General features: G+C 36.1%; 2 protein-coding genes across 2 annotated transcripts; one reads left to right on the forward strand and one right to left on the reverse strand.

The window, feature by feature from the left end:
• Positions 1-20907: 20907 nt before the first annotated feature.
• Positions 20908-31244, forward strand: LOC145567407 (uncharacterized). Its single transcript, XM_081626676.1, has 15 exons — positions 20908-21279; positions 21362-21476; positions 22669-22780; positions 23027-23071; positions 23181-23248; positions 23334-23388; positions 23497-23576; positions 25620-25703; positions 26691-26804; positions 27165-27283; positions 27421-27535; positions 29140-29270; positions 29388-29541; positions 29661-29740; positions 31038-31244. The coding sequence occupies exons 1-15, from the start codon at positions 21068-21070 to the stop codon at positions 31132-31134; spliced, it is 1581 nt and encodes a 526-aa protein (XP_081482802.1). The 5' UTR covers positions 20908-21067; the 3' UTR covers positions 31135-31244.
• Positions 31245-31379: 135 nt separating this feature from the next.
• LOC145567406 (chloride channel protein CLC-b-like) lies at positions 31380-36036 on the reverse strand. The gene is made up of 6 exons (XM_081626675.1): positions 35690-36036; positions 35398-35598; positions 35111-35288; positions 33865-34397; positions 31869-33021; positions 31380-31698 (listed from the first exon to the last, which is right to left on the reverse strand). Exons 1-6 carry the CDS (start codon positions 35920-35922, stop codon positions 31591-31593), a joined length of 2406 nt encoding a protein of 801 aa, XP_081482801.1. The 5' UTR covers positions 35923-36036; the 3' UTR covers positions 31380-31590.
• Positions 36037-72089: the final 36053 nt, after the last annotated feature.

Here is a 72089-nt window from a genome sequence, read left to right on the forward strand (position 1 = left end):
GCTCCGCCGTGTGATTGAGTTTTCCGGGCATATTTTTGAGTTTTCCGGTCAACTTTCAACACTTCTCAAGAACTCTTCGAGTTTTCTACACGGACAGAGGTAGGCCGCCTGTTTTCTTTCCTTTCACCTTTACTTGTATTATTATTTTTTCTTTTGTTATTTATTTTTTTCAAATCTGGCTCAACACTCGGCTTCGTCCGTTTCTCCTCATGAGGCCGATCGTTCGCCTGGGACTAAGGAGTCTAGAGTGGACGGAGACGAGTTGTCTCCTTCATGGAGTGGGTCCATTTCTAGTGCGTACCTACTCATCTCCACCTATTCTTCTCTGTCCCTGCATCCGGACATGGCAAGGACAAGGCAAACGCATGATCTTCATGCGGCCAGAAATCCAGACGGTAGTCTGGTCAATCCTAGGAATCCTTATGACCCAAATAACACGGACGTAGAAACCGGGTCTACTACCCATACGACCGCTTCCACGGGTACTCATTGCTCGGCCGTGGAAGTAACTTCTTCTTTTAAAGAGCGCCAACGTGCACAGGGCGTCTATTCTTCTGCGGGAGTGTCCGGGCCAACCCCGAAACTCAGGTCCCCACAACATGCCAACTCGGCTATGCAAGCGGCCGAGTTGCTATCTTGTGAGAGGCCTCCTTCCCTTTCTCGGGCGGCCACTGCTAGTCCGTCCGTCTCAGTTCCTGCACCATCCCATCTCCAACATAGCAGGCCGGACAGGCCTAGGACTGGGGTTATCATTAATGAGCCGTCTGACCTGCCACCTCGCAGCAACCCTTCTTCGACAAATCAGGCGGCCGCTGCAAGGGACAAGGGCAAGGGTCCCTTAGTTCCTGAAGAGGCAGCTATCTCTAGGGGCGGCCACGGCTCCAGAAGTAGGAGCTCGGCCGAGGCTGCTGATTTGGACAGAGTTCTATCTACTGAGTTTGGATCTGCTCCTCACCCTAGAGAAGAGGATGCAGTGGATACGGCCGAAGGCGGGAATGCGGCCGAGGGTAAGGCAATGACCGAGGAGGTCGTTGTCAATGTAGGCACCTTTAAGGACCCGTACGCCTGTACGGTGGGTAGCACGGCCTTAGGCTACTCGAATGAGGGCTTTGACGAGTACAAGGCGTTTCTCTAGCCGGGAGAAGGATTTGAACTTAAGGCCCCGAAAAGGTCTCTTTCGGTGGCCGCCTGGGAAGATGAGCAGCCGTGCCGCAGATCATTCAGCGTCTACCGAGCTGCCTTAGACGTTGGACTTCGTTTCCCCCTTCACCCCTTCATTCGTACAGTACTGTACGAGTACGATATTGCCCTCTTTCAGCTGGTGCCAAACAATTGGGTGAACATATTTGGGTACTTGGTGACGTGCATCCGTAAGGGCTTCAAGCCGGATTTCCCGGTTTTCTACGAGATACACGCAATGATCCGCCTCGAGAAGCACACGGACGGATGGTTCATACTTAGCACCACAAAGGATTATATGGTGGTGATGGACCGTGTGTCGAATTGGCGTGATTGGAAGAACCGGTTTTACCGCATCAAAATAAAGGATACAGAGTTCAATATGTGGATGAATCAGTTTAATGCCAAGCCGATCCAACTCGGCCGAGGGGATCATAGATCATACAAACCACTCGTCCACCCAGAAAAGGCTCACCAACTTGAATATTTTAAAGTCAGGAAGGTTAGACGGGATGGAAAGTTGGTGGCCGTGCCCCTGAACTGGATCCCCTTGGCCGGCTGGCTCCGAGACCTTTTATGTCCGCATGTGGCCTGTACACGAACATTCCCCAAGGTGGGACTTTAATTCTTTCTGGCGTCCGAACTCATTTCGTGTTGGAAATTATTCTAACTGTTGGTTAAATTTTGTTTTTGCAGAGGAAGCGTACGCCATGTTAGACGAGGAGCATAAGGGGGAGGCTGACATGTCCGAGATTGATCTTGCTCGGTACAAGGCTCGGCAGCGAGCGTACGGGCAGACCAAGGAGGTACGAGCTACCCTCTTTTATGTCCTTTGCCGTGCTGGTACATCGGGGAGAAGCTTCCTCCCTTTTTGGTGCGGACAATTTCTTTGTCCGTGCTGCTACTATGGGGGGAGTCACCTTTTTTGCACAAACTTTTCTTTATGTCCGTGCTGCTATGTTTGGAGGGGTCTCCTTCCCTTTTTAGCACGGACGCTTACTTGCCTTTATTATTCTTGCGCTAACTTCTTCCTTCCTTTGCAGCTGGCTACCCCTACCCCAACGGCAAAATGAAAGGCACCGACCACCTTCAGCTTCTGCGGCCAAGACAACGCCGCGGGTTGCTTCAAAGCAATCCAAAGGAGACCAACCCCAGCTGGCAACGAGTGGGGACTCCAAGTCCATGAACCTGCCAACAAGGTCGGTCCATGACCTGTCCTTGGGAGAGGACGGGTGCCCTGTTCAAAGGGTTGAGAAGTCGGACTGGCAAGCGGCTGCCGGTCACTCGACTGAAGATTTAACCGGTCGCAGAGGTGAAGAGGAGGACGAACCTCAACCTCCTCCTCCCTTCACCTTCAACTTCCCATCTCCTCCCAGCTTCTCAACTAGTTAGACAGGAATTCCATACTCGTGTTTCCCCCCCCCCTTTTTTGTTTTTTTTTTTTTTGTAATCTTTTTCCCGACTTAACAGATTTTGCGATCGTATACAGATATTGGGGAGGAGATGAATATGAGGCTGCCCGGCCAGTCATTGACTGGTGCGGATAGAAAAGCGTTGAGGGAGGCCATGGCTAGGGCCGTCCCTCAGGAGCAGAGGGACAAGCTCCAGGGAATTAACAAGGGCTTCCTCGGCCCCATGATAAATTACAACGCTGAGGTAACTGTCTGCGTCCACTTGCTATTTTAGCTTCTATACCTGAATAATTTTTCTTACTTACCAATCTCCGTCCGCGCGCAGCTCTTTCTCAGGCTCACTGCCTTCCTATAGTGGAAGGAGAAGGAGAATGAGCGGCTAAAAGAGGCCTGGGTCGCTGTCAGAAAGTCCCAGGATAAAGTGACGGGGACGGCCGCCATCCAAAGGGTTCACTTAGAGACCTAGATTAACTCGCTGTCCGACAAGGCAGCGCGGCAAGCTGAGGATCTAGTGAAGATGGGGAAGGCTCTTGAAAAGGAGACCTTAGCCAGGGACACCTTTCCGTAGGAGAGGGACGAGGCTATCCGTAACGGCTAACAATGGAAAAAAGGCTTTGAGGCGTCCAAAAAGCTGAAGGGGGACCTGGCCCTTGCCCAACGGAACCTGGAGACGGCCCTCCAAGAGGCGGAGGCCCTCAAGGCGGAGGTGGAGACGCTGAAGAAGAATGTCTCAGACTTGACTGAGCAGCTTAAGGCACCTCGGCCGCCCAACCCCATCGAGATCGTCCGTATTGAACACAATGCCGATGAGAGGTTGAAAATCCACTTTTTCGAGGCGTTCAAGCTGACGGTGGAGGAAGGGGAGGCCGCCTATTATCAGGAGCGCTTCGCTAAGCGTCTCAACTTCGTCTGCCTCAGAGAGGAGGCCATGAAGGCCGGACAGCCTTCTCTCGAACTGGTCGTTACACTGGCCACTTCGGATGAGGAGGAAGATGAGGAGGGTGAGGCGGACGAGGCGGAAGGCGAAGAAGGAGAAGAGACACAGCCTGCTGATAATGCATCCACTCTTGCCTCTGAGGAGCCTGCCCAAGACAAAACTTGGCTAAATAGATCCCAGGTCCTCTTCTGGCCGTCCCTTAATTTAAGCCTTTCAGTCTTTAACTTCTGTTTTTGTTGAACAAAATTTTTTTTATTTGGTGCTGCCTGTTTTGAGCGGCTTTGTAAGATATTTTTCCGCCTTCTGAGCGATTTTTATTAATGAAAATTTTGCCGCCTTATGAGCGGTTTTCATTTTATCTGTTCTATACTTAGCAAATTTTTGCGCATTTTTATGCTTTTTTATGCTTTCGTACGAATCTGGGGGGGTATGCCCCTTTATTCGGCGTTCGCCTAGTCCATATTCTGAGTGGTTTGATTGACCTGGTAGTTTTTATACCTTAAAGGGTATAACAACTAGCGAGTTAATCACATCATAGTAATGATTGCCCTTGGATTAGGTGAAACGTCGAATCAACAGCTTATGCGGCCGCTTGATGTGCCTCATGTGAGCCGTTCGTTGAATCTATCGCTCGAACGTACTCAGGAAATTTCAAGTAATATCTCAACTCAGAAATTTCTAAATTTGGCTGGGCTATTATGCCTAGGTATGCCCTTGACAGATTTAGGGTACCTGATGCCTTTATCGTCCGCCCTGATGGGGGTTTACTTGTGACTTTCCAGTCATTATTCATATATATACTTATATATATATATATATATATATTTTGTGATCCCTTGTGACCGTCTTGCTATATCGTAAACAATTTTGTTCAGCTTTTATAGGGCCGTGTTGCTATGTTGCAAGCAACATAGTTATGATTTTCACTCGGCCTTTCAAAAAGCATATGAAAAAGAAATCAGATAACTCAATAAGATAACAATGCCTGACTTTTTCATTAATGTGTCAAGATTACATTGTTGGGGCCATACGACTCTAATTACATTGCTCGGTCATTAAGACCTAGCTGTATGTACAGCTTTTTGGCTAAGTACAAAAGACTTTAAACATAATATTTTTTGACATTGTCCATGTTCCATGTTCGTGAAATTGGACGGCCATCTAGGGCTTCAAGACGGAAAGTACCATCTCGAACTTCTACGCTGATTCGATACGGCCCTTCCCAGTTTGGGGTTAACTTAACATCCTCATTTGCTCGGCCTACAACTTCCATTTTTCTCAGCACCAGGTCTCCCATCTTTAGCGGACGCTTAGACACTCGGCAATTATATGCCCTTGTCATCCTCAAGCGATAGATTTCGTGCCTGAGCGCCGCATTGCCCCTGGCTTCTGGAAGAAAGTCCAGGGCGGTCTTCATGGCCTCCCAATTGGATGATTCATCATATAACATCACCTGGAGGGTAGGCTCGTACATCTCTATTGGGAGAACTGCCTCAGCACCATAGACCAAAAAGAATGGAGTCTCCCCTGTGGAAATTTTTGTTGTTGTTCGTATGGACCATAACACATTAACCAACTCATCGGCCCATAGGCCGCCTGCTTTTTCAAGCTTTTGCTTGATACCATTGGAGATCAACTTGTTGTAAGCCTCTACTTGGCCGTTGGCTTGTGGTCGGCTGGCTGAGGCAAAGCAATGAGCTATGCCCTGGTCTCCCAACCATCCCTTGTGCTGGCGTGTTTCCAACCGAGGCCCATTATCGAACACCATTGACTGAGGTACTCCATAGCGGGTAATTATGTTCTTCCATATGAAAGCTGACACATCCGTCCACTTAATGCCCCGGACGGCCTCGGCCTCGACCTACTTCGTGAAGTAGTCTACTGCTACCAACATATATCGCCTTTGACCAGACGCTGGTGTATACGGACCCAAGATGTCCATGCCCCATTTTGTAAAGGGGAGCGGACTATTTATGGCCGACAAACTGTTGGTTGGGCAATGAATTAGGGTTGCGAACCTCTGGCACTTGTCACATTTCTTTACCATTTTCATGGCGTCTGATTTCAGGCTCGGCCAGTAGTATCCTAAGTGGGTGGCCTTTTTAGCCAAAGCTCGTCCTCCAATGTGGGAACCGCAATGCCCCTGGTGGAGGTCGTCCAGCACATCATGCCCCCTCTCAGGGATAATACACTTCAGATAAGGCTTCACAAAAGCTTTCTTAAATAACTCCCCCTTCTTCATCTCGAACCAGGCCGCTCTCTTTTTCATCAGCCAGCTCTCTTTCAGATCGGCCGGGAGCAATCCATCCCTAAGGTAGGATATGATTCCATCCATCCAAGTTGAGCTTCTATCAATGATCTGTACTGAATCGGCATCAATAATCCTCTTTTCCTTTACTTCCCAAAACACTGATCTAGGAGTATCACATGATGTCGAGGATGCTAATTTGGAGAGGGCGTCCGCTTGATGATTGGACGAACGGGGGACTTGCTGCAGGGTAAAGTGCTCTAGACCCTTGGCTTCTTATTTTACCATTTGCAAGTATTTCATCATGGCCGGCTCCTTGGCTTCAAAGTTACCATTAACTTGGTTGACTATAAGGTGGGAATCAGAGCTCACAACAACTTTAGTTGCCCCTGCCGCCTTACACATTCTAAGGCGGCCAGCAACGCTTCATACTCGGCCTCATTATTGGAGGCTTGGAACTGAAATCTCATTGCATATTCAAACTTATCTCCCTCTGGAGATTGACAGATAATCCCGGCGCCGCACCCGGCCGCCGTTGCACTACCATCTACATATACTTTCCAGATCTGGTCTCCAGCCGGTTGTAAGTCTGGCCGTGTCATCTCAGCCAAAAAGTCAGCAAAGGCCTGCCCCTTTATAGCTTTCTTGGGCTCGAACGTGATGTCAAAGCCTCTCAGCTCTAAAGCCTATTTAAGCATGCGGCCACTAGCTTCTAAAGTTGCAAACGGCTTCTTGAGTGGTTGATCTGTGTAGACCACAATTGAATGTGCCAAGAAATACGGCCGCAGCTTCTTTGATGCCATGTATAATGCTAGACCAAACTTTTCAACAGGGGGATACCTAAGCTCGGCGTTGTGTAGCACATGACTGATAAAATAGACTGGGATCTGGTGGCCGTCCCTTTCAGCAAGCAGAACGACACTTAAAGAGTGTTCTGAGATGGCGAGATAAATGTACAACTTCTCATTCTTGAGTGAACTGATGAGCCGAGGCAATGTATGCAGATGACTTTTTAACTGCACGAATGCTTCCTTAGCTTCTTCCTCCACTCAAACATGGCTTTCTTTTTGATAGTTTGAAAAAAGTATCGGCATTTGTCCCCTGATCTTGACAGAAATCGACCGAGTGCTGCTAAACAACCGGTTAATCTTTGCACCTCTTTAAATGTTCTTGGAGACTTCATGTCCAAGACGGCTTGAATTTTTTCAGGGTTAGCCTCGATTCCACGTTGATCAATCAAAAATCCGAGAAATTTACCGGACACAACGCCAAAGACATATTTCTTCGGGTTTAACATCATCTTATGCCGCCTGAGTTCGGTAAATGTTTCTTGAAGATCATTTAGATGGTCAGTCGGTTCCTTCAACTTGACAATCATGTCATCAATGCACGCCTCCATATTCCGGCCGAGTTGATCTCTAAAGACTGTATTGACCAGCCGCTGAAATGTAGCAGGGGCATTCTTGAGGCCGAATGGCATAACTCTATAACAGTACAACCCCTGCTCGGTCACAAATGAAGTCTTCTCTTGATCTTCTTCCCATAGGGGAATTTGATGGAATCTGGAGTATACGTCCATGAAGCTCATCAGGGCATGCCCGGCAGTGGAATCAACTAGGCGGTCGATTTTAGGCAAGGGAAAGCTATCCTTAGGGCATGCCTTGTTCAAATCTGTATAGTCCACGCACATCCTCTAAGTCCCATTCGGCTTTTTCACAAGAACTACATTAGCTACCCAATCTGGGTAGTAACATTGCCGAATGAAACCAGCGTCCAGCAGCTTTTTCACTTCAGCTGCGGTCGCTTGATTCCTCTTTTCTCCATGATTTCTTTTCTTCTGGCGGACAATTTTAATGACTGGGTTCACAACCAACTTGTGCACGGCCAGGTTAGGGCTTATGCCTGGCATTTCACTAACTTCGAACGCAAACACATCTTTAAACTCTCTCAACAGCTGAACTACCTCATCTCCAAGCAGACCCATAGCAGTAGTGCCTACGCTGACCGTCCGACCTGGTTGATCGGGGTCGAGCACTACATCTTGGTGATCACCGGCCGGTTAGGGTCTCAGCTCTTCAGGCCGACCAACGGTCATTAACTGCTATGCCTGGTCGGCCATGGCCTGCTTTCGCTTTTGGCCGACCTGGTATGCTTGGAGTGGGGGTTCTTCCCCTTTTGACTCGGACGGTGTTCCATGTCCACGAATCGTTGGCTTATCAGCTAACTGATTACATTCTTTTGCCATTTTCTAACTTCCTTGAATCGAACCAATTTTTCCGTCCGATCGCTCAAACTTCAATAGCATCAAATGGGGGACGATCACAGCCTTTGCAGCATTTAGGGTGGGACGGCCGAGTATGACATTATAGCCAGTCAATTCTTTCACCACTAAGAATCAGACGACCATATCCCTTCCTTCCCCTTTCTGCCCAAATCGGACTGACAAATCTATCTGTCTGACTGGGTGAATGATGCTTCCTCCAAACCCCACTAAGGGATGAGTGATGTCTTTCAGAGCATCTTCTGGGAACTTTAAATTCTTCATGGCGGCCAGGCTGATAATATCGGACGAGCTGCCCATATCTATTAGTATTCGGCCCACTTTCAAGTTGGCTATCTTCATGATGAACACCATAGGATCGCTAAGCAGGGCTTTGACCTCCCCCCGATCGGCCTCACTAACGGTTACTTCGGGGAAGGGTTCGACCTTCACCGCGTTTGCCTACATCACCTTTCCCAAGTTCCAAGCGTTCTGCTTGATTCCCTTCATGGTGGGGCCGCCTGAGGCGAATCCCCTCGATGTTACAGCCACAAAGCCTGAATTGGTACTATTCCCATCATCTTCCTTGTCATTTTTCTTTTTCTTTTCGGACGTATTGTCTGTCTGTGTATAAGTTAATTTGGACTTCATCACATAAGAGTTCAGCATGCCCTTTTCAGCTAGCTTGTCCAACAGTCTCTTCAGATTGATACAATCGTTTGTGTCATGCCCCACATCTTTGTGGTAGTGGCAATACTTGTTTTTGTTCTTGTACTGGGCCGAGCCTCTTAACAGCTGGGGCTTTTCAAACTCGAACTTATCCTTGATTTCCATAAAGATAGAGTAACAATCCTTGTTGAACTCGTACTTGGGCTCGTACGTCTTGACTTTCTTTGATTTTGGTTGTTGGCCGTCGGCCACCTAAACTTCTTTCCTTTTGCTTCATTCCTTCTTTTTACCGGCTGAGTCTTACTGAGTAGATTGTTTCTTCTCAACCCCCTTGGCCGGCGCCTCTGCTTTTGTAAGCGAACAAAAGTCGGCTGCTTCAATGTAGGCATCGGCTTCCCGCAGAACGCCTGCGTATGTCCGAACCTTTTTTCTTACCAAATCAAACTTAAAACCATTATGCCTTAATCCCCGGAGAAATTAAGAGTAAGCCATTTCATCCGGCAGATTATGAATCTGAGCTTTTTCTTGGTTAAATCTTTGGACGTACGAACGTAGGCCCTCATTTTTTCCTTGCACAATTGTTGCCAAATTGAGACTTGTCTTTCGAGGTGGTATCTTGTAAGAGAAACTCCCCACGAACAACAAACTGAGTGTGTTAAAGCAATTGATACACCCGGCCGGAAGGCTATTGAACCAATCCTGCGCCACACCCTTCAAAGTGGTCGGGAAGCATTTGCACCAGGTAGCGTCATCTACGCTTTGTAAGTACATTAGGTTTCTGTACGAAAGTGATGTGTTCCTCGGGGTTACCCGTACCATCATAGGCGCCCACAAGTACACTATTCACCTTCGGCGGCTAAGGAACGCTTAAAATTTCTTGCGAAAATGGAGGCGGCTTATCTCCAAGAGTCAGCAAACGCATCTGCCAATCAATTGGCTGGGGTTACACGGACTGTCCGGCCAAATAGGGAGTCTGGCCGAACGTCTGGCCAAATGGCCCATATTGTCCGAAGACCTGGGGACTCGGCTGCAGAATGTCGTTGAAACCCTAGGAGGACTGATGCTGAAGCGGTTGTACTGGAATGGGGGTTAGAGTACGAACAGCCTGACTCCTGCTGGAGATGGCCGAGTTGCTATGTTGGGAAATAGAGTGGTTAGAAAATTCATCCGGCATTGTGCGAGTGGAGACCGTGTCTGAGTAAGCGGCACGTTCCCGTTGTTTATGCTGAAGGTTGTCTCTCGCGTCCTTCCAGCGTCGAGACGGCTTTGTCTCCTCTCTTCGAGGCTGTCTGCCCCTCCCCCCAGCCGACTGGGTTTTCGCCAACAGACTAGACAAATTCGTCCGTGGCACCCTAGGAGACCTTCCATTTGGCCGACAAAATGGGGTGTTCCCAACATCTGTTGCATTGGTTGCTCTGTTTTGAGTTTTCTTTAGAGCTCTTTCTCCCTCTTTTCTGGGCGGCTGCCTAGAGGTAGAAGCTCGGTTGCTCTCAAACTCCTTCCAAAGTTTGTTGAGTGCGGTCTACAAGGAAGCAGCAGTAACTGGAGGATCATCGGCCTCTTGAAATGAGGCGGTCAAAGGATTACTGGAATGAATTGTAGGGACTATATCCTCTACATGACTGTCCTCGCCTAGACGAGGGCCGGTATTAGATGTCTGACCATCTATTGCCGTAACGGACGAGTATCCCCACAGACGACGCCAAATGTTTCGGGTGTTTTTTGGATTTCCTCGGATACTGGTCGCGCTCTTCAGGCAATGAGACTCGGACACCTGCAAAATGAACGAATATTCCTTTACCGGAATATTCGCCTCCGACGATCAAGTTAGAGATCTGAAACGGAAAGGCTAGAGTGAGAAAATAGAGAGAAGTTGGAGCTATTTTATGCTCTTTTTTTATAATGTCGTAATCCACCCCTCCCATCATAAATGATTGGGGTATTTATAGGGGTGGGGGTTTGTGCCCCTTTAGGGTTTGTAACTTAAAATTCCGTGACATGATTGGCTGCACAATCAGGAGGTGCCACGCGTAATACGGGGGCGCCGTTTTGCGGCTTTCAAGAATATTTCTCGGGATTTAGGCTATGATGCAATAAGGCCTTTTTATGCTGATTTCAGGTGCTCTTTTGAGCCTTGGACACGCGTCATCTTCCCATAGGGACACGTGTTGCCCTTTGACTGGGCCACGTGTTGCTACGGGATTGGACCACGTATATGGGGTATTTTTACCCTAAACAAATAGACTCAGTCTTATTTTTCATTAAGTGCACCCAAGTAAATCTGGAATAGTCATCTACAATTGTCAGAAATTGATTACAACCACTAGATGTTTTGACAGAGTGTGGGCCCCAAACATCAATATGAACTAGCTCAAATGGTGCAGTAGTTTTAATAAAGCTAATAGGAAAGGGTAACCTAGTCTGCTTAACTCTAGGACACACCTGACAGATTGTGTTGTCCAAATAAGCTTTTACATCACAATTAGGCTTGACTAACTTGAGCTGGTTAAAAGAAAGATGACCTAATCTCAAGTGTCAGAGCTTAGCATCTTCAACTGCAGCCATACAAACTTTACTGTCATCATGCACAGAACTTTCAACTTCAGTGTCCTGATCTTCTTGGAACTTGTATAATCCAGCACTCAAACTACCAAGAGGATTCGAGTGACCTCTCTGTGTGTGCACAAAACACTTATCATGAGTGAAATGTAACTCACACAACCAATCCTTGCATAATTTGTGCACAAATATAAGATTGAACTTAAAATCTGGCACATGTAAGACATTATGCAAAAAGATATCATCATTCAGCTTAACAACACCTATGTGTTTGACCAATACTCTACTACCATCAGGTATTGTAATGTATTTAGTCATGTCAGAAGTAGGCTTAAATTCAGTGAAAGATTTAATGTCACAACATATATGGTCAGTTGCACCACTATCCAGAAACCATTTAGAATCAGAACAAGACAAGAGACAAATGTTACCTGCCATCATAGCCATGCTTTTAGAGCTATCAGCCTTAGAATTAGCTCCATTTTGAGTTGCAAATGTTGTCATCATTTGATTGCATTGAGCCACAGTGATAGGTTTAGTAAGCTGCTCATCCATATCCTCAGCTTCATTACAGCTCACAGCAGTAACTCTTCTATCCTTGAAGCCTTTGAAACCTGGAGGAAATCCTTTGAGTTCAAAGCACTTGTCAATGCTATGACCAGGTATCTTACAATGAGTCCAGTAATACTTTGATCTAGGCTTATCAAATTTCTGATTTCCAGCAGAATTCTTGAACTGAGAATAACTGTTCTGCTTTTGAAAGGATCCTGAACCATAGCTCTTGAAAAAATTATTCATGCCAGTATTATTGACCTTCCTCTTTTCAGCCAGAAAAGCCATTGATTCAGGATTACTACTTATCTGAGCAATCTCCCTATGTTTCTCTTCCTGAGAAAACATTCTATATGCTTCTGTGATCTTAGGCAAAGTAGGCATCATAAGCATGTTGCCTCTAATAGTACGAAATGTATCAGACAATTTCATCATGAATTGGATCACCATTTTTGCTTGATGCCTTTCAAAAATCTTCTTAGTTAGGTTACAAGTGCATTGATTACAAGTGCAGTAAGGAAGTGGATTAACTTCATCAATAGCATCCCAAATAGATCTGATAGAAGTGAAAAATTCTGAAACAGACTGATCTCAATGACTAATATCAGCCAATTTTTGTTCCAAGGCATAAATCTGAGCCAAAGAAGTGTAACCATACCTCTCTTCAATATCAAGCCATATACCTCTTGCTGACCTCAAGAACATCACACTAGCAGCAATGCTTTCATTAAGATTGAACAGTAGCCAGGAACACACTAGATCATTGCACCTCTCCCAAACCAGGAACTCTAGACTAGCTTCATCAGCTGGTTTAGTGTGACTGCCATTGACGAAACCTGCCTTATTCTTTGCTGAAAGAGTCAACAACATAGCTCTCTTCCAAATTGTGAAGCCATCACCATTGAACTTGAAGGAAACAAGCTGAGCCGAATTGGCATCAAAAGGATGAATGTAGTATATACTAGCAGGATTTTGATTCAGAGGAAGATTATTGGTGAATGAAGAATTCGGATCCATTGTTGATGATTAGTTGTTGAGCAAGCAATCAAAAAAATAAAATCAAAAGAGAAATCGAAGATCAGAACGAAAAACTCAATGAAACAGTGATAGATCAAACTATCAAACAAAATATGCAAGTAAAAATCAAGAGAAAATTTGCAGAAATTTGCAGAGAAAGCGAAGGAAATCACAAGATCTTCTGCTCTGATACCATGTAAGTTTCAGAGAAAAAGCAGAGAAAAGTACTCAATGATGTAATTAGAATCAGAGAAACTTTTATTATTTCTGAATAATGAAATATTACAGCGTAAGATAGCATATATATGATCTCATTACAAGGGAAACTTCCAGAATAAGTTTATAACAAACTTAGAAAAGTTGTTGTAATAAACTTGCTGAGCTGGCAGAGCTGTAACAAACTCTTGATGACCTGGCAGGCTTCTTCTAACCGTCTTATATAGAGTCTTCTAGAACCTCCATACTCTCAATAATTGTAGATTGGGAAGATTGGTGAGTTTGGGAGAAGGTGGATGTAATATATAGTTCGAAAACTCTCGAAAATGAATTTAATCAAATCAAAAACTAGAATAGGGGAAATTAAAGGGAGTGATAAATTAGGGATTAAAAATAGAGAGAGAGAGAGGGGTATGAACATTGATTGAAGGCGGATGAATTTTAGGGTTTGAGGGAAAGAGGATGAGGGAGATCTAAGGTTGGATATTTTACACTTGGTAAATCCGTGAACTAGATCAGATTAAATATATTTTTTATTTAACTAATTAAAAGAAAGAGAGACCATATCTCCTAAATAAATGGTCTCTTTTTTTTATTTAATTAATTAAAAAGAAGGAGAGACCACTTCTTTTAAATAGATGGTCTCCCTCGTTATTTATTTATTTAATTAAAAAAGGAGAGACCGCTTCTCCTAAATAAATGGTTTCTGTCTTTTATTTATTTTATTAATTAATAAAAGGAAAGATCACTTATCTTATATAAAGGGTCTCTCTCTTTATTTATTTATTTGATTAAAATAAAAGAGACCATTTAACTGAAATATTGAGTCTCTTGAAACCAAGAGACCACATATTTAATTAAATGGTCTCTTGTTTGAGGTCTCTTTGGCCAATTTTGTAGTAGTGAATAAAGGAGATGAATAAAAAAAACTGAAATAAAAAATGAGTTCTAAAAACTTATGCATTACATAAGCTCACTGACTCATTGTGGTCATGCCACTTATTACTTTACTAAAACTGAAAGGAATGATAAACGAAAATGAAACTAAGAATGCTTAATGAAAAGAAACCATAAAGATCTAATCCTTTCGAGCAGTGTCCCTCTTATCAGCGGACTGTTTGTAGCTTCCAAGATCGAACTCAGGATCATCTGTCTCCTCCATGGGTTCAAGTGACTCCGGTCCAGGCTCCACTTGAACGAACTCTCTCTCTTCCTTCTCATCAGATGAAATATCAATTATAATTGGGGTAGGAGGTGGATTTGGATCAGAAATCTCCATAAGGGAACTGTCAAAATTGTTGTTACTCTTTTCCATTGCTTCTCCCTCCTCTTGCTCTTCATTTGCCCCTGCTTGGTTTCCCGAGGAAGAAGAGCTACCTGACTGATGGCTAGAAGAAGGGGGATTATTCCCCACTGGATTGTCATAGTAGTAGTCTGGATAAGGAATGTGCAAACGTTGACAATGGACTTTCTCGACCCTAATGAGATAAGTAATAAAGAATCGGTAATCTAGATACCACTGACCAAAGAAATCCTTATGCTTAGAGTAGTTTGGGATGTTCCCCGGAAGGTAGAAATCAGAGAACTTTGGCTTAACAACAAGATATGGAGGCTCATCCGGAAGGCAATGAACGATCATAGCAGAGATATGATCAGGGAGGTCATAAAGTTTGTTTCCAAGGACGTTACTCATATAGGAACAATAGTAACGAATTTTCTCCACATAATCGTAGGGATGTTCATGGTTTTTCTTGACTAGAGTACCAATTTGGGTGTTTTTGGAAGGGATGTTCGACATCCTGTAAAGGAAAAGACTTAGAAAAGAATTCCCTTTCCCAAAGAAAACAAAATAATATAGTTCTTGCATGAATTAGGTTCAATATTCAATCAAACAATTTTCTTATTTCTAATCACATAATTACATGCTCACAAGTAAATTATTCAAATGATTAAACATCACAACCTATATATTAATGCACACAAGAACATGATTATTTCTAACTTATATGCCAAAATTCTTTCCTACCCAATCTCACCAACATGCTTTTAAAAGCTTTTAACACATAATACTTACCTCAATCCTTGCTTTCTTGCGAAATAAACAAACTACAAATATTTTTGACTCCTCCTTTAAAATACAATTTTCAAAACAAGCTTCGAAAAAGACCGAAAAATTATCGGCCCTCATAAAAAAAATTTCGGACACCCTTAAATAAAAAAATAAAAAAAAATTCGGATATTCCCTTAATAAAAGAAAAAAAAATTCGGACCTCTCTCATAAAATAATTTTTTCGGATTTTTAATTTAATCAAATAAAATATTTGATCTTCTCAAAACAAAATTAAATAAAATAACTCTCTTTAGAAATCCACAATTAAATTTATACTTGGCCAAGTTTCAAAACAAAACACTTTAAAACACGTTTTTGGGTTTAGTGGTAATAAAAATCTCAACCAAAGCTCTCAGATACAACTTTGTAACACCCTAGAAATTCTTTTCCTTTAAAATACCTGTTTTGCCCTTTTTAAAACTAAAAATAGGAAAAATCTAAGATATTACCTCCATCGTGAAAACGGTTAAGGCAACTATCAAAGACACATAGCGGACGACTACTTTTAAAAACATTCAAAACGACTCAACTTAAAAAGTCAACCAACGAAAGTAAAGTCAAACCAAAGTAAAACAAAGTCAACCTACAACTTGGAACCATTGTAGGCCCTTATCAATCCAAACCAACTTTAAAAACCTTTGCGTTAGTCACACAAACATAATAAAATAAAATAATGAAAGTAATAAACACATCGTAAACTTATGAAAACTAGCATGATTCGCTCTTCACTCATGCCCATCATGAATATGCTTCATCACCTGAAAAGCTTCTCTCTACTTGTTTCCACTACTCTCCATTAAAAATGGGTCAACATAGGGCCAAGATAAAGACAAGACCAACAAACACACAATCAGCAAAGCTGAGTACATAAGCGTATTTAAACACACTAACATGCTTTCACCTATCAACACACAACTTACCTTGTTGCACCTGTTTACAAGCACACAACATACAACAAAACTTCTCAACTAAGTAACTAAATAATTTATTTAGTATTGATTACGCATCGAACGGGTTTCCCCCTAACCAGCCCTAATAAAGGGGTACTAACACGGGAGCTAACCGTACCAGTATAAAAGAACCACTCGTAAGTGGCGGAATTCCTGAGCATAATAATAAAAGGAAAATACAGCGTCCAGTACTCCCAGTAGAAGTTATGGTCAAATATAAAGTCGCATAACTCCCCCCATATGTTCATACTCAAGGTATATACGTTCCAAGAGTTTTGAATTGGTGCGTAATCTATTTCACTTTACGTTATTTACATAATATTAAACTTGGTTATGACTCTCAAACCATAATCATTCAATCATAATAATTATTCAAACAATCAAACATACCAATTTAATTCTTGAATAATTAGTGACCACATAATATTTAATGTTGAACCCTTTTTCAATCTAGCTCAGTGTCAAAGATACCTTAAACACATAATGCGCCACAAATCCTATCCCTCGGTGTTGAAAACACCTTAAGTGCACTAAGGCACCAACATATAATTTATTCCTCGTGTACATAGACACTTACATAGCTCATTTCTCATGCTTATAGAATTAATAAAAATTGTATGAACCATAATAAAATTCCTTTTTAATATTCCAAACCAAATTAAACATGTAGTTTAATTAAACATGCTTTCTATCATGCCATAAATAAAAGTGTGGTTCATATTCAACATGCCAAAATAATTATTTCCAATCATTAATCCATCACAAATAAATCATGCGGCTACATAATTCAATCACCAATATCAACCAAATCACAATTTTCAATCACAATCTAGCATGATACTACTTGGGATTAAATAATCAAGCCTTGTATACGATTTTAAAATTGCCACGACTAATAAAAATCACTCACTTCAAAGTTTCCTACAATCCAAAATCATTTTATGGCATTAAAATCTACTCCACACAAATTTCCTGCAATAATATACTCTTATTAAACCACTCATAATTTAATTAAAACAAGCTAAAAATTAATTTAAAACCTCATACTTTAATCCCAATTAATGGGTAGTCAAAATTCCTTCAAGAAACTTAATTTTTACAAAAATTCCAGCAATATTAATTCATGAAAACTTGCTGTAATTATACTTTAAAACCCTCCAATTAAAGGTTTAAACCACTCTTAATCATATTCCTTCAATAATCAATTATTTATAAATCTAGGGTTTCAAAATTGGGGCTTTTTAATTAAAATTAAAATCTGAAAATTAATTTGCACCATACTTAAAATCAATCATTATGAAATCATCACAAAACTCATAATTTATAATTAGATCTAAGATTAATAAAAAGAAAAAATAAAATAAAAAGAACAATTTTTTTTTCCAAAAGAGGTGGCTGGACAGCAGCCATGGCACCACAGTCGGCTGCTGCCGTCGCTGCTGCCGGCGATTGTGAGTGCCGAAAAGGAGAAGGGGAAAAGAAAGAAAAAGAAAAAGAAATAAAGGAAAAGGGAGAGAAAGTTTACCTTGGGTATTCTCCACTCTAGGCAAAGTTTAATTTGCTCAAGTGTTGAATATTTATACCCCTTCTCTAGAAACCCTTCTTACCAAAACCTTCCTTTTTTTTGTCTTTCCTAATCCTTTTCCTAATAAAACTTTACTAAAATAAAACTTTCCTAAATTAAATCCCAATTTAATAAAATAATTAATTAAATAAAACTTTCCTTTTATAAAATATTTCCAAACTTATTTAGAATAAATAATTAAAATGTCATAAATAATTCATTTCAAATTATTTAAATACCTCACAAAATACTTATTTAAAATAAAATACGTATAAAAATACGGGGTATTACTGGCAAGGCATACAATTCCGCCATGTGTCGCCGTTGCTTATGCGGCATCATGTCATACTACAATCAATCACCATTGTTTCCTCATAATAATTGACCTCACATTCACTAAAGTTAAACTTTAACCACCACTCTAATTAGTGGTATTCGCAGTGCAATTTGCATTTTTTCAAACTAAACCGCACTTATAAGCAAACCGCACCGCAAAATGCGGTTTGGTGTGATGCGATTTGCAATTTAGCCACATTTTTTTAAAAAAAATATTTTATTTTGTAATTATTAACTTATAATTCAAATATTAAACTCTTCTTTAACTTTTACTTAGCTAATAGTCAAGGATTACATCATATTTTAAAGTTATTTTATATATTATTAATAAAAATAGTTTAAAAGTAGTTTAATGGTTTGCGATTTGACGGTCTAAACGGCGCACTTTGGTCTAAAATTTTTTTAGAAACCGCACAAAACCGTAAAACGCAATTTTCAAAGCACATTAAATCGCAAAGTTGCGGTCTAGACCACACTTTGAACAACCCTAACTCCAAAGACAAAATTTATGACAATAAAATCATATCAAAATGAGTTATTTGTGTTCATAAATTCTAAAATTTTAATTGTCAACTTAAATTATATGTATTTTAACAACAATATGATTACAAAATTAATCTCATTTTTTTTCATTTACTCATTCAGAATTCATATACAAGTATATAGGTTATAGGTATTAAAATATTGTTACCTAAAAATGCATAGCAATTTTAAAAGTTTATAAAATGTTTTTTTTATCAAGGATTTTTTATGACAATTGAAGAATAAAGTCCTTTTAACAAATAAATTAAACTTATGTAAAATTTAGGTTATTGCATATTGAACATGAATTTTAATGCTCAATAATATTTGTAAAAATAAACAAATGATATATTTTTTTTAATAATACAACACTCGGGGCATCATTCGGGCCATAAACTATTATATTCTCCAAAGGTTAAAAATAAATCAAGTTGTATTTGATTTGGGTCAATAATATCAGGTCAATTTAATAGCAAGTTGGGGTTGATTTAGTAACGAGTCATATACTTTCATGAGTAGGGTGCAAGTTCATTTCATGTTAGTAATTAATTTGCAGGTCATGTTAGGGTCAAAACTTGTTTTTTCTAGGTGCAATTTAGGTTCAATAAATTCTTGAACTCTTGGATTAGCTCGAATCGAATGTCAATTTATTTTTGATATTGGTGGAGATGGTTGGGATTTTCGAGTCGCCAATTTCTCAAGTTAGGTCAGGTCAATATCAAAATCTATCACTAACTTAGGTCGGGTCAATTAACTGTGACTTTCGTAATTAGTTTTAAGTCTTTCTCCCATTGAGTCACTAACACATTGTTTGGATTGACATAATTGGAAGGAAAGGAAGAGAAGAGAAAAGAAAGAATTCGTCCTCCTTTCTTTGTATATTTTTTTATAGGAGAGGAAGGAAAGGGAAATGTAAGAATTCATTTTTTCTCCCTCTAGATCTTTAATAATAGACCAAGAGCGTGTTTGGATTGAAGGAAATTAAGGGAAAAGAAGGGAGGGGAAATGGAAAAAGGGAGTATGTTCCATTTGGATAGCAAATTAGGGATGAAAGGAATTGGAGGGAAGAGATGTTGAGGGATTAAATTCTAAGAAAATAATCTCTTCAACAATAAAGAGATTTGGAAGGAAAATTCTTCATTCTTCATTCTTCCTTCCCCTTCCTTCACCTCTCTCCCTTTTGTTTTCCTTTCGTTAACTTTACCTAAACAAGCTGTAAATGTTGGAATGATTTGGAGGAAAAATGTAACCTTACCTTCTCCCTCCCCTTCCCTCTCTCTCTCTTCCACTTTACTATCCAAACAAACACTTTTCATACTTAGAGGTGTTAAAAACCGACCTGACCTAAAACCTATCAAAAAAAAAAAAAAAAATCAAATTTAGATTTCGACATGGTTTGATACAATAATTTAGCATGACTTAAATTTAAAATAGACTAAACCCGACCAGAGTTCACCGAATTCGACCTGAACACTCGACTTGACACCTCTAAATCATGCTCCCTCTATTCCCTTTTGTTTTTTTTTACGTTTTTATTTAAGGTGTTTCTTTTTATTCTTTACATTTAATATCTTTCCTTTCTTAGTCATAATTTTTGGACAAGAAGTATCCTTGCTTTACAATTAAATACTCTTTTGTCCTTACTCATTACTACTCTTTTTTTTTTCTCTATCTCTTTTGCTACTTTTTTCATCCTACATGTACAATATTTTAATGCGCGCACCATATCTAGCCATATTCGAAAGTTATTTTGGTTTGACCTTAAATCATAAATTTAGTTGTTGATATGTAACAACTATGTTTGGGGGAATATAATTGTCCAAGACAACTATTTTTTTTAAGACACCAAGGTTACTGACATTTATGATAGAAAATAAGTGAGTAAATATTTTTGAGGATATAATTGTCTAAACACTTTCATTAATAAAAACTTGTACATATTAATGAGGGTATATATGTAATTTTACTTTTTGAAGGGTAAATTTGGCATCACACTATTCATAAAAGTAATTTTATACTTTTTATGAGGTAGGGAAAAGGAAAATGATAAACATAGCCTTAAGAGCTATGTATAAGAAGCTTAAAATGGAAAGATTGAGGAAAGATTAACATTAATTATATCGATCTTCGCGTGATTTTATCATGAATTCCCAACTTAATTCCATTTTGAGAAGTATATTTAATGCTTATATATATCTCTAAGGGCTACATATATCATTAATACCCTAAATAAAATTGTATTTTCAATCATTAAATTATTATAATATACATTAACTTTACACAATTTCTTAAAAACCACGCATAATTTTAAATGCAATAAATAAAAATAAAGTGAACTAAATAATGCATAAGCCAAGCCATCCTGAAATTAGGCCTTCTAAATATCTACTAACTCAAAAATTCAAAACAATAAATAAAAACATACTCCGTATTATCCAATTCCGCCATGGGAGTAGCAGAGTAACAGCAGCAACAGCAAATCCATCCTCCATTCCTCCACCATTCTACTCTCTACCAATCTCTGCAACTACATAAAATGTTACTCTCCTTTCTCTCTCCTCTCCACCTCTCTTCCACCACTCTCACCACTCCCCGCCGCTTCACCTCCGCCGCCGTCCGCACCCAACCACCACCACCACCACCACCGTCGGCTCCGCCTACTTCTCTCTCCTTAAACCCTAACAACCTCAATTCTTCACCTCCTCCTTCTTCTCTCTCTTGCGCTCTTCAGTGCCCCCATTTTCACTCGTATGTTCTTCAATTTCTTCTTTGTCTTCAATTTCTGATTCATTTTTGTTCAAATTTGTTGATTTTATTTGATTTTGGTTAGTTGTTCGGGTTGTACGCACGAGTATGACCTTCACCATCCGAGTATTGTTGATGAGGCTGCCGAGTTCTTCAAGCGATATGGTGTTCCCGATTTTACTTTTGACAGTTGTAGACTGGTATGACAATTTCATTAATTAGTTTATTTGTTTTTGTTGTGGATAATTTGTTGTAGGGTTAAAAGGAACTACTATTTGATGAATTATGCAATTTTTATTTGAATTTGTTCATTCGTGACTAAGACAGTGTTCATTTCACCTTAGAAAAATAATACTTCTTCCGTTTCTATTTAGTTGACACGTTCAATTTAGACACATATTAAGGAGAGGAGAGAGTGAGAGAGAATGATAAAGCAAGTGGGGTACACTTAAAAAGCAAGGTATAAAACTTACCCAAAAAGGAAGCGTGTCAACTAAAAAAGACTTCCTAAAAAGGAATACGTGTCCACTAATAAAAAACGGAGATAAGTATTAAGTAAAAATAATTTCATTTCGGTAAAAATAATTTCAGTTCAGTAAAAATAAGTCCAGTTTAGTAAAATTCAGTTATTTTAAAGAAGAATTATAAAAGAAAATCAGTAAAAATAATTTCAGTTTAGCAAAATTAATTTCAGTTGGTAAAATTAATTTAAATTCAGTAAAAATAATTTAAGTTCGTAAAAATAATTTAAGTTCAGCAAATATAATTTTGTTTCAATAAAAATAATTTCAGTTCAGCAAATATAAGGTGAAGTGAACGGGGCCTAATAATATGTTTGCTATTGTTCAAATATTCAAACTATTCCCTCCGTCCAACTTTGATAGGCCACATTCAATCGACTTTCATAAGTTATGTTTGGTGTGATTTTTAAGGGATTATAATTATACTATTATATACAACTGTTGAATTTAAGTATTTTATTATGATACAGAAATTAATACTACCTCATTTCATATTATTTGCAACGATTAGACATTTTCAACCTTATCTCAAATCATTGCAAATAATATGAAACAGAGGTAGTAGTTTAACTTAGAATATGTGAATAGTGATCTGTTATTTGGGACATCTAAACTCAGGATTGTAGTCCATAGCTTATAGAAGCAGGGGAGGGTGGTTCATGGAAATGCATACAAGGCATAATATGATTTTTATGTTATGTTCCCAAAATGAGAAGATAATTATTGTACAAAACCTGAGGTGTTGTTTCTATTTAAATCTTTCTTGTTATAGAATCTCTTGGTATGGATTAATGTAGTATATTGTGAGTTCTGTGCAGTATTATGGAATCAATTTCATTTTAATGTTAATTATGTCAAAATTGGAATGCAGTATGGTTGGAGATGTCGAGCAAAGCTTGCTGTACGCGGTTCATCAGCTAACCCTATGATTGGCCTGTATGAGGAGGGTACACATAATGTTGTGGACATTCCTGAATGCAGAGGTTTGACTTTTGAGTTCTATCCCACAGTTTTACATGTTTAAAATAACAATTTTAACTGTGTTACTTTCATGTTCGACATATTACTTTGACAAAAGAAGTTGGTTGTAGCAAATCAAACTAATTTCAGATTAGCAAAAATTGGTTGATTTGAGCAAAATTAAGTTGAACAGAACATGGGCTTCTAGCCTTCTTGTTCATTCATCTGTTGATTACATTATCTAATCGTGTCTGTTAATTGGGTTGCAGCTCATCATCCCAACATTAACGCAGCTGTTGAGCTGCTTCGAAAAGGTTTGCTTTTTTAAGCTTGATGTAGAGCATAGTTTCACTTACAGTATGAATATATTTGAAGTAGTGTTATATACTTATTTATTTCAATTATAATTGTATGGTTTCTTAGGTATTGCTAAATTGGAAGTAGAACCGTATGATGAAGACTTGGGGACCGGTGAATTGCGATATGTGCAAGTTAGTGTTGATATGCTATTTTAGATTTGGTTAGCTATTTCATATTCATAACCTAATCCATATTATTGAATTTGAGTGTGTGCAGATGGTCGTGACAACGCATAGCACATCCCTTCCGTTTACTGAAAGATATAGAAATGGTTATCATCTGTACACATGCTAGCTTAAATTTCAAGTGTTTAATTTGAGATGTTTTGTTTATGTTTTATTACGATGAATCTTTTGGAGCCTGACATACCTTTATTTAGGTAAAGTGCAGGTGACATTAGTTTGGAACTCAAGAAGTGAGACAACACAAAGCTCTGAGAGGCTTAATTCATTGGCTAATGTAAGTTATTTAACTAGATAAGGAAATCCAAAACAAATTTTATGCTGCTTATGCATCACTTTTGAGATTGTGTTTTTGGGAAGATCATATCATGGAAAATTAAAGGAATATTAAATCAAACTAGGATTAGTGACCATATTTTAGCAAAATACTTATTAGGTTATTAGCTTTTTGGGATTCAACATGTGATAGCGTGAAGAATCTATATATGAAATTAAGACAATGCTTCAATCAATGCTTACTTTTGATGTTTATAGCCTAAGTAGCCCTAAAATCTCATATATAATGATTATATTGAACCCTACTCCTCCAAAGGTAAAATGGTTTCATAGTTTATTTATTTTGTGTGATCAACTTTAATAGGCAAAATAGGGAGAGAGATTGAGAGAATAATTTAACCGAATTTTGAAGAAGACTATTGGCAGCAGGAGAAGATATTTTCTGCAATTTCTATGCAATGAGGAAATGCGTTTAGGGTATAGCTTTGCAGAGGGTTTATGAAAAGGGTATGGTCTGTACTTAACGTTTATAAGAAAGAGTTCTAAACCTTTGACAAATGCTGTTGACAAGCTCGTCCCATAAGTCAGGGAATAATTATGAGGCCCATGCACATAAGGCTATTAATTTTACATGTCTTTCTGTAGTCTAGAGATGGAGATCCATAGATTCTGCAAAAGAGAGAAAGAAAGATCCTATATCTTACTTTCGTACTCTCTTTATTACAAAAAGTACCATCAGATAGTCATATATTGGAGGGTGGTATTCTTATATGAGAAAACCTCAAGACCCTCAAATATTTGTATTTGTGTGGCTTGTCAATCAACTAAGCACCATAATTTTCTATTGGTAAAGTATAAGCATGCAACAACTGTATACCTTTGTATTTTTCATCATTTTTCAGCCCAAAAGCCCCAAATAAGTGTAGGTTCACATAGACATACTACTTGGCACTCATTTTTATTTGGTAAGGACCAAGGTTTCTGAAACCTGGAACTTATTCTCCACTCGTTGAGAAAATTGATATGCAAGCAACACCAAAAAAAAAAAAAAAGTGTGATCACATTAATGACTTATAACGAATTGGTTGAGTACTGAGTATTAGCTGCACATACTAGGAGGGAAATGAGATGAAAGAATAATTTTTCTAGCTGCTTATTTTTATGTTAGTGTTTACACTCACTTAAATAGGGGTGCTTAGATATTTGATGCGGATTTTTTGACACAGATATTATATAGAAATAATCATACAACTTTTATATTGGTTGTCGATGGAAGCCCTAACATCGCCTGTATGATGAACGGGTGGATTGTATTGAAAATTATTATATACACCTAGGAGTAAGGTGCACCTAATGTTATTTTCTGTTCATTCAATATTTTTTGAGCTAAAAAATATCAAATGAGTAAAAAAACCACTCTTAGGTGCTAAGATAATGTAAAAATATAGTTTAAGCTGATTAGGAGGATATTTTTTTTTTCTTTGTCAATAGTTGTTTTCTTATTGCTGTCTTCACAATAGATAATGGTTGGTATGGTCAAAAGTGTGCACTGAATATTGCTCATCCCCTCTTAGAGAAACGTTATTGTAAGGAGGGACTAGGGAGTAAATGGGAACAACCTCTGTTGCCCAAAAACCCTTTACTTTGGTACAAGGATCAATATATACATATAAGAAAAATCCAATGGGAAATTTTTAAAATGAGAATGGTAGATGTGCAACTTTTTTAACCAAATGTGCAAACTTTTGAAGTCGAATGTGTATATTATTTACTACCTCCGTTAATTTTTAGTTGCAACAAAGAAGTTTTTTTTTTTTTTTTTTTTAAATCTCACAAATAATACCCTCTTTGTTGCAACTAAAAAATTAACGGAGGTAGTATTTTTTTGTTGAAAGGGAAAAAAAAATCGCATTCTATTTAGAAAATTGCACTTAAAATTCAAGCCAAAAATCCTTCTCATTTTTTTGTTAATTTTTTTTTTTTTTTATGAATAATTTTCCTGTTCGTTTTATTAGTTATAATTTTTTAAGAATTTTGCTTTCAGTTTTTACGGACAAATGGTGGCCAAAGGAGCAATGTTAACATTATTCATTCCGTGTGGGCTAATTTTCAGACTTCAAACGGCAATGTAAGTAAATACTTTGCGAGTCAAGAATATGGTGAAAATATGGTGACATAAGCTGTTTTGCTTTCACAAATGACTAGTTTAAAGCACTCTTTGGGATATCCAACTCTTCCTTTATTTATTTAAATATTCTTTCCAGGAGATCCATTAATTTTAGTTCTCTGGGTTTATAGTTTAGAGCCTTGCAAAATGATATAGTGTAAATGGAAGGGGAAACGCAATGAAGTAAGAAAAATGGGGAGGGAAGAGCATACGCAAATTTAAACTTATGAGAGATATTAGATAGAAAACAAAGGACAGAGTCCAAATTGCCATATAGCAAAAGTTTTCGTTAAAGAATGTTTGATGGGGAAATGAACTGGGGGTAAAGGTATATATGAGTGGGAGTAAATGTAGGATTTTAGGACAATAAAAAGGTCAATATATTAACTCCTTTTGTGCAATAGTCCAATGCAGGTTTCTATCTGAATGAGATATACGATTCTTCTTTCCTTGAATGTAGATTTTAAAATTACACCTTGAGTTAGAATAGTGTCCCTACTAGTTTGATACCTTCTTCAATTGTAATATATTTTTTGTTTTAATTTCTTTGTTTACAGAAAAGTTCCAAATGAAGCAGAAACTAATGTACTGTTTAACAAATGTATAGTAAATTTTTTTATGCTCAAGAAACTTCTGAATCTTTGTGTATACTCGTTATTAGAAACTTACTGTCTGAAAAGTATCTCAAAAGTCAGTCTGAGAACCTTCGCGCATTGGCACTCTGTTACTTTTCCTGTTTTCCATGTATAAGTTTGTTCTTAGATAATTGTGAAAGGAAAATAGCAAAGTTAATACCTAATTGTTTGTAAGATACTGCTCCATACACCGTCTTTAGTAAATCTAGGCAACAGAGTTCTGCCAGCCTCTTCTTAAAATTAGTGTAATTAACTATACTACTTAGCACGGGCTTAAAGTTCTTTGACCAAGATATACTTGTTGATAATGCAGATAATTTTTGGCAATAGATGGAGACATCTTGTTGGTGAAAGAGACTTTTGGGAGCATGTTGGAGGAATTGATATCTACCTAACTCCTTCTAGCTTTGGACAAGCAAATACACGGGTATGATACTGTAATCTTGAAAAGTCTCTCTCATTCTTAATGAGATGGAGTGATTTATGTATAATTCAGTTTTCATTAACATCTACTAAGCATTGTATTTCCTGCCATTTTGGTCTAATCTACATGGTCCATTTTAAGTCATTTAATTCATATTTATAATTTGATCGGTTTGGTATTATGATCATATATTTTCAAAGTCTTTGGTTCCATTATGGAAGGACATAGATGCATCTTGCACACTTTTGAAAGTATACACGGCTTATTTGTTTCGGTCTTTCTGCAGACTTAATTTTTTTTCTTAATTAATAGGACTATGATTCATTGTCTTTCTGCAGACTTACTTTTTTTCTTCATTAATAGGCCTTTGATTCATTGCTCCGCAAGTTACATAAGTATGTTCCTTATGGTTCAGCAGTAACTGATTTATATGGAGGAGCTGGTGTTATTGGATTATCATTAGCCGTTGCAAAAAAATGCAGGTAAGAACTTGTCTTTTATATTTAAGGGGCTTATACAGTTATACTCCTCTTAACTTATAACAGTAAAAGATTCCGAATCTCATCTTTTAATTAAATTCTATTGTCTTTTCTGCACCTCTTTTTCATGAGGTTCGCAGAAGTGTCAGGTGTGTTGAGATTAACAAGGAGTCAAAGCACTGCTTTGAGAAGACAGTCAGCCGTTTACCAAATGTTGATAGCAACATGAGCTGGCATAACGTAGATGCTGCTCTGGTAAGCTTTGGTCACTCTAATCACTCGATATGTACCTTTCCACTTATTGGAATTCCAAAATTGTACATTTACTGGCTCAATCCCATAGACTTTTGGGTTAGGAGGTTCTATAAGACAGTCCATGATGTCAATCACAACCTCAAAAGTTTGCCTCTATATTTACATGTGATAATGATTGCAATCACTTTGACATATAAGCTATGTTCTAGTTAGCCACTAACATGGTATATCAATTGTCTGAAGGCAAGAGCCTTAGTTCTCTTATTTTTAGTTACTGACTTGGAAAATGTTTGGGTGGCTAGCGGTTGTGTATTGTGTATTTGTGTGTAGTGAGTTTGAGATGTTTGCTGTTGCTTATAAAACTGCTCTGAGATCTATGGGCAAAGAAGATATTAATATAGAAGGGGTCACGCCTTGTGAAGCTGTCTAATGTTTGAAACGCCAGTATTACAGGAGTGTTATTTGCAGTGAAAATCGTTCATCACGATTGCGTTATGTCCCTTAAAACTCTTTTAGCTATTTAAATGATGTTTTGTTTATATGATAGTATGATACTAGTGTAAGTTAAACATTTTATTGGTGCTGAACCAGTAAGTACCTTAATTTCACTGTAAAAGATTATGATTTTCCTAGCAAGTTGATTCATGCATGATGTGACCAATTTTTAGGGTGCATTTTAGTCACCTGTATTAGAATGTATCCGAACTTTACTTATTTCAGTCATAAATTGAGCTAAAGTAACCCTTAACCATCGGAATTTATCAACCTTTATCAAAACTTTAATTTTTCGGGAAATAAGTGGAAATAAGTGGAGCAAATCAGGGCCTTAGAGACTATATTGAGGTATATGTGTGCTAGGAATTAGCATGTTTGCAGCACTAAAAATGGCAGAAAATAAGAACAATGGTGATTATATTGATAAGATGGATTTACACTAATTCGAATGATAATTCCACTTTCGAGAAGTGGATGCTCTCTAAGCATGTGCTTGCAAGAGGCTCACTCTCTCCCAAAAACAAACCTCACAATATTCAACATGTCCTTATTCTTCCTAATGAGGCCTATTTATAGAAAATCCCCCCTAACAAACCTCTAACTTAATCCCCAAGTTACTACTAATAGACTATGACTAACATGCCCTCCCCTAAATATTGATTCCTTGCAATGTGGTAATTCTCACTGATTTTTTATGCACAGCAAGTGCATTGATGCTTGCATTCTATATGCCTTGTTAATGCAACTTTATGGGACTTTGGTTTTAACAAAGAAGATCCCTGGCAGTTTTATCTTCTGTTCTTGCTAATAAATTCTTTGGCTTGATGGGGAATGTAGATTAGATTAGAGATGGACTTGATACTACTTTGTTAGCGATTGAAGTAGAGCTTTCCCTGATGTAGAGATCTTGCTTATTGGCACTGTGGTTGCTCATATTCTCACTGGGATAGAAAAAGATGTGCTAGATGATATTACTTTACTCTAATTCACCACCATCCTACCTTTCTTTTTCAATCTATCTTTCTTTTCCAATTCTCCTTTTGTTTGGACAGGGGTGTAATTCCGTGTGAATAGAGCTTGTGATTTATTGACGTTTGTTACCTGGCCAGGAACCTCTTTCATGGTTGGTGGGATCTGATGTAATTGTGGTTGATCCTCCCCGAAAAGGGCTGGATGACTCACTGCTTAGTGCATTACAGACTATATCATCAGTAAAGCGCAAGGCAGTTGCTTCTTCCAGGTAGTTACTTTCTTTCAATATGGCCGTGATTTTAGGAACAAGAATTTAACATTTCTGTACTCGCTCATGAACTAATGCGTGAAACTTATTTCAATTTGCTATTTCCTTAATCTGTAGCTCTCCCTCAAATTTGAAAGAAGAAAAAAGACCATGGATCTTGCGAGAAAGAGAAGCTTCTGTCAATGTACAAGGCTCAAATAGGCCAGATGAAAGTGATGTGCTTCCTCAAACACTTGTTTATATAAGCTGTGGATGGGATAGCTTCAAAAAGGTGCTAAAAATAAATGATTCGTCATCATAATTATTATTGCATTGGGCATGGACTTAAACTATGCTTTAGTTTTAAACAAAATATACAAGTCAGTTTCTAATTTCATAGTTAATCTGCAGGACTGCAAACAGCTGTTATCAAACAAGGCTTGGCTTTTGGAAAAAGCTCATGGCTTTAACTTTTTTCCTGGCACACAAAGGTTAGCCTGATTTGCATCTACATGCTAACCTTCTTGAGTATTTTAAATTATATGTGTTGGTTTATCCATGCCTGTATACTTCAGAGAATCATTCATTTGATTATTAGCAAGTTAATTTTCATATTTTTCTACATTATTTCATGTTTGGACTACACCAATTCTGTTCTGACTTTTTTTTTTTTTTTTTGGGTGAAGAATTGTGTACTTCTCTGGTCATGGTTATGTACAGGGCTTTGTTTGTACTGAATGACCATGGTTGCATGAACTTGTCCACTGGAATTTCCATACCTGAGAACCTGAAAATAACCTAACCCTTCTCCAGGCCCCAACATCCTGCTTCTCTGTCTATCTACAATATTTGTGCATGCTTGTGTGGGTATGCAGTGTTAGGATTATCTTTGAGAGCAAGCAGCGAGTTAGTTGGAGGGGATGGAACGGGAACTGCTATCTAGAGTATATAGAAGAGAGATAGGGAGGGAGGCCTGGGGTTTTAAAATATTTTAGTGATGATTTAATTGCATTGCTAATATGTAGTTCAACCATATATCAAACTTCCCTAAATCCTCTTCCTCTTCATATCAATTTTTTTTTTTCCTAATTTTGTATTTATTGCGGATTGCTTCATTAAAAGTTTTTATCCATGATGGCGATGATGCATATTTCAGTCTCTCATTCCTAGAAGTTTTAGCTACCCTATACAGAAACAACATTGAAAATCTAAGAAGTTCATGTACTTCATATTAATATTTGTTCATGTCTCTTTATATTTTCTGCCTATCACTGGGTTTAGAGTTCACACTCTGGATTAGTTGGTAGGATGCAATTCCATTATTAAGGTAATAGTTTGGTCTCATTTAACATATGTGTTGGAAATGTGGAATAGGATCCTATTTTTACTAATGTTTCCCTTTAGTTACTTATATCTGGGTTAGACAAAACTCATGCAATGAAGAAGACTATATTAGTTTGATGCCTTGGTCTTTGTTTAAATGCTCTACAAGTACTTGTCTTGTTTAGTGTAGCAATGCCATGCTAGAACATATATACACAGATTTTGTTCCAACTTAGTTTGAGCAGAGTCTATGGCATCTGGAATGTTCATGCATAGCCTCTGAATTGTATTTATCTTTCATATTATCATTGCACATTCATCAGAAGATTAAGTGTTTCTAGTTTATTCTGCTCCCCTCAAGTAAACTGATAAGTAATAGTCTTTCTTCTAATAGGGATCAGGTTGATATTGCGTGATGATGCTTTTTCTTAATTTACTAATAACTATATTCTATTTTTATTGCAGTATTGAGGTTTTGGCCATATTTAAACGAGGCTCTGGGTCGAATGATAAAAAAAAGGCGTCCAAAAAAAAGAAGCCTAAGAAATCATCACAAGGATAATCATAATACTGTATATTGGCTTTAGTTGTTGCGTCAAGGTCTTGGACTTATCCAAGAGTACCGATGTTGGACCTTGATAATGAAGGCATGGGAGAAACCGATGAATCAATGAGACTAAGCATTGACTAATGCCTCTATGTTTGAATTCGGGCGTGTATGTTTAGCAACATAGAAGCTGAGTAAAGCCAGAAAGGGGAGGAAACTGTACAAGAAATGTTGAATATGAGCTCCTATTGCAGTGCTGCTTTTGTAGTGAATGTGTTCCTTTATAGATTGATAATATGTAATGTGTGGGGAGCCTACACAAACTTTACTTATGACTATTCTTTAAAATTTACAACCTTGTACATATTATATAGGAACAAAGAATGCAAAATTGAGAGCTGTGGAAAAAATGCAATGCAAATCTATTGATTTGAGAAGACAAATTCTGCACATCTGAGCTTTTGGATGAATTCATTTCTGCTTTTCCCTGCCTTTGGCTCTTGCTATGTGAGGGAACACACTCTGAATGTTGTGGGCTCTCAAATCTTGCCTTGTTAAGATTCCGATCACAGGATATATCTGCAAAAAGAAATAAAACCATATGATTAGGTGCTGGAAAAAGTGACCGCTCAGAAGCTGTTCATTTTCAACTCCTTGGGATATGTCACCCACAAGGCCAAAAGGTTGTATTCACTAAGATTTTTGCAGGTAGTAAGATGTTTTACGAGATATAACAGATTGTAACTTACCCCATCACCTTGGTACTTTGGTACGATGAGCATATGGCGAAGTGCAACCTGCCTGAACAGTACCATTGCCTTTGCAGCTGACATGTCCTCTATCACGGTATAAGGAGTTTTGTTTGTGAAAGGGTGCAGATCAACATACATCCCCATTTCATGCTTTTCTATGGCTACTTGCTCGAAGTTCAGGTCTCTTTCTGCTAATTCAGCCCAGGTAAATTTCTCTCTTACTTCCCATTCTTCTGTTCTTCTTGGCTGCTCCAAAAACCACTTTTTCTTCAACACAGCTACAAGATGAGCTCTTAAAATTAGCCCGTGCAACTCCCTTGCCTTTATATTGCCTCTTGATGGGATTGTTGTATGATCATCTATGACAGGGAAACCATTGTGTGTAGTATTTTTCAGGATATCTACAATTCGTGATACCTTCTCAACTCCTCGAAGGCTAACTACTGGAGGCTTCACATCAGCAAGCTCTCCAACAGTGATATTTCTCATCCATGGTTCAGGATTTGCATCTAAGAAAGGTAGGCCTTTTAGTTCTAGTATGATCTCATAGATACTCAAGTTAAAGCAATCTCCCACTGATTTTGCAATGAGAAGCACGAGCATTGTTATGGGGAGTAACAAGAGGTTGTTGGTGAGTTCGAGGAAAATCACACAAAGTGACACAGTCATCCTCATCGAGCCAGCCATGAGAGATGCTGCACCTAGGACTGCATAAAGCCCTCGATCAATCTTTGTGTAACTTCCCATGGCAATGCCAAGCAAACGGCCATATGCTGAACCTATGAGAATGATAGGTAGGAAGAGTCCAGAAGGTACAGCAATGCCAAAGGTAAAGAGTCCCAGGATACAATACAACACAAAGTATATCACGAGAGTGATTGGGCGAAACTCTCCTGGTGTATTTGTGGAGAAGATATTTCGAACAGCATCATCATTGGTAGAAAACAGTAAGCTGGCAAGGTCATTGTAATAGCCTTTTGGGCAGTTGAATCTCTTGTAGTTCCCTGTTCTTCCTGTCGTGGAGCAGTCAAAATTTGATAGGGATGGATCACATTCTGTGCAACTCACAAGGAATGGCAAGCCATACATGCACACAGAGGTAAAAACTGAGACCGTAAGACTTAGAAGGATCTTTGCTAATTTTCCCCTCCTGCAGCAGGATAGAATATCTTCAGGAACATGGATCAAAACTCAGTATATAAGGTTTTAGATGATGATGATGGCAATGCAATTGTTTTTTGTTACAAATAGAATGATTTATGTTGATGTCCAAGAAATGCACCATCACTTGTTTCCTTGTCATTTGATCATTTCAACATTATGAATGTTCATTCAAGTGAAGAAACAGATTTGTGGAAGATATTTATGAATGAAGATGGTAGGATATTGCAAAAAGTGGCTCAATCCCACAATTTGAAAAAGAATCTGTTTGAAAAGAGAGTGAAATCGTCTTTATAGGAGAGGCTTCTGCCCATGGGGAACTTCCCCTGTTCCCCATGAATTGCTGTGGACAAGTAGATAATATTTTCTATGGACACGGTAGCGTGATTTTGGATTTGACCTTAGAATGTATAATAAGCGAAGTATAAGCCAGTATTATATTAAAGGTTTTTGAGTTTACAATGCATAAAGTAACACGAGGAACTTTGAAGTTAACTATATGTTAGACATGTTAGAATTTATTTTAAATGATTATGTAGTGTGATTTAGAACAATGATTTGAGAAGAGAATACTTGATGATGATATGTGTATCAATCTAAGAAGATAATTAGTTAGTCTTGTATATCCTAATAGATTTTGTAGATAATACCCCATCATTAATTCTTTGTCTACTAAACATGATGTAAAAACTGAACAATATATAGTTCCTTTTTGTATTGATTTTTGTTTCTATGACCATGAAGACTATGATATATTCAGGTTATCTAGAATCAGATTCGATGAAACAGTAGATTAATTCAAGAAATCAAAATTGGTTTATATGTTGCTTACTCGTTAATGAGATTGTAAAGTCTGAGAATTTTGTGCAGGGCATAGTTGTAAAGACTTCCGAGAACACCACCAATGAGTCCTATGAGGGTGACAGGGATGATATCCATCAGATGGTAATGCACAACAACATTGCTCACATCAAACATGATGAGTCCTCCTCTGCCAAAAAGTCCACATTCTCCAGAGCTGCAGTACTCAATGAAAGTCCTGAGCACTACAACCACAACTGCTGTGCTGAAGAAAGTTCTCCAAAGGAGAGCACTCCTCCACCACGTTGCCACTTCTTCCAGAGCAAAGAGAACCCCTCCCACTGGAGACCTAAAAGCTGCACAAACTCCTGAAGAAGATCCACAGGTGATTAGATCTCTCCGATCCCTGTCATTGTTCATGTAACGATACCACCGCCATTTAACCCGATGCTTTTCTGTTCCACCCTGGCCTAGTAACGAAGCAATGCATGCACCAATGTGCACTAAGGGCCCTTCTTTGCCAAGGTCCAAGCCAGCAGAGACTGCTCCTATGCTCCCAAATATCTGACACAGCAGAAAAAAGTAACATTTTCAGACATCATCCAGGTATTAGTTCCTCAGTTAAATATTTCATTTATGTATTTTTTTTTTTTTTTTTTTTTTTTTTGAAATAATCATTTATGTACTCTAGTACCTTATATTATACATAAGTATATCTTTGCTATTCTAAGAAATAGATTTGTGGCCAATATCTTCGTCAAGCTTCATTATTTCTTAGTCTTATTTCTTTGTTAGTCTTTGAAATATTATCCACTTTTAATAGGTTCTCTTGGGTTTCTTTTCCAACTTTTCTGGTGGGGGGAATGGGATATACTTTTTGTATGATCATAAGGTATGAAAAAGCATGTTGAACCAAATAAAGCCTTTTCCCACTATGCGCAATCATTGGCATAGATACTTTGAGCTACAATTAATGCCAATTAAACTCATACCTGCAACTTTTTCACCAGACAACTAAAATTTCCTATAATTTAAGAATACAGAAAAAGAAAACCTATGGGCGGGATTCCACAAATTTATCTTTTGAAAGAGATGATCATGTGTGAATTATCAGTCAGTGTCAGGTATATAACATATAATCAAATATCGGAATATACATTCATATGCTTTCCAATATCAATTATATCTCACATCACTAATGTTCAAAATCAGATTCACTTTCTAATCTTATTGAATCAAACATGGACAGAGGGATTTGGGAATAAGAACATACTAACCTTAACAAGCAAGGTTGGCAATCCATACATATTTGGGGTATCAATACCATTAAGGTATGCTTTGATTTCAGGTATACCAGGTCCAGCAGCAGTAGGAGCAAAGAAAACAACTAACACTGTAGAACTTAGAGTCAGTAAAAAGTTAGCTCCTGTCAACACAATCAACCCCATCATATACCTGCACCCAAAAAATTTGCCCTCAAATTTAGAGGAATATATTTTAATCTTTATTTATTTGAATATAAATAAATAAATATATTAATAAAAGATTAAACAATCAGAAATACCTTTCCTGCTCCAGAAAGCCTGACACAAGAAGCAACTTATATCCAGAAATGTTCTCAACTGCAAGATTTATAAGGGTAGCTATAAGGCCAGTTAACAGTCCCACCAGAAATGCAAGTTTCCATTTCAAGAACACGTATTGTAATACTTGTATCTTAGATCGACTTCTCCAATCTTGTTTAAACAAATCATTCTCATTGATCCTGTAACATCCATAATAAAACAGTCTCTTACAAAACCATTATAAGTTGAAGGAGATTCAAGATTGAGTAAGATTAGAGTGAGAAAACGTACTCGTAATCGAGGCTTTCTATATACGAAACCTTTGCTCCCACCATAGCTAAGTGACTAGCAGATAGTGTTCTGTTTCTCTTTAAGAGCGGCTGATTTAGGAAGTTGTTTTCAAGGTCTGCTTCTCCATTTACAGAAGCCTCATCTGCTTCCATATTTTGCTGAGTGAGAGCCGTTTCATCGTCTATCGCATTCGAGTTGGTTCCGTTTGATGGTGGTTCTCCAGTTTCTTCCATGGCTTACTCAGGTTTAATCTTAGTCTTCTCTGCTTCTCAACCTTTTTTTCATAAGTTTCATGAATTAGGTGTGGCTTATATCCCACATTTTATTGATTGCTTGGATAAAGTTACGTATATGTGTGTATATATCTATATTTTATTATTTTTACTGTATATACTATTATAGTATTATTGGCTGGCCCATTTTCCACTCCAATTATTATTAATTCGCCAAGTCATTTTTGACATAGCACCTAATTCTTGGGAACATCCTATTATATGCGGAGAAACTTAAAATAAAACAAGATATTTTCATGACCCTTCATAATTGATAGTTTTCAATTCATCAATTTGGAGAACAACAATTGACACTAGAGATTATTTATATCAATTTGTTCAAATCAAATCTAATTGTGTTTTTGAATTATTTTCTTGTCTAACTATTTCAAGATTCCACTTTATTAAAAAAAAAAATTACTACTTTGTATAATAAAATATGTGGTCCCATGGTATGAGGGTAAGTAGTTAAAAGTAAAAAGTATTAATCATTGTAGTTGCTCATGTAATTTTGTCATAGATTTTAAAGTAAACTAGATTAGGTCCCGTGCCATTGCACGATAATTTAACTATTATTTATAATTCAACATTATATTTTTAAATAAACAAAAAAAAAAAAATTTGCATGTGGATAAAATATATAACCAAAGTTAGTTTTATTTTATTTTATTTATTTTATTTTTTATTTTTTATTTTATTGTATTTTATTTTTTTTAATTGTATATAATGAAATGAAAAATAAAAGAGTGAATTATACAAAGAAGTTTAAAATTTTAATGATCAATTAGTATCATTTTCCATTTTATTAACTAAATAATTAAGTATTTTAAACTTGTATATTAAAAACTATGGGTAGGAATACTGATTTATTTCTTCAGATCATTAGATATAAGACCATCTCCAATGGTGAGACTCAAGTGAGTATTTTTAGGAGAGAGAGATTATTTTTTGCAATGTATACCAATAAGTTGGTATTTAAATTTAGCAACTCCATTAGAAAGTTGCTAAGTTTAGATACTCAACTTTGAGTCTCATTTGACAAAAAGTGTAGGCTCCTTGTCAATATTCTAATTATTTTGTAATTTATTTAAGTTTTACCTTTTTTTTTAATCTTACAATATTTGATATTAAAAATAAATGGATTTGGTGAGTCATAAATTAAAAATGACATTTATATATTTTAGAGAGTATCACCATTGGCAAATTAGGCTTCACATGAGTTGCTAAATTGAGAAGTGAGTATGGTGTCTTGGAGGTAAAAAAATAACTCATTTTGTATTTCTATACTCAAATTTGAGTTTCACCATTGGAGATGGTCTAAGGCTAGATATATCAAAAAGATAAAAATTGTATTGTAACATAAATAATTACTATATTTGTATTTACGGTTATTTCACCAAATACCCCTGAGTACTTTGATAATTCACCAGATACCCATGAAACTTTCTAAATGCACCATATACCCCTGAGTACTTCGATAATTCACCATATGCCCTTAATGACTAACGGACGTTAGTCATTAAGGGTTAAGTATGCCACATGGCAGCTTTTTAGTGGCTCCTTCTTAATTACTTAATTAATTATAAAAAAATCTTTAAAAAAACTTTACATAAAAAAAAACCACGCCCCAGCCAGCCCTATCCCGTCGCCAGCGCCCAGACCACCACATCTCGGCGGCGCTAGGCCTCCCCCTTACTGGTGACCACCACCCTGTTAACCCCAGCCACACCCAAGACCCCCACCTTCCCCTAAACTTACAGATTGTTGAGCAAGAACCCAGCCCCCTCTCCTAATTCCAGCGCCGGATCATCCCCCGACCACCTAAGCCCCTTCCCTTACTTCCGACGCTGCCACCGTTTCTAACTGCCCACCCCTACTAATTCCCCTCCTCGGAATCCTATATCCACACCCTCCCTTTCTCTAACCCTCAAAACAACCCCAACCACCTCGAAAAATCTAAAAGCCCTAAAAAAACCCCACCACCACACTTGAAAAATCCCGATCGGCTCTCCCACACCCTCAAAAACCCTAGCCGCTAAGGTTTTCGAGGGTGGGGGAGGGCCGATCGGGGTTTTCCAGTGGTGGTGGTGGGGTTTTTTTAAGGGTTTCGGGTTTTAAGGGGAGTGGGTTTCGAGTGGTTATGTGGTAGTTTAGGCGGAAGAGGAGGATTGTCGATGGCAGGGGGAGGGGCGGCGGAAGCCGCCAGTGCAGGGGAGGTGGGTCTCGGTGCCGACGGTGGTGGGGGTTGGGCAAGAGTGGTAGGTGAAAATGGTGGCTGTTTTTTTTTAAGTTTTTTTTTTTTTTTTTTAATTTTTTAAATAATTAATTTAATAATTAAAAGAAAAGATTAAAAGAAAACCAATTAGAAATTTCAACGTGGCATAGTTAAGCCTTAATGACTAACGAAATTGACGTCCATTAGTTATTTGGGCATTTGGTGACATTGTTGTTAAACTCGAGGGTATATGGTGTATTTGAAAAGTTTTCATGGGTATATGGTGAATTATCAAAGTACTCAGGGGTATTTAGTGAAATAACCGTTGTATTTAATACAAATTGGGATAGTGAACAACATATATAATTTGTCGTGCTTTTGAAACATAAATAACTAAAAATTAAAAAAAAAATAAAATAAGATTGATTGTAAAAAAAATATGCTATTAGTAAGCCAATTCCCAATAAGAAAAACATTTAAAATTTCTAAATCGAGAATACATGAATAACAAGAAAAAAAAAAAACAGCAATTGCGATATCAATTATTTCAAAAACGCATCATTTTTTAAATTTTTGTTACAAAATTACTGCAAATATAATATATTAAAGATTTGAAGGAATATTATACTACATAAGGGTTAGGGAATAATGTATACACTCCTTATATATGCAAAGCTATAGACATTAGAATAACATTTTATAGAAATGTGAATCACCAAATATAAATTTTGTGTATGTAAGTAAATGGTTTGGTCAATATTTTTAGTATAATTTACAATAGCATTAGATGTTATCGTGAAACAATAAGCAGTAGATGTCATCTTGAAAAAAAAAATAGAGAAAAAACAGTTTTAGGTAGTGACACAAGTCATTTATAGAGTCTCTTTCTTCCTAGTTTATAGTTTAATATTACGTTATAGATGAAATGATATAGATATACAATAAAAGATATGGAAAATATGCAATTCACAAATATTTTTTTTTGTAGGAAAGTGAATCACAATTTAATTAATGATTTGATAAATTTATATAAAGTATATTTTATAATAAGAAGTAAAAAAATAAATAAAAAAAAAAGATTTTGGAGGGAAAAAACAGCATCAGGAAGTGATATGTGTTATTCCTGGTGTCTGTTTTACTATTATGTTATTGATTTTATTTTAGAAAAAAAACTCGAGTTTAGTTTATGGTTGCATATATAATACTTTTTTTATTAAAAAAAAAAAAAAAAAAAAAAAAAAAAACAAAACTTTGACTTTTATACTATTCATATATTTTACTTTGATTAATATCGATGATTTTTTGTTAGGAAAAACATAGTCACATGGAACCTAGTAAATTCATTTTGATTTACATTTTTATAAAAATTTAAAATATTATATTTTTATATATTGATAATTAAAGATATTAATAATTAAAATAATACATTGATTAACGTGATGAAAAGTTACAAGAAAATAAAAACCAAGGAAGTACGGAGTATATCACAGCCAAGAATGTAAAATACTCCGGTTCCCATTTCTTGATTGGAGGGCAGTTGTGCTACTTGTGTTGGGACCTTATTGCCCATGATTTTCTTTTTCTGTATTTTTCTGAAATTTGTTGTCCACGTTATTTTTATGGAATCAATGTCTCTTTCTTTCATAATCTCTTTTAATGGTGCTTAAAGGATGCGTTAAATTAAATTATTACCACTCTGTACTTATGATGAAACTTCACTTCTGCTGATTCTAGAGTGTAAGAATTACCTCCTTTATGTTTTCATTGATTTATAAATTAGAATGATTATTCTGAGTACTAAGAATCTAACTTTCTACTAGGAGTATATTTTTTGATGGACTTTTATTCAACTAGTTAATCACATACTTTCGTTTTTTTTTTTTTTTTCTTTTAAATGCAACACTTTGACTAGATTTGATGATTTATAATTAAGAAAAAATATACACCCTTCGTGTTTTTTTAAGTGATACATTTTGACCGACACGTAGTTTTAGGAGATTTTATTGACTTTAATAAAATAAAATGTTAGTGGGGTAGGTTGGAGGAGTGAGAAATGATAAAGTAAAAGAATGTGAGAGGAAGTGGAGACCATGAAAGGAGTGAGAAATGATAAAGTAAGAGATAGTGCGGTGAAAATATATTATTAAAATGTAAAGAATTTCTAAAAGAGAAAATGTGTCACTTTAAAAAAAACGGCCGTTTAAGAAAAGTGTGTCACTTAAAAAAACACGGAGGGAGTAGTCATGTGCGAATGTGTGATCTTATTAAATTCATCTAGATTTATACTTTATTAACATCAATTTTTTATAATTTTCATATTGAAAAATAGTAATAAATATATTATTTCTTGACATAACACATTAACATATATGTTGTAATGAGAAGTATTGCATTTAAAAGAAATTAGAAGAAAATACTATAACTAAAACTTTTGTTTAAGTTGTAATATATGGTGACAATACATATAGTTTTGTAAGGTGACTTTTCAATGTTCATGGAATCATGTTAATGCAACTTTAATTCTTTACTTTATCTCAAAACTAGCAATACCAAGAATATTGAAATAATTGATGTTATTTTTTTATACGTAGTATTTAAAAAAAAAAAAAAAATCTAATTAGATTAAATTTATTATTAATCAAACCTTGAAGAATCAATGTGCTCCTATCAGACTGGAGTATAAAGCAAATGGCTAAAAGCCCCCCATTGTTTGGTAAAATAATGGCGGAACCTGTTTTTTTTTTTTTTTTTTTTTTTTTTTTTTTTTTTTTTGTAATTATGTTTTTTAATAATTTAAATACATAAGTTTCTATCTTGAAGTTTCATAATTAGTTTTTAAAAAAGAACCTAGTCACTGATTTTGATTGGTCTGTATTGAAAAATTGAAATAATAATTTTACAAGGATTGGAGACTGAAGCAAATCCCTTAGTCTGGTGTGGTTCAGTTCCAAGCTAGCCAGGCCGAAACGGAATATGCACAGCCTTGGTTACAAGTAATTTAAATCTCACTCGTACAAAACATTGAAATCCCGGCTAAACCCAATCAACCCAATTCAAGTTGAGGTAATGGAGTAGTAGTATTAGTCTCCATCTCGTATCCCTAAGGTTTACAGATCTAAATTCATAAGATTCAGGGCCTGTTCTAATTTATAGAGCTGAGCTGAACTGAACTGAATTGATTGAAGCTAAACTGAAATGAACTGAACTGAACTGAAAATAAGCCGAGGAGAACATACCCTCATTTACGGGATTTTCCTTATCTCTCCTCTCAAGTGAACTCCTTGCTTCTTACCAAAATTTTTTAAAAAAGTAAAATAAAAATTGTGGCCATATTTCTTGCCACAATTTTGCTTTATGTTTTTTGTTCATATCTAAATGACTAAATCACTAGTAAAGTACATTATCTTGCCATTTATTGATTAAAATTACTTGAATATAAAACACTTAGTCATCACCATGGACAACGTAAACACATAAGATCATCGAAGGGATTATATGGGATCAATAAACGTTGTACTTATTTAGATGACGCAATGATTTTGCAAAGAAAATTGGAAAAAGGTGTTTACAGCTTTACATTGTTAGTCTATACTCAATTATGTGTCATTTTCACTGAATATGTAGTGAATTAGAGAAGATTCCGAATTATTCAATATTTAACAATTTGTGTTAAGAAATGATAAAATTGAAAAGAGAAAATTTACATAATATGTAGCAATTGAAGATGATAGTGGGGACCAAACCAATGTAAACAATTGGTAGTTGGCTTACTTAATCTTCAACTAGATATATATGTGTTGTTCCTTGGGGAAGATATTTATGTGTTGTAATTTTGTATAAAATATTTATGTGTTTAAAGAAAAGGGATCATTGAATTAGTGGCACAACTAATGGATTAATGTGACATATTTACTGGACCAAAAAAAAAAAACCCAATATTTTTAATAAAACTAAAAAGATGTAAGATATTAGTGTTAAGATTTTATCGACAAAGGTATAGAGAAGATTTAAGATATGCATGGACATTTAACCGTGATTAAATAAACTAATTTGACTCGAAAATTGAGATCATAGTCAACACGTTTTGAAGTTTATTTTACGTTTGTTAGTTCTTGTGCTTGATCACTTTCAATGTTTAACATATAGGCTAACTAGCTAAACATTAAGTCACAATTGACAATCTAAACATTTGCACACCAAAAGTCTATACTACGGAGTACATATCAAATCATAAAAAACATTTTACCAATTTGGTTGAAGCGATGGTTGCAAGTAAAAAGTGCTTACTATGTTACTCTATTTTGTGTCATTTTCATTGAATATGCATATGCTGTCTAACAAAAAAAAAAAGATTCTAAAATCATCAAAATATATCAGAAAGTTTATTAAAAGAAAAGCTAAAAAGGAGATAAATTTGACATAATATTGGAAGCACTTGAAGATGATAGTGGGGACCGGATGTAAACGTACAATTAGGTGTTTGCTTACTTCACCTTCAACTAGACATTTAAGTGTGTAATTAAAGAATAATTAAGAGGTGTAATTATTGTCTTTTATGTGTATTAAGAATTAAACCCACATGAATCATAGGTGATTCACATGCATTACACTGATGTTTTAATACGTAGTTGTAGTATGCACATGAAGTAGATGGCCATGTATATCTGTTTTTGTGGACAAATAAGCAAAAAAACATATGAGAACGACACGTGTTTAGATCCGAATGGTTAAGAGGAAAACAAATTGGCGATGAAATAAAAATTATATGTAAACATGGCTCTTTAGGTTAATCAATGGGACATCTTATCTACAACGAAGGATCAAGAGACTCCCTGGATGTGGAGACTATGAATTCCTTTTGATATTAACTTAATAATATGTTAATTTTGTGTTTGGTTAAGAGATAAAGATATTTTCATCTTGCATCTTTATAAAGTGAGTCTGGTAGAATGAAGTAGATTGCCATCTTCAATAAGTCTATTGTGCACTCTGGTCCATCTAGAATAGCTGGACCACATATGATTATTTAGATTTTTTTTTCAAAAGTATAGACATGGTGTAGTGTTTGGATTTTTTTACTAAATGTTCAAAATTTGTAATTATTCAGATGTTTTACTAAATGTTCAAAAGTATAGGCGTGGTACATTGCTGTTGTTCAGATATTTTTACTAAATGTTCAAAATTTGCGATGTTCGGATTTTTTTACGAAATGTTCAAAATTTTTAATTGTTCAAATCTTTTTACTAAATGTTCAAAAGTATAGGCGTGGTATATTGCGATACTTCAGATATTTTTACTAAATGTTCAAAATGTGCGATGTTCGGATTTTTTTACTAAATGTTCAAAATTTACAATTATTAAGATCTTTTTACTAAATGTTCAAAAGTATAGGCATGATATATTGCGATTGTTTAGATATTTTTACTAAATGTTCAAAATATACAATTATTCAGATCTTTTTACGAAATGTTCAAAAGTGTAGACGTGGTGCAGTTATTCTAAATGGACTAGGGTCCATAGAAGAATTTGCGGGCTGCCATAAGGTTTTGGATGAAACTTCCTTAAACTTGTAAATTCAACTCTTTTTAGATGACTAGTGCAGTTCAAGTCCATATACAAAATGGTATCACAGCAAAGCCCAAGTTTAGAATATCCTAATCTGGATTTTTAATAGAAACCATACAAAGATTTTCAACCCCCAAGAGAATTATTATTGTTTACATGTTCAATAATCTGACTTATCTCTAAACTACTAAGGACACTCACAAGTGACAAAGGTGTTGAAACCCTAGGAGTTTTGAAAAGGAGTATTGTTATATATGTGTTGGTACATAAGTACATAACAAAGGCTCTAATATGATCATGATTGAGATTTGATCAGATGAAGTTAGCTTATTTTGAAGTGGTTTGCTAATCTAACTTATCTGTCATTTACCAATACATTGCTTGTAAATTTGAACTTAACGGATAAAAAAACACACAAGAGGAAAAAAAAACCCAACTAAATTAGTAAATTTAGAGATAAAGATTAGCTATATATGGTATGGCATTCCTTGCTGAAGACAAGGCTTTATACACATCATAGTATGGAGGTATTTGGAATTTGGATCCCACATATCCAAAACAAAATCCTTTATTTGGTCTCTAATGTTTATAGCCTTTCATGCCACTTCATCTTGTTTCATTTTTTTGTCCAACAATATGGCAATGTACTAGGGACGGCTACTCACCTGGCCTTACAACTGGGTGTTTTATTACGTTACGCCAATAAGCCGTTTTACTTCCCTTAAGAGTCTTACACAATATATGTTCGGTTTGTCTTTATCGACTTGCATTTATTTTTAATGTTTTAAATTATTTGCTCCATTCACGAACTCTTAAAGTTTTTACTCTCTTTATTTTCGACTCAAACTCATACAGTTATACTTTTATCATTCTACTTTTTTACTTATTTTAAAAACCGCATCATTTGTTTATGGAACAAATTTATTGAGATAGGGGGAGAAGTATTGGCGCATAGGCCTTATATATTTAAGATGCAAATAGGATGACATTTTTGTAAATAATGGGAACCCGAGGTTGGAAAATATAATGGCAAAAGTACCACTACATGCATAATAGTACATAAAAAGTATTATTCAAACAACTTATATTTTAATGATACATTATACATATATATATATAGTAATACAAAAAAATGTACCACTATTGAAACAAGAGAGAAAATGTACCATTGAATCCCAGATTACCCAACTATGTGCATGCCAAATACATAGGTCCTCTGCGCCTAGATGCACTCAAGATAGGGGATGTACTTTCGATTTAGTGGTCAGTCATAAATTCATTATTTTATATTCATGAAGTCATAGTGGTACTAGATTAAAGCTTGGATGTTGTTAATATGTCTATCAATTATCAATATCGATACTGAAGAAAACCAATGCTCCAACTCTCACAATGGGATACTTACTCGGAGGAAAGGATACGTAAATATGTAATCAATCATAATTACCTCATTGTATGAGGGGCATTGATTCTAACCTATACAATAATGTCTTATTTTCTTTGTCTTAATTTCGTGACCAATTACCTGGTCTACTTTCGAGCAATCAACAATCAATAGCCAATACTACATAGCTTAAACAACCCCTCTGTGTGCCTCATGAGTCGTGACAAACTGCCTCCTTAATCACCCTCGTCTAGCCACTGCACACTACCACCCGCCCCACCACGATCATCAATTCATCACACACCAAGCAATATATACGGCGAAAGAGTCGAACTTTGACAAATTTTATCATATGCTAAACAAGTTGTCTTCCCACATTTTTGTGTATATAGTTTATTTAGGACCACATTCAAGCTAATGCACAAAAACATGAAAGAAACACAGCAGATGCAACTATGCAAGTAGTGAAACATTAAGCATAAAATTTAAATTTGTTTTGTTCAACTTAATTCATAAACTTAGTTACTAATTATTAGAGATGATCAAGTTGAGCCAAGTCCAATTTTGGGCAGGTTGTGGATATAATAAATTGGCCCAAAGTTGGGCTCTGCCCAAAATAATTACCTGTACTATTACCTATTATTACCTGTACTAGAAATTTAGTAAATTTTTTGGTCCGGCTCCAAAAAGTCCAAAAAGCCTGGCCTACTAGGTCCGATCCAATTTCGTTGGTTTATGGCAACCAAACCCCAACCTGGTTCGACATAATGGGCTTTTTTTTCCACTCAGGCCTGCACAAAGCTCAAACTAGACCCCACCAGCCCCATGATTACCGGCTTTACCCCTACTAATTATCCTTGTCAAAATTAAACCATGTCAGAAATATTCAGTTTTTTTTTGAGGGAATGTCAGAAATATTCAGTTGAGAACCTTTGATTTTTATATTTATTGCTAAATTTTTTTGAAACCATATATATCTTTTATTTATTGCTAATTTTTTTTTTTTTTTTATATTTATTGCTAAATATATCTTTTATTGTATGATGATAAATATTATGAAATTTAAATGTTTACAATAAATTGAATAAAGCAAAATCCCACTTCATAATTGTTTTTCGTATATTAAAAACTAGATATAAGCTCGTGCGATGCACGGTTCTAGTGAATTATTTTATTTAATTTAAAATTTTGAATATTTATGAAGATCATTCATTAGATATATGGAAAAAATTCCTAATATCATAAGATAATTTTTAATTTTAACACTAAAGTTATCTTTTGTTGTTTTATTTATTTTACGTGATGCTTGAATTTAAAATCCCAAACCTTATTCATTAATTTTGCTTATGTGACAATTTAAATATTTAATTCAACAAATTAAAAAAATGACAAATCTCATTTTTTGATTGATTAAAATAAGTCTTTTACCTATGCGTACAGTTTAAAATGTTAGTCTCATTTACAATCTTTTAACTATATATTAAAAATTATGGGAAATTAGTCATATGAGTGTAATATCCGAATACTTTATAATTTTATATAATATTTTTTATTATAAAAATAGTTTATTTTTATTTATTAAATAACTTTTCTAATCTCATATTTTTATTTAAAGTTCAGAAAGGTTTAAACCATAGTTAAATTTAAATATGACTCTTTAGTTTTAAGCTATATAAACTATTTTAACCCTATTAATATTTGTGCAGCCGTGACTCTTATTAAAATTTTTATCTTTACAATTGCTTTCACAAACCTCTTTGTTTCACGCACTTAAAGTTCTTTTGATGACTTTTGACTTCTTGATTTCTTTTTATATGAAGTGCATTAGCAAATTTAGTCTTATATCTGTACGCAAATCAACTTTGTCAGTTGAGTGCCTACCCATTTTTGATGATTTACCCTTGTTCCCTAAACGTCATACACACATTATCATTGTGAATCTATGATGATCAACTTCTTATAATCAATAAATGGTACGGTTGTTCTATTCGGCAATTCACCAACTTGAGTTATTCAATTCGAAAGGTAATCACACTATTAACCCTTATATCGTTTGTTTATAATTTGATTGTATTATTTATTTTATGTAATCACACTATCAATCCTTAGATCATTTATTTATAATTTGATTGTATTATTTATTTTATGTAATCACACGGATTTACTTTTGTTTGTATAATTATTTTATATTATCATTGTATGATTTGATTTGATTTGATTTGATTTGAATATCATATTATTTTTGTTGTATATAATTAATTGTACAATTATTTCTAGGGTTTTTCATGTTGTTGCTATAGAGAGTATTCTTGAGGTTTTTGGATTGTTAATGCAGAGTATTATTTCTTGGGTTGTGAGTTAATTATTTTTTGGGTGTTAGTATTATTGCCCTAAGAGTTGAGATACTTATGAATTGACTGTCATGTTATTTGGGAATTTGTGCCATTATTGAGATATTATATACTAGCTTGTGAATGGTTATTTGATCAAGTAAGAGATCAAAAGGTTGAGAATAATTATTTTATCCTTGGTTTGAGACTCGGCGTTATATACCTTAGTCCTTGGCATGTTGTTAAGGAGACGATAATCATGAGTTAAGAATGAGGTACAATCTTTATTTATTATTTTTCTATGGTCCCCTACAGTGGGAATTGGCCCGTATGTGGTCTGGTTCAAGGTGTTTCTGATTATTGAGAGTATTTAAGTTTTTATACTTGTTGGTTTGTTATTCGAACTACCCATGTCCAAGGTTAGGTATAGAACAATGAGCATGGCACATTTATGGGATAGAGAGTTGAGTAAAGAATTGTATTGTTATTCGAGGTTGAGTCAGACAAAGGTTATTTTCAGAGTACAATGTGTTATGTAGTTTTGAACTACATTATTTAATTGAGCAAGTAATGTTGATTATCCTATTATACTCTGTATTCTGATATGTGGTGATTACTCAGCTTTTTGCTGACGTGTGTGTGTTGTTTTGTTGTGCTATTTGTGTTTGCGGCCATGTTTTTTTCTTATGGTGGCCCTGCGACGATCTATTCTGGAATTTGTCCTTAATGGTGAGCAGTCAAGGTTGTGACAGGTTAATTAAGTGATCATAGCTAAAGGAGTTCGAGTGTTTCGATTAGTTTGCTTTAACAAGTTTGTAAAGTTGTATAAATAGCTCACTTAGTTTATTGAGTTGTATAGCTGAGATTTTGTAAGCCTTAACACTTGACATGTTGTTGAGTGTGGCGGTAATACCTCCGATTTAGGTGTATGCTTCCGCAATTTTATTTAAAGGTTGTCTATTTTCCCTTTATTTATTATTTATTATTAACTAGTAAATTGGGGGTGTTACAATGAGATTTAGTTTTATTCGTCTCGATGAGTACATTATTAAAATCAAACTTTTATAATATTTTCTAGGGAGAATTTAAAGATATCCGTGATAAAAAATATGCATCATATATGTAAAAAAAAGATAATTATTACTTTTTTTTTTTTTTAAAGAGAAGATAATAGTTAGTTTTTTTATAAATAATTTAAATTTTAATTAATCATTATTCGTTGTTTTTACCTATGCGTCAAAATTCTTAAATCTTATTCGTCATTTTTGCTTAGGTTGCGAGTAAATTTTTTAATTCTAAAATAAATTATTAATCTAATTTTTAATTGGACAAAATAATACCTTTTCTTATGTGACGTGCCGAATGCTCCCGAAAAATGCCTACTTTATTTATATATATTAGATTAGATTAGATTTAAGTACTATCTTTGTTAATTATTATGTGCAATTTTTGGGTATTATTTATAAGATGTAAAAAATTCAAAGTTGTACATAATAATTAACGGAGGTATATAATTGAAATTTTAGTCTAACTGTAAAATCAAATAAGACCATATTCAACCTTTACTAAAATCAAACCAAAACTCTTTTATCAAGTGAAGAACAACTCATAATCGGAAACTACAATTTGTAAATTGTAAGATCAGTATTCTCTTAAAGACTTCAAGGGCAATTAACAGTTTCTCCGGCCATGGCATTCGTTCACTCAAACGAGCTCACTCAAGCTTAGTCCAAGAGCCTATCCCATACATGAAGTTAAGGGTGAATATCACTTCTTTAGCGAAAGGTCGTGAGCTAGTGGCTATTGGGGAAGGGAGGGTCGTCTAAATAAGGAGCTATGAATAATTGAATAGTGACGAAGTGACTCTTGCAAAAACGGGTGGTTAGATAAGTAGGCAAAACTGAGGCAGTCCCAATTAATCTGATTAACATTTCAGTTTATATCCTCTCACAACTTCATGCGATCATTATATTATTCTCATTCCTGACCCATAATCCCACATACCAAAAAGTTGTTAAGCCCATGAGAAAATCCACATATGAGTGGTGTATTGTCCCATATTGAAGAGTGTAGAAAGTGTTGGGAAGTGTAACCCATATTGAAGAAATAAGAAAGTTGTGTCCTCTTTATAAGGCTAAGGGGCTACTCCCCTCATTGCCATATGGTTTTGAGGTAGAACCTCCTTGGTTGTATAAAGTGGACAGTTATAACGGGTGTGGCCCAGACCCGTTTATCAAAAGCCTATAAGAGTATTTGTCACCTTAGGTTTTATGGGTAACAAATTGGCCAAAACTTAGCTTCTAATGATAATATATGTTACTATGTTTAATTGAATTCATTTCCAACAAAAAAAAAACTCTTACCAATTAGTTTCATAAGGTCTCATAGAGCATAAATATATTACCTCTGTGATTTGATGAGGTAATGATTTTATGAAGTAAAGAGAAGAATGTGAGAACTATTATCCTCATTTTGATAGAATGGAGCGAATGGAGCAATAGTCAATATAGTTATGGCCAATTAACCAAATTGGTAAATAAAAAAGACTTTTAGCGACAATTTGGTAAATAAAACTAATCTTAAACGACAAAAAAGTTAAATAAATCATTTCAGGCGATAATTAACCCAAAATATACTAAAAATTCCGACAAACTACTCGCAAATGCTTAATTTAATTTGTTTTTATGGTTTTCTTACCCAATTTTCCAACCTTTTTGTCTGAATTAACATTTTGAAGAAAAAATATTGTTTATATAATAATTTTCACATAATTTTCCTACCTCCTATTATCGAATTTTTTTAAAAAAAGATTGTAGAAATAAATTTGATATCGAGATTTAGCATAATAAAAGGAGATGACATAATAATTTTATTTTTAAAATGGGAAAAATAATTTTAAAAAATACAATAACTTATTGAATTAGGAAATTTGAAGACTTTGTCGGAAAAATAGATTTATTGGTCTATATGTTGCCTGAGTTTATTTTCTTACCAAATTGTCGGTTGGAGTTAACTTTTTTTTTTTTTTTACCATATTGTTGTCGGAGTTATTTTTTTATTTTTTATTTTACCAAATTGTCGATAGGAGTCTTTTTTATTTACCAATCTGATCAATTGGCCCCAATAGTTACTCACCATCTTCATTCATTCTTTTTTATTTTCACTAATTACCATTGATATAAATTTTAAACGTGTCAAAATTTAACCCAATAAGGATATCCAACCCAAACCTGACCCAACTCATATTTTTCAGGTTTTGGACTCATTTTTTCAACCCAAAATCCATATACAGTGCCCTACTCCTCTTCTAGAAGAGCTAGAATTCTAACCTTGTGTCAGGACTACGGGCTAAGGGACATTCTGATGAAAGGAGATTATTTCTTCCTTCTGAACGAAATCGGTGGAAATTCGACACTTGGTTGTGTACCAACCGTAGAAGAGCAATGCAACGATAGGAGCTTTAATCTCGGCGCAAAGAGGAAGAAGAACACTAGAAAATCACACATCAAAGGTTGTAATTTTTAAACCTTCCATTTGATCCGTATTATGAGTATGCATGTGATCTTGCTTAGGTGATATGAATATAATTCATGAAATTTTGCTTAGTATCAACTAGACTCTTTTTGTTTCAAAAAGATCTTATCACTTGGAATCTTGACACTTTTCCTAATTTATAAGATGAAAGAGTAGTTCATTAAAATTTAATTGTTACGTATATATTTTACTACTGTGCAATTACAAATATATATACTTAAAATAATGTGTTGACAAATGTGTATAGTCAAAGTGAGAAACCATTTTGAAACGAAGGGAGTAAAATATAATTGTATGACTGGTGGGAGAGGGGGGATTAACTTTTCAATCAATACAATTCTTTATAGTTTTGTTTGTTTAGTTTAACCAATAATATTGGTTAATAATTCTCATTAATTATAGACTGCAATAGATACATAAAAAAAAAAAAAAAGGGGGAGGGGGTTCCTATAACATGGGCTATTGGGCTTGCTACAAAATTTTATTAAACTAATGCGACCTCCAAACAAAGTCATTAATAACAATTACATACTACATTATTCCCGAATAATCGAATGCACTAAATTGTTTTTGAACAATCTTTAATACATTGCTTGAACCTCAATATATTTTTTCAGAAAGAATCTCAATAATTTTAATTACGTACCATAGAAAAATTTAATAAAATATTGATTTTTATAAGGTAAATATTGAGATGATGAATATGTTTTCTCTCATAGATTTTTTGAGAAAATTTTAGTGTGAATTTTTCTAGGAATTTATGAATTGCACATTCTATAATGAAACATGTTAGTTTAGATGAACTACTACGAGGGGGTAAATTGTAGTAGATTCCAATTAAGTCAATCTTTTGCGAAATATAAAAACATAACAGGAACTTAAAGAACACAACAAGTTTTACGAGGAAACCTTCCAGGGTCCAACTGGAAGTAAAACCTTGACCCTTCTTGGGATTTTCACACAAACTTCACTATAATAGCCAACTCCTAGTTACAACCTATTACACACAGACCTTTCACACAAGTTTCTCAGTGGAAATTTGCTACCTGATAGGACCCTATCCTACCCAACCTAAGTCCCACTTAGGTTCACTCAGCACTCCCAGAGTGCCTACACTCAACTTTTCAGCAGAAGCTCACTCACTGTACTCTCACAGCTACCACACGAATTACAGAGAATTCAAACTCCTAAACTCAAACGTGAATTGATAGGAATTCATACACACACCCCAAAAACCAAATACAACACAAAGACTCACTCTAACGTATAAATGGAAAGCTGCACATAAAACCCGAAATCAAAATGATAAAGCTTAGACTTTATGGCAAACTTACTCTTAAGCACTATGTGGTTTTCACGCTTAAAACTCTCACTTTGCTACAAAACACAACTTCTCTATTTATAGAGATTGTTATCTTCACAAAGTAGGATTTTGATAAGCTAGAGATAAATCCGAATTTATCAATTTAAAATTGCATTCAAAACAATCTGAAATTCGAGTTTTATAAAAACCTTTTTAAGTAAGTTCGTTCTAATGAAAAGATAAGGTTTAAGTGAAAAGATAAAACCAAGTAAATCAGATTTTACAAAGATAAAATCAAGAAAGTATTTTCCATAAACCAAATTTTATCTTTTACGAAATAATTAGCTTGCCAAGCTTTATCTGACTCCTAATAAGTGTCATGTGAGTTAACCAAATATACGTTTACATCAACCTAGAAAACAAACTTATCTTTACTACAACCTAAGTTATGAAGTTCATCCTTTTCAGTTGATAACTCGAGTCCAGCATCAATTCTTGATTCTTGAGATCTCGTTCCAGCATTACACTGGAACCTGATATGCACCTGTCTAGGAACACCTTGAAGTTCCATCCAGCTTTAGTCAGAGAACTTCTGTCTGGAACTCTTCATCTGTCTCTACTTGTTATCCTTGGTCTTCACAGGTTCCTTTATTTCCAGTCTTTACTTCAACTCCCAGAGTTTACTCATTCTGCAAACATCACAACACTAGAAAACCTTTATTAACTAGAAGTTTGCTCACTCATCAAAACCTCATAAGGGTCAACAAAACATCATGAAGAAATTTACAAATTATTATTCATGTGATAATAATTGAATATGTTGAGACATAACCTTCCAAAATAACACATAGATGTCTCATATTGATAAAAGATAAGTTAAATATTTCGTAAGACTAATAAGGGCCACTATTTCTATTGTCATATGGTTTTGAAATGAAATCTTTTTGGACTTGAACTTGTGTAGTAGATTCTCTCTCGATCACAGCAAGGCCCAGACCCTTATTTAACATAATTTGATTAATACCGACTCCAAAGAAGTGCATCTGATAATGATATGTTAGACACATGTGAAAGAGTTGACTATAGTAGCATTATTAACAAGTGAAGTTGTTATAAAAGGGGATTCATATTAGCACCAATTAATAACAAAAAGCACTTATACATACATTAATAGCAGCAACTCAGCAAAGATGAACACAAAGAAATGTGTGGAGGTACTCTTGCTGTTTACCATAGCAATTATTCTGATGATGGCCACTGGCGCGACTGCCCAGGAGATAGGCTGCTCAAATCTTGGGGAGTATTGTATCCCAGCACCGGGCCTTTGGTGCTGTGGCAGCTTGTCTTGCCAACCTTCGTATAGTGGTACGTGCATGTAGTCATAGATCCACGTATGTAGTCCATCCATCTCTATATGCCCGGTTGCATACGTGATCGATAAAGTCTCCTACATTTTTACATGTGTCATAAGAAGCATTGTTTAAATGTGTCATACGAAGTATACGTGATCAATAAAGTACTTTTTAAAATTTATGTATGATTTTGCTGTTATTAATTAAATTCTGTCTTGTGACATACGAAGTATTGTTTAATTTTATGAGTTAAAGTGTGCCTAGTGCAATTTTTTTTTTTTCAGTTTCCTATAAAATCTTATGCGTATATTATGTTTTGCTCTATATTTATTTTTCATGAACAATTTATTTTTGAGTACTAAGCTAGGCTAGGAGATTGAATGACGTTCGATCGATTTCTTAAGCAATATATGTCCTCTCCTACTCAAAGCAGTTTTATTTTTAAGCTCAGCATAACAAACCATCAACCCTAATTCACTCACTTTTTTTTATCCAAAGTGAAATCCTTGCAACAAGCAAAATAGCATAGTTGAACAAATGGACACATACGACATACCCATGTCAGATGACGCGATCCATGTCAATATTTTGTCTCATTACAAATGCAAGGGATTCACACCTCGTGCGGTTTATATGCTTTGGGAGCCCTCTAATTAGACATCACATATTAATCAATAGCTATTACAACAAGTACTATTAGATATATGAGATAAAATCAATATTTAAAATTTTTTGTGTAATATATTTTACATATTGATATTATTAGGAATAGTGGCAGAGCTAGCATTTTCAAATTGAACGGACGAATTATGAACATTTTATAATTTGACAAAAACCTCTTAAAAATATATTTGAATACATAAATTGTTTCATACCTAAAATATTTCATAATCTCCCGTTTTTATCCAAAAAGTAGTATTATACTTCATTTCCAAAGTCTACTCAAATACAAATTCTCAAAAAAGACGAGTGTACGTTAATTTATTGTAAGATCGATGGATTAAAATTATTTTATAAGTATTTAAAGTTACCCTTTATACTAAAAGAGTTATTATTATTTTAATAATAAATTTTAACTTACAAAAAACTTATACTCGTAATATATTAGAATAATCACATTAGCCTTTATAGTATGTAATCATGACTTTGTAAGAAATCACACATTAAAATAAAATTCAAAGCAACAATAGAATAAAAGTAAACCTTTAATAAGGGGTTAAAATTACCATAAAAATAGTTAAAGTTACCCTCAAAGGCTCAAACTGGCCGTCTTAAAATTAAATTAATGTACACCCGTCTTACACAAGACTTATTGCTACTCTAAGCCTCTATAAAGATATATTTAGAATGGTAAACTTGGAGTATGACCTGATAACAGTAAAAAAAAAAACTAGCAATGTATAGAGGGAAGTTATATATATATATATATATATATATATATATATATATATATATATATATATATATATATATATATATATATATATATATATAACCAAAAGAAATATAAAGAAACAAAAATTATTTAAAGACAATTTATTATAAATTTACTACTCTGTACAAAGTACTTGTTGACTAAAGTTGCGTAGAAATTATAATGAGGGAACAACGAAATTTTTTTTAAAGGACATTATATTTCATCAATTTAAGTCATACGGCATCTATAATTAACAATAATGAAAATATATTTAACAAAATCAAAGAAGAATTAAGTGGGGAAGAGTTAAGAATCCTAATACATAAATATAACAATTCGGCATATTCTCAATTCGTTATCTCGTACAACTTTTTGAGCGGATCCGTCTCCACTTCATAATTTTGTGAGAAAGAAGTATTGTTTAACCTAACAAGTATTGTTTGAACTAGGCACACTTTAACTTGCAAGTATAAATTTTAACTTAACTTGCAAGTCCCTTACAAGAACCATGGTACTTAAATTGGTAGGTAATAATGGTATATGGTTGTTAGCTAACGTTCATTTTTGTTAATGCATGGTTCTGCTTAAATTCTTGAAAGATATTAAAATAGTTTAACAACAATAATATGTTTTGTCCATCACAAAAAATGATTAACCAATAATATACGCATTATATCACGAAATCAAACAGCACATGATAAAAATAATAATAATATGGTATGGAACACAGACACACAGTATAGACGTATATTGAACCACAACAATATACTTGTACATGAATTTATTAGAAGCAGTAAATATATAGCATGTAAAAGAGCATAAAAGATGGTTCAAAACCACATACTAGATCTCCTACTATGATAAAGTAGTACTACAAAACTACAAAGGTAGCTTATTTATTTTGATAGATAGACAAACTTAGCATAAAGGCATGCATGTGTGGCCGCATGCATGGTGGTGCAGCATCCAGTAGGTTGATCTACGACACACATGTACCACTAAAGAAGCGGTTGCAGGATGAGCCGGCACAACACCAATAGCCTGGTACTATGTTACATGACTCCCCAGCTGCTGAGCAGGCTTCCTGCTGGGCAGTCGCACCAGAGGCGATCATAAAAATGATGGCAATAGTAAGTAGCAAGAGAACCTCAACACATTTCTTTGTATTCATCTTTATTTGATTATATGACAAGTGTCTTTTGTTTACTTTTTGGTGCTGATTTAAGTCCCTTTTTATAAGCTTCAAAACAAAATGTCCTACGTCTTATAACGATGTCACTTCTGAATAATGCATCAAAGTCCACTCTTCCAGGTTTCTAATTAGATGCTCTTCTTTAGGGTTGGCTACGTTCAAATATTACTATTAATTAGACTATTATCACTAATTAACGACTTTGTTGGGATGGTCAATTATCTTTAAAGAAGCATCGTTTTAAGCCAAAGTTAAAGGAATTCAATACGTAGTAGTTATAATATAATATCGTCTTTGTATTTTTTTTCAGTTGCCATATTTTGACCTTAATATTAATCTGAGATTGTAACGGGGGAATTTGCATGTAGCTGGTAAGTATCTCCTATTCGATTTGAGTCTATCAGTAAATTAAGGTAATATGCAGTCCTCTTAGAATATGGTAATTATTCTATCAAGTGTTCGTAGTGTAATAGATGTGGCACACCAAGTTAAATAAAGCCGGTTTACAATAAGTTATTAAATGGCGTCGGTTGTGGCCCAATATACACGTGTGAAATTTTAAAATTTGTTACCTCTTTTTTTTTTTTTTTTTTTTTTTTTTTTTTTTTTCTCTCACTCCTTCTACTCTAGTTTCTTTTATTTCTTTTTTTTCTTTCTCCTGTGCTCTTCATTATCCCTCTTTCTATCTCCTTTGTTCTTCAATCTCTCGTTTCTCTTTCCTCTTTATTTCTCACCTAACTTTCTCTCTCTTCTGCTCTCAATTTCTCTTTCTTCTACTCCCAATTTCTCTCTCTTTTGGGCTCAACTTTTCACCATTACAAATTCGATTTCTCAATTTTCTAGGCTTTACTCTACTTTTCGATTTCTAGTTTTAATTTTCTGCATTTTTCTTCTGATTATTGAAGTTTGTTGAAGTTCCAAACGTATCAATGAAGAAGATTAGTACAAATCCACCACATGCAAATATGTTTTTTGAATTGTTTTACGGTATATCAGTATAATTTATGTGATTTTGCTATTGTTGAACTTTGATTTCAATTTTTAATTGTGTTTCTTTCGTCGTTTTTCAGTACGTTTTTACTTGTAAATTGTGGAATGAAAAAGACTAGTAATCTAGCTTCAAATAATTGATGGAGATCTATTGTGTATTAGGTTTTGTGAAAATAAAAGGATCATTTTTGTAAAATAAAAAATAATAAATAAATATGGGTCACTTTTGTTAAAAAAAAGGGTCACTTTTGTGAAAATATAGGTCACTTTTGTAAAAAAAAAAAGGGGTCCCTTTGTGAAAATATGAATCAGTTAAAAAAAAATAAATAAAAAAAGAAGCTTTATAATATTACTATTCACATGCGCAAAATGTTCGATGTACAATAAAATTATTGTAAAGCGGGGACATGCAAATTTTTTTATAGTCGAATAGTAATAACTAATAAGTAACTCACAAAGGTGTGTGGAGATGATAAAACCTCGGATATGTCTTGGTACATACACTCGGTATGTGTTTTGTAAACAATGTCATGGCATTTTTTGTATATATAATTTGAACCTTCAATGAGATACCAAAAGTAAGAAAATAGACCATTGAGGTTCCAATAGAATTACATATATTTTTAATAATACACAAAAGATACCATTAAAATTGAAGATTTCACATAAAATGATCGATATATACCCAGAATTACTCGGGCTTTCCAACGCATCGGTCATGTGGGATGTGTGTATACCTAGATGCGTCCTTCCAAATAAAATCCGATGATGATGAATCAACCTTCACTGCCTAATTAGTTATGAATCTCGTAGTGAGTCTAAGATTTACTTAGATATTCTTTTAAACCTTTTCTAAGCCCAAAAACTTTTTAATTGAGCTTCAACTGTTTTTGCTTAGCCTCAAGTCTTGCTACTCCTTTGTCCCAAAAAAAAAATAAAAAAATAAAAAATAAAAAAAATAAATAAATCTTGCTACTAGTGTATGGCAAGTTTCTTGGTTATTAATAATATTTGCAGTATTAATTTGCAAAAAAAATATTAAATTTATATATTACAAAGTAGTAAAGGAATGTAGTCTAAGTAAATGTTTCAATCAAATTGTTGCGAGTATTTAAGAATGGAAGAACTAAACTTTTGATTCAATTTGTTTGATCAATTCAACCAATAAAGTCAGGTATAATATTTCAGCTTCAATTTATTCAATCCAAAGAACCAAGAGTTATAATGCTACCTCTACTCGTAAAAATGATGGGAATTTCATACCAAGTCCCACATGGAAGAAATACCAAGGTAAAGAGCTATTTATAAAGTGATGCTCAATACACTAGTACAAGGATCTTTGGGAAGGAGCTCAAAAACAAAATCGTGTTGGTTTGGCCCAAAACAGACAATATTGTACTAGTGTGTATATGAGCATGCGTCGGCCTCTTAACAAATGCTATCAGAGCCGGTTGGTTCGGTCCGGGGAGGGTGGTTGTCGTAGAGTATGAGGGGTGTTCCTCGTGTGTCCTCGAAGTTTGGTGATCTGTGCCCTTTGTGTTGAAAGTCCTCTTGATGGTGTCAAGCTGGTGGGATCAAGAGATGCCTGAACTTGTGGTTGGAACGAGTGGGCATGGTCTGATGGTTTGCAGTGAGCTGGTAACCGGTGGGGTTTTCCTGTAACATGTGGTTGGAGCGAGTGGGCATGGTCCGATGGTTTGTGAACCATGGTTAGCTGATGGTATAATCATGTGGCAGGTTCCGATAGTTCATCGGCGATATTGAAAATGGGGCAAGTAACAGATCGGGTTTATCCTTCGAGAGAAGAAGGGGGCAAATAACAAATCGGGTTTATCCTTCGAGAGAAGACCATGAATGATGATGTGGTCCTTGGTTTGAGAGAAGGATTATTGGGAATTTCATCCCAAGTCCCAATGGAAGAAATAGCTATTTATAAAGTGATGCTCAATACAGTAGTACAAGGCTTTTTGGAAAGGAGCCCAAAACAAAACCGTGTGGGCTTGGCCCAAAGCGGAGGACATTGTAGTAGTGTGTATGAGCATGCATCGGCGGCTTAACAAAAAATATCCATATATAATCTAACAATCGTGTAAACCTTGCATGAATGACACAATCAATTATTAAATGTGCTCAATTGTAAAAAAAATGAACAAATTTCTATTTGCTCATATATATATATATATATATATATATATGTTTGCACAAAATGAGTATATATTTTTGCTCACTTATACATTATGGCCTAGTTCTTTTCACCTTAAAATAATAATATTCAATAAAAATAAGTTTTAATTAGTCAAAATTACGGAGTAGTAATCTTATTGAACAAATACAATAAAGAATAAAAAAAAAAGGTCTGACCTCCTTCCTCTCTTCTAAACCCTAGCCTCCATTATTTTGTCGATTTTGAAGGGGCTTCCAGTGGTTTTAACAAGTGACAAACTCCAATCTTATTTCTTCTTCTTGATTTTTTAGCTTTATTATAATGCTTCTTCTTTATGAGAGGAATTTTTCTCCCTCAAAAGAAAGAGTTTCTGATCTTCTCTTTGAAAGATAAGGGTAATTCAACCTCCTTTGAAAGACAAGATTTATCTACTGAAAGGAATAGCGTCCTTCGAACAAGTGTATTATTCTGATAGGGGGTTCAAAATTATTAGAAAGCTAATTTTTCAATGAGGTCAAGTGATCAGAATGCCTGGGTGGAGGCCGCTTCCGATCAGTAATATTAATGCATAATTAATATTACAGCTTAATCTTGACTGAACCCTTCCGGTCACACCCAAGCTACTAATGAGCCAAAGCGATGAATTAATTAATAAGTCGACCGAGTAATTAATATTTAGACGTCGGAAATTCGAGCTTGGAGCGTCGAAAGTCGAGTTGAAAATGGTAAAAAGACGAGACGTGAAAATAATAATAAATCAACAATGACCAAAATACCCCTAGCATCGGAACCCCGAGTGCAAGGGGCAATGCCGAGCTAGCATCCCGCACCAAGTGCGAGGCTTGCTAGTAAGCTGCAGCTAGCAGCCCGCACTAGGTGCGAGGCAAGCTAGCAGCAGCAGCTCGCACGCAAGTGCAGGGGCCTGCTGGCCGAAGGTGCTAGCAAGCAGCCCGCATTTTGTGGTGCGAGGATGGCTGGGCCAAGGCTAGGGGCAACAGCAAAATGAGAAGCCCACTTGGGTGCCTTGGTGCCCAAGTGGGGGTTGCTACGTGGCGCAATTTAATTGGGGCTATGGGGTAGAGGTGGCCGGTTATGGGAGTGAGAGTGGGGAGCAAGTTTGGTCCCCCCTCCTCCAAATGGTCCACACCTACTCCTCCTTGTGAGCTTGCCACTTGTTGATTTATTACTAGTTTGATTATTAATTTTATTTTAGCTTTAAAATAAAATGGGAAAATCAAATTCTCCCACATTGATAAGAGAGCTTTTCACACTCTTGCATTTCCCTATAAATACCCAACTTGGGGTATTGGGAAAAGCACTTGAGTAAGAGTTGGAAAAGGCATCACTAGTAGTGAAAACCTTTGAACTCAAGAGTTGAAAAAGGCATCACCATTGTGAAAACCTTTGAACTCAATTACTCGGGTTTCGGTCGGGCCTTGCTAACTCCAAGGCATTGGACCTAGTCGGTGTTCGAGTTGTGGGTGGATTTCCGTTGGAGGTCGTCGTATTTTCGAGGCTAGCTTTCGAAGTAAGAGCCCCTCGAGGTCGGGCGAAGCACGTGTGAAAGGTATAATTATTACCTTAATCTTGTCATTAAGTTAATTATATTTATGGTTTTATTTATTGCGAGTGCGGTCTTGTTTTTAGGTTTGTTTTCGCGGTGAGTCGGACTCACCAAACCCCAACAGCGGTATCGGAGCCTTGCTCGTTTATTTTAAAATCATATTATTTTTCAAGGTGTTTTATGGCTTAATTTTTTTGATTTTAAGTTGCTAATTAGATTAGTAGCTCGTTTTATTAATTTTAATCCCGTATTAGAGCTGACTCCAGCTCTCGAACCCAGATTTCAACCCAAAAATAGTGAATTTTGGGTGGAAAAGGCATTTTAGAAATGGTTTAACCCTTACAGAACTCTATTTTTAGCCAAAAAACAACCAAAAATGCACTTTTCGAGGGATTTTTTGTTTTGACGAAAAATTTTAAGTCTTTCTAACCTTGAAAATTAATTGCATATTTATGGTGGTTATGTAATTGGTTCAATACATATTTTATATGCAATTTTAAACCTCTTTTGACATGATTACTTGGTAGTAATTTGTGTTTGAAAGCTTGGTTTTATTTTTTTACATAATTGCAAATTAATTGCATTAAGTGTGAAATTGTTGTTCTTTGAGGCTTCTAAGTACTAAAGATTCAATCTTTAATTATGTTAAGTGATTGAAACTTTAAAGTTACTAAATTCCATGAATTTTTGTTGAACTTTGTTGATTTAATCATTTTTAAGTTGATTGAAATCATAAAGTTTGAATCTTGTGATAGAAATTTGTTTATCTTCATATTGGAAGATATAATTTTTCAAGGATTCACAAATATTAAAGTTGGAATCTTGATTGAACTTATGTTCATTTTTTCCGAACTCCCTTTGACTTTGTCAAAATCTCAAGATTAATTTAAATTGATTAAATTAATAGTGAGAAATTGCCTTATTTTGTTGCACCAAGTTAAACCAATTTTATTAAAGAATGGTTCTTGGAAATAATTATGGTTATATACACTTGGATGAATTTATTTAAGTTGGACTTGTTATATTTTCATTTTTCCTCAAAATTAATTGATTCTAAAATTAATTTAGAATTGATTAAGAATGTCACACAAAATCGGGAATTTTTCCCGAGGCATGAGCATACAAATCGAGGCCTAAGAGCCCCAAGCATGCTCTCGGCCAGCTGGGCTGCTCACGTAACCCACATGAGGCTGCCGAGGCTGCTGGGCGCCTCGAGTGGTGTGTGCGTGCGAGGTGTGCGCATGGGCAGTAGGCTGTGCGTGCGTGTGTGCGAGGGAAGTAAGTGGTTGCTGCTCGCTGCCAGCAGCATGGCGCGCTAGCCAGCAACAAGCAGCAGCACGGTGTAGCAGCAGCATGGTGCTGTGCGTGCTGCTATGCTAGGCTGGCCGTGGCTGGTGCGAGCGGGAGCTCGTGTGTGGCTTGGTGCGACAGTGGTGTGCAGGGGCTGTGCTGCGAGCTTGCGGCATGGTGCGCATAGCTAGCAAGCTTGTGCGGCCTCGTGGCTTGTGTTCTTGCACGCCCCGTAGAAGAGTCGACGCGTATGCGGTATTCTAAGCTATGGGTGTGACGCTTAGCATGAGTCACGGCTATGCGCACCTCCCCTTAATTAGCACATATACCCCGGTTTTAAGGCGATATTATTTTGCATTTTAGCCGTTTTATTTATTTTAATTAATCTTGTTTGTTTTAATTAAAATTTTGGAGGTTAGGCCTCGGTTTTGAGCGGCGTTGGCAAAATTTAATTTTGGCAAATTTTTGGTTTTACCGGCTTAATTAATTGGATTAATTAAGTTGGATGCGGAATTTAGTGGGAGCTTCAAATATTAATTGCGCTTATTTACATAATCGGTTAAAACAACTTTGACTAGTTTTAATTAGGCGTGTTAATCGGATTAACCACCTAGATTAGTTACTAGTTATCGCGTGTTTATGCATTGTTACTTGTTTTATCATTGTAAATTGCATGGGCCATTCACAAATAGTGAATGGGTAAATGGAATGTATATTCTCTCACAGGTTTAATAAAATGGCAACTAGTGGGGCCCGATTAGAATAGAAAATACGGACTGCGTTCCATCATGTATTTTTGTAAATCTAAATACGGTCTGCGTACCGTTGAGTATTTTTTGTACCTTAATATTTAGATTACTCCTAATCGTAGATTCTAGTAATTGCATAATTTTGGTCAAGTCTTGAAGATGGAGGTTCTTGGAAGACAAAGCCATGAAGTTGCAAAAGAAGACCTTTTGAAGACTAGAAGAATTCAAGGGGTCATGCTAGTTGCCAAATATGCATCAAAATGCTTATGGTTTACATATTTATGATCATTTATATATAAATTATATGTTAGATGCATGTTTAGCATTTCGAATATTGTGATGATTAATTAAGATCACTTAAATCAACCAACATAGAAACCCTAGGTCCCTAAAATATTGAGTAAAATTGTCATTCCAAAATAACACTTATCGACCTATTGAAAGTAGTGATGGGCTACGCCAAAGCGAGGCATCACTACTACTCCCTAGACTCATAAGGTATACCGGGTATGTAAGTTGGTTTTGGTTGTACTCAACGATATGAGTGATGGAGTCCTAACATGTCGTGGCAAAGTGAATAAATTGTTGAGAGAGTATTAGATGCGATGATTTATTCAACCAAGAGTGGCTTGGAGCCATTAGAAAAGCGTTGCTTACCTTGGGAGATTGAGTGCTAAGACAAGCCAAAGCATGCTTAGTCACTCTCTGTTTCCTTGGATCTTGGAATCGACTTATTTTCACAAAATGGGGACAATTTTATGTGTAAATAAGACGTTAAATAAGTTTGAAATATGCATGAATTAAATTCAATCTTATTTAAGCATCATGAATGGTTTTTCATTAAAATTCTTTCAATTCTAGAATCATGTCTTCAAGTAACTCAAACAACCAGTTTTCATTGTGCTCAATTCTCGACAAGGAGAAGTTGAGTGGGCCAAATTTTCTTGATTGGCAAAGAAATTTGCGAATTGTTCTCATGCAAGAGCAAAAGGAATATGTCCTTGACGAGGAAATGCTCGACGCTCCTAATGAGGAGGTGACTCAGGCTGCCTTAAACCGATGGCAAAGTGCCAATCGAGATGTCAAATTCATCATGTTGGCCACAATGTCTCCCGAGCTTCAAAAGACTTTCTTTGAGAAGGAGACAACTTTTGAGATCATTTCTGAGCTGCAGAATATGTTCCAAGAGCAGGCCCAAACAGAGAGGTTTGAAACCCACAGACAGATCCTTGAAAGCAAGATCAAGAGAGGAGAGTCAGTCAGCCCACATGTACTCAAAATGATAGGATTATTTGAGAACATGGGAAGGCTTGATGCAGGGTATTCAACCGAGATAGCAATTGACATCATTCTCCACTTGCTGCACAAAAGGCTATGATCAGTTCAAGATGAACTATAATATGCACAGCATGGAGAAAACCCTCACTGAGCTTCATGGTATGTTGAAGCAAGCCGAGAAAACGCTCAAGGATGAGGGAAAACATGATATGCTCATGGTAAAAAAGGGCAAGCCGTTCAAACGCACGGGCAAAAAGAAGAAAGGCTTCAAGGGGAAAGGTAAGAAGAACTTTCCGCCTAAGCCAAAAGCTACCAAGGACAACAACGAAAAGAAGGTAGCATCTTCTAAATCTGATTCCGAATGCTTCTATTGTAAGAAGGAGGGACATTGGAAGAAAGATTGCCTCAAATTCAAGGAAGATAAAAAGAACGGAACCGTTGCTTCTGAATAAATAGACTTAAACTTCACTAGCTCAACATCATGGGTATTAGATACCGGATGTGGCTCACACCTTTGTTACAATCCTCAGGGTCTAAGGAACGTTAGGAAGGTAGCGAAGGGAGAGGTTGAACTCCGAGTCGACAATGGAGCCAGAATTGCAGCCGTATCCGTAGGAACTCTCGGTTTGTCTTTGCCCTCTAGGCTTGTTTTGGAACTTGAAAGTTGTTACTATGTTCCTAACATTACCAAAAAATTATTTCAATTTCGGCGTTGGACGCCAAAGGTTTTGAATTTTGAGTAAAAGACAATGAATGTTCATTTTTTCTCGATAATATTTTATATGGTATTGCACATTATGAAAATGGTCTTTATGTGCTTTCTTTAGACAAACAAGTTTATAATGTGAATAATACTACCAAAAGAGCTAAGACCATGGAGTCAAATCAAACTTACTTGTGGCATTGTCGTCTTGGCCACATTAACATCAAACACATCAAGAAGCTTCTACAAGAAGGCGTTCTTGACTCTTTCGATTTAGAATCTTTTGAGAATTGCGAAGGATGTTTATTAGGCAAGATGATAAAGCAACCATTCTCCAAGTTGGGAGAAAGGGCCGGTGACTTATTGGGTCTAATACATACCGATGTATGTGGACCAATGAGCTTCGCCACAAGAAATGGACATCGATATTTCATCACCTTAACAGACGATTATAGTAGATATGGCTATGTCTACCTCATGTCGCATAAATCTGAATCGTTTGACAAGTTCAAAGAATTTCAGAGTGAAGTGGAAAATCATCTTGGCAAGAAAATCAAAGCCCTTCGATCGGATCGAGGTGGTGAATACTTGAGCCAAGAATTCGATGACCATCTGAAAGATCATGGTATACTTTCAAAACTGACACCTGTAGGAACTCCACAATGGAACAGAGTATCCAAACGGAGAAATCGAACCTTGTTAGACATGGTATGATCAACCATGGGTCTTAGTGATCTTCCTATCTCTTTATGGGGACTCGCACTTTTAACTGCGGCACTACCATTGAACCGTGCTCCATCAAAAGCTGTAGAAAAGACCCCATACGAGTTATGGCCGAAGAAACCTCCTAGGTTGTCTTTTCTAAAGATATGGGGATGCGAAGCATATGTCAAGAAATTGATTTCTGACAAACTTCATCCCAAATCTGATAAGGTTTACTTTGTGGGCTACCCAAAAAAAACCAAAGGGTATTACTTCTACAACAAATCGGAGAACAAAGTGTTTGTTACTCGCGATGATGTCTTTTTGGATAAGGAGCACCTTTCCAAAATGACAAGTGGGAGGAAAATCGAACTCGACGAAGTTTGTGAGGATGAGCAAAAAAATTAGAATGATAGTCAAAGTGCTCAAACAGCATCTGTTGACGAAGGTCAAAGTGATCAAAATATGCAAAGTCGAATCGACAATGCAAATGCTCAGTCCATTACCCTACGTAGGTCTCAAAGGCCGAGATCTCAACCTGATAGATATCTTGGTTTAGTATTAACCGAGAATCAGGACATCCTGATCATGGATGGAGATGAACCGGCAACCTACAAGCAAGCGATGGCAAGCACCGACTCTGCCAAATGGCAAGATGCCATGAGATCTGAAATGGATTCCATGTTTGAAAATCAAGTCTGGGACTTGGTTGACTTACCCGAAGGTTACACACCTATCGGATGTAAGTGGATTTTCAAGTTAAAAACCGACAAAGATGGAAATGTATTCATTTACAAAGCTAGATTGGTAGCAAAATGTTATAGACAAGTTCATGATATTGATTACGATGAAACCTTTTCTCCAGTCGCAATGTTTAAATCCGTTCGGATCCTCCTAGCGATTGCTGCATATTACAACAATAAAATATGGCAGATGGACATCAAAACCGCCTTCCTAAATGTTATTTTGGAAGAAACTGTGTATATGACACAGCCTGGAGGTTTTGTCGACCAAAACAACGCTGGAAAGTTATGCAAGCTTAAGAAGTCCATTTATGGATTAAAGCAAGCAAGTAGAGGTTGGAATCTGCGATTCGATGAAGTCATCAGTATGTTTGGTTTTATCAAGAATCCAGATGAATCTTGTGTTTACAAGAAGGTCAGTGGGAGTGACATCGCCTTCCTAGTCTTATATGTCGATGACGTATTACTCATTGGAAACAACATTCTGTTATTAGAGTCTGTAAAGGCTTGGCTCGGAAAATGTTTTTCAATGAAAGACTTGGGAGAGGTTTAGTACATACTAGGCATTAAGATCTATAGAGATAGATAAAAAAAGGATGATAGGATTGAGTCAAAGTACTTATACTGATAAGGTACTAGCTCGTTTCCAAATGGAAGGGGCCAAGAGAGGTCACCTACCCATGTCTCATGGAATAACCCTAAGCAAGAAGTAGTGTCCTAAGACACCTCATGAGCGAGAAAGGATGAATCAGATTCCATATGCTTCGCTAATTGGATCGATCATGTATGCCATGATATGTACTAGGCCAGATGTATCGTATGCCTTGAGCGCTACGAGCCGATACCAATCAGACCCAGGAGAGGCGCATTGGACTGCGGCCAAGAATATCCTAAAGTACCTTTAAAGGAACAAGGATAAATTCCTGGTCTATGGTGGCAGAGATGAATTAGTTGTTGAGGGTTATACCGACGCAAGCTTCCAGACAGACAAAGACGAATTCAAGTCATAATCTGGGTACATATTTTGTCTCAATGGAGGAGCGTTTAGTTGGAAGAGTGCTAAGCAAAGCACAACTACAGATTCTACAACTGAAGCCGAATACTTGGCAGCATCTGAGGCAGCTAAGGAGGCAGTTTGGATTCGTAAGTTCATTGGTGAACTTGGTGTTGTACCCTCCATCGAGGGACCAATAGACCTCTATTGTGACAAAAATGGAGCTATTGCTCAGGCCTTAGAGCCAAGAGAACATCAGAAGGTCAAACATGTCAAGCGGCAGTTTCACATGATTCGAGAATGGAAATCAGAAGGTGAAATCAGAATTTGTAAAGTTGGAACGGATGACAATGTAGCCAATCCACTGACTAAGCCTTTGCCTCAAGTGAAGCACAACAAGCACGTTGAGGCAATGGGAATCAGGCACATCGGAGATTGGCTTTGATTTCCTTATACTAGTGTTTTAATTAATTTTGGACAATTTTAATGTAAAGCACTATGATGAACCATTCAGTTTTAGAGTAATTAAATTTTTCATGCAATTTAAATCACTCCGTTGGTTATTTAATTGTGGTTTAGAATTAAATAATGAGTCCATTCGATTCTTGGAATATTCAAAATAGGGTATCAAGACCAGTCTTGGTAAGGAAACACCTATTAAGTGAACATTGAATGTTATAATCGAAAATTATTCCTAATCGAGGTCATTTAAACGATGGACGATTAATGACCATTTGAGATTAGTGTGTAGTTTGATTTATAACACCGTTTCTTGTGCTACAAGGACATGATTGTCATGAATCATCTGCACAGGTATTGGTTTAGAACATACTGGATCGACCTATGAGAATACTTTAAGAGATTAAAAATCGTCATAAGTATACTTATCAATATTGCTATCGGAACCTTTTTCCTCGACCATGAGTGTTTTGGGTATTTTTGTCCCTCGGGAGAGTTACAGCTCGAAGACTGGTCCGGTGCGGCCTGTACCTGCAAGACAAACGGAGACACCAGTTGGTAGGTGCTCCGCCTCCGACGATCAAGTTAGTAACTTGAAAGGAGAGAAAAAGGTGCGGAAATTTAGGTGGGGATCTGCTTGGATTCCAAGCTCAGTTGTCTCTATCAAAGGGACAGTTTGTAATAAATGGAAAAACGTGCCCTCCAAAAGAGGGGAATCTCCCTATTTATAGGGTCCTTGGGAATTGTGCCCTTGATTAGATCACAGAACCCTAATCAGTGGTGGGCTGCGCCGCATTGCGGCTTTCTCGGGATTTGGGCCTAAAGGTCGTCATTTTCCCAAATATCTGGGATGACACGTGTCAAGCAGGGATAGGTCCACTTTGGACCATCCTGGGACTGACACGTGTCGCCCTCTGGTTGGTCCACATGGCGGGGTAAAATTACCCTAAACAATGAGTATTGTGAGCTTTCTTGTTTGAGTACTAGTCTGCTTTGATGATTGTCAAACGTATGCCCTAATAGGGGATTATAACGGCATCACTCGGGCGGCTAGGTCCTCTCAGTAAGAGAAGCTACATTACAAGACTGGAAATGTCCTCTTATTAAATATAAGGAAGATGTCTTCGTTGTTTACAAGGCCTCTCGTAGAGCGAAACTGTAAAATGCATGGCCGTACTTGAATGGATTTTAGAAATCATCTGTTTATTGGCAGTTGGACTCAGAATCGAGAAACACTTCTGGACGTAATAAGGATGACGAATTAATCTTACCTTATAGTTCATGAAGAGGCATTAAACGACATAGGAAAAGGGCTATACACTAAAAGCGCACTTGTTCGGAAGGACAAGTGGGAGATTGAAAGGAATAGTGTCCTTCGAACAAGTGTATTATTCCGATAGGGGGTTCGGATTTATTAGAAAGCTAATTTTTCAGTGAGCTCAAGTGATCGGAATGCCTGGGTGGAGGCTGCTTCCGATCAGTAATATTAATACATAATTAATATTACAGCTTAATCTTGACTGAACCCTTCGGGTCACACCCAAGCAACTAACGAGCCGAAGCGACGAATTAATTAGGAATTAATTAATAAGTCGACCGAGTAATTAATATTTAGACGTCGGAAATTCGAGCTTGGAGCGTCGAAAGTCGAGTCGAAAATGGTAAAAAGACGAGACGTGAAAATAATAATAAATCAACAATGACCAAAATACCCCTAGCATCGGAACCCCGAGTGCTAGGGGTAATGCCGAGCTAGCATCCCGCACCAAGTGCGGGGCTTGCTAGCAAGCTGCGGCTAGCAGCCCGCACCTAGTGCGTGGCGTGCTAGCATGCTGCAGCTAGCAGCCCGCACTAGGTGCGAGGCAAGCTAGCAGCAGCAGCAGCAGCCCGCAAGTGTAGGGGCCTGCTGGCCAAAGGTGCTAGCAAACAGCCCGCATTTTGTGGTGCGGGGATGGCTAGGCCGAGGCTAGGGGCAACAGCAAAATGAGAAGCCCACTTGGGTGCCTTGGTGCCCAAGTGGGGGTTACTACGTGGTGCAATTTAATTGTGGCTATGGGGTTGAGGTGGCCGGTTATGGGAGTGAGAGTGGGGAGCAAGTTTGGTCCCCCCTCCTCCAAATGGTCCTCACCTACTTCTCCTTGTGAGCTTACCACTTGTTGATTTATTACTAGTTTGATTATTAATTTTATTTTAGCTTTAAAATAAAATGGGAAAATTAAATTCTCCCACATTGATGGGAGAGCTTTTCACACTCTTGCATTTCCCTATAAATACCCAACTTGGGGTATTGGGAAAAGCACTTGAGTAAGAGTTGGAAAAGGCATCACTAGTAGTGAAAACCTTTGAACTCAATAGTTGAAAAAGGCATCACCATTGTGAAAACCTTTGAACTCAATTACTCGGGTTTCGGTCGGGCCTTGCTAACTCCAAGGCATTGGACCTAGTCGGTGTTCGAGTTGTGGGTGGATTTCCGTTGGAAGTAGTCGTATTTTCGAGGCTAGCTTTCGAAGTAAGAGACCCTCGAGGTCGGGCGAAGCATGCGTCAAAGGTATAATTATTATCTTAATCTTGTCATTAAGTTAATTATGTTTATGGTTTTATTTATTGCGAGTGCGGTCTTATTTTTGGGTTTGATTCCGCGGTGAGTCAGACTCACCAAACCCCAACATCTACTTTTTTCAATTGAGAAATTTCTTAGTTTTAAATGTGGGATAGTAGATCTAATGGATTGTAGTGAAATTGTTTCATTGGTGAAAAATTAAGCTAAATCTAAAAGGTTTTCAAGTTTTTGAATACAATTAGATGAATTGGAAGAAAACTTCCTCACAGTTACAAAGGATCGTTAGATTATCTCTTCAACAAGTTACGATTTTCGGCGATATAAGTTTAAGATGTTCCACGTGCAAGATATACTCGATGATCATAGATTTTATGAAGGAAATTATTGTTTGATTTAATATATTATGTATTTGTAAAATTCGAATCCCCTTGATGTCATATGATTGTTTATTAATGAATTATATTTATTATTAAAAAAAATGAAGTTCAGCAAATATAATTTCAATTCAGTAAAAATAAAGTGGAAAAAACGTGAAATATAGTCTAAAACCCATTTTTCTCTTTTTTCACTCTCTATTCTCTAACATTAATAAGACCTTTTTTTTTTTTGGAAAAATACACTTTAATAATCCTAAACTATTGGCGATTTACTTAGAATAATCCCAACTAAGGATTATTTTCTAACAGTCCCAACTTTGCATCTTATTTTCTTCCACTAGACCCAACCAGTCAACTATGGGTTAACAACCTGTTATAACATGTCATATGCCACGTGTCAACACACGATTGGTCCAAAATAAAACAAAAAAAAAATTCATTAAAAAAATCAGAAAATAGAAAAAAAATAATCAGAAAATTAAAAAAAAATAATCAGAAATTCAAAAAAATCAAAAATTAAAAAAAAATAAAAAAAATAATAGAAAAATAAGTCAATTAGAAAAATTTTAAAAAAAATTAAAAATCAAAAAATTAATAAAAAAATCAGAAAATTAGAAAAAAATTTAAAGAAACCATATATATATATATATATATATATATATATATATATATATATATATATATATATATATATATATATATATATATATATATATATATATATATATATATATATATATATATATATATATATATATAATTAAAAAAAAAACCTACCCAGCCTCCCTCCCACCACCCCGTAACCCTAGCCAGCCGCCCCCTCCCTATTCGTCGCTGGCGGCCCACCCCCATAACCCCCTAATATTGTCGGTTGACACCCACCCTGCTCGGAAACCATTGGCCCGGCCCAAAATCAGCCCTGAAACCACCCCCTTCACTATTCCCCGACCCCCAAAAACACCACCTCCTCTTCCCCGACCCTCGAAACAACCCCCATTCCTTTCCCCTATCGTCAAAACCAGCCATTTCGACAGTATGGAAAGGAGGCGGGGCTGTTTTGGGGGTCGGGGAAGAGGGAGGGGGTGGTTTTGGGGGTCGGGGAATAACGAGGGGGTAGTTTCATGCGGTGGTTTTGGGCCGGCCGAGTGGTTTTCGGGATGGGTGGGGTGTCGGCCGGCCATTTTGGGGGGTTATAGGGGTTGGCCGTCGACGAGGAAATTTAAATTTAAATTCATAAGAGTCCTATTTCTCTAATTCTTTCTT

Source organism: Chenopodium album, chromosome 11, assembly GCF_948465745.1.
Source record: "Chenopodium album chromosome 11, dcCheAlbu1.1, whole genome shotgun sequence".
Taxonomy (NCBI): domain Eukaryota; kingdom Viridiplantae; phylum Streptophyta; class Magnoliopsida; order Caryophyllales; family Amaranthaceae; genus Chenopodium; species Chenopodium album.

Coding starts and splice junctions, on each gene's coding strand:
- LOC145567407 (XM_081626676.1), top strand. CDS start 21,068: ATGTTACTCTCCTTTCTCTCTCCTCTCCACCTCTCTTCCACCACTCTC. Junction 23,072..23,180: donor TGTTGAGCTGCTTCGAAAAG/GTTTGCTTTTTT, acceptor ATGGTTTCTTAG/GTATTGCTAAATTGGAAGTA. Junction 23,577..25,619: donor GGCTTAATTCATTGGCTAAT/GTAAGTTATTTA, acceptor TTTTGCTTTCAG/TTTTTACGGACAAATGGTGG.
- LOC145567406 (XM_081626675.1), bottom strand. CDS start 35,922: ATGGAAGAAACTGGAGAACCACCATCAAACGGAACCAACTCGAATGCG. Junction 35,599..35,689: donor ATAGAAAGCCTCGATTACGA/GTACGTTTTCTC, acceptor TGGATGTTACAG/GATCAATGAGAATGATTTGT. Junction 34,398..35,110: donor TGCCAACCTTGCTTGTTAAG/GTTAGTATGTTC, acceptor CTGCTGTGTCAG/ATATTTGGGAGCATAGGAGC.